The sequence below is a fragment of the Coffea eugenioides genome, chromosome 3 (assembly GCF_003713205.1).
Source record: "Coffea eugenioides isolate CCC68of chromosome 3, Ceug_1.0, whole genome shotgun sequence".
NCBI lineage: Eukaryota > Viridiplantae > Streptophyta > Magnoliopsida > Gentianales > Rubiaceae > Coffea > Coffea eugenioides.
The window spans coordinates 18,547,177-18,619,265 of NC_040037.1; the positions used below are offsets into that span (position 1 = coordinate 18,547,177).

General features: G+C 33.2%; 4 protein-coding genes across 4 annotated transcripts; all 4 read right to left on the reverse strand.

Annotated features, from left to right (window-relative positions):
* Positions 1 to 4,191: 4,191 nt before the first annotated feature.
* LOC113765173 (15-cis-zeta-carotene isomerase, chloroplastic) lies at positions 4,192 to 7,945 on the reverse strand. Its single transcript, XM_027309260.1, has 4 exons — positions 7,370 to 7,945; positions 6,320 to 6,466; positions 5,972 to 6,181; positions 4,192 to 4,673 (listed from the first exon to the last, which is right to left on the reverse strand). Exons 1-4 carry the CDS (start codon positions 7,808 to 7,810, stop codon positions 4,338 to 4,340), a joined length of 1,134 nt encoding a protein of 377 aa, XP_027165061.1. The 5' UTR covers positions 7,811 to 7,945; the 3' UTR covers positions 4,192 to 4,337.
* A 6,148-nt stretch (positions 7,946 to 14,093) lies between these two features.
* LOC113766240 lies at positions 14,094 to 19,255 on the reverse strand. The gene is made up of 6 exons (XM_027310451.1): positions 19,030 to 19,255; positions 18,671 to 18,908; positions 17,950 to 18,408; positions 15,038 to 17,700; positions 14,792 to 14,922; positions 14,094 to 14,418 (listed from the first exon to the last, which is right to left on the reverse strand). The coding sequence occupies exons 1-4, from the start codon at positions 19,144 to 19,146 to the stop codon at positions 15,071 to 15,073; spliced, it is 3,444 nt and encodes a 1,147-aa protein (XP_027166252.1). The 5' UTR covers positions 19,147 to 19,255; the 3' UTR covers positions 14,094 to 14,418; positions 14,792 to 14,922; positions 15,038 to 15,070.
* Positions 19,256 to 19,958: 703 nt separating this feature from the next.
* LOC113766241 lies at positions 19,959 to 25,528 on the reverse strand. Its single transcript, XM_027310452.1, has 8 exons — positions 24,476 to 25,528; positions 24,042 to 24,369; positions 23,297 to 23,475; positions 22,915 to 23,157; positions 22,124 to 22,476; positions 21,494 to 22,030; positions 20,029 to 20,780; positions 19,959 to 19,963 (listed from the first exon to the last, which is right to left on the reverse strand). The coding sequence occupies exons 1-8, from the start codon at positions 25,526 to 25,528 to the stop codon at positions 19,959 to 19,961; spliced, it is 3,450 nt and encodes a 1,149-aa protein (XP_027166253.1).
* Positions 25,529 to 26,813: 1,285 nt separating this feature from the next.
* Positions 26,814 to 29,460, reverse strand: LOC113764463. Its single transcript, XM_027308373.1, has 2 exons — positions 29,325 to 29,460; positions 26,814 to 27,541 (listed from the first exon to the last, which is right to left on the reverse strand). The coding sequence occupies exons 1-2, from the start codon at positions 29,442 to 29,444 to the stop codon at positions 26,975 to 26,977; spliced, it is 687 nt and encodes a 228-aa protein (XP_027164174.1). The 5' UTR covers positions 29,445 to 29,460; the 3' UTR covers positions 26,814 to 26,974.
* Between the last annotated feature and the right edge of the window lie 42,629 nt (positions 29,461 to 72,089).

Consider the following 72,089-nt stretch of genomic DNA (forward strand, 5'->3'; position numbering starts at 1 on the left):
GACCTTAGACCTTAGTCACTAGATCAAAGTTTCCTCGACAACAAAATAACTATTAAACTACAACAACATTAATATTGGAGTTTGAAATTAGTTATTGATGCTGAAAATTTAAAAAAAAATAACTCTTACAAAATAAAAGAATGAGGAAGAGAAAATTAAGAAAACCAATCATTGTAGTCTACTAATATAAATATATATATATATATATATATATATAAAGCACATTGCTGGTATTATAAAGCACATTTAATTCAAATATAGCCTGCTGGAACATAAGGAGTCTTAATGACCCTATTAAATAGGTTAAAGTATACAAATTAGTGCATGATTGCGGTATTCATGTATTGGGGATTTGTTGAAACAAAAGTAAGACTGTAATTTTCTATGCGTTAGTAAGATTCTTTTTTGGGCAATATAGTACGTGCGGGGCACGTGTATCTATTGGTAGTTTTCTATGACTAGAAAACACTTCTAAAGTAAAAAGGAAAATTAAAAAAAGGGCAAATTATACTTTACCCCCTGTAATTTAGTATTTTTGTACATAATCCCTCTATGGTTTCAAAAATTATACATAACTCCTTCATGGTTTGAATTAAAGTGTCAAAGTAACGAAATTTGTAATCCGTAACCAATTCACCTAAAATGTCAAAAATACCTCTATGTAAAGTTGAAAATTATTTATTAACCACAGGGGGATTATATGTATATTTGAAAATCATAAGAGAATTATATGGTAAAGTATTAAACCATAAAGGAGTTATATGGTAAAACATTAAACCATAAATGAGTTATATGGTAAAATATAAAATCATACGGGGTTAGTGCGTCATGTATATTATGTTTATATATTTTGGTCTTTTCAGCCATTTTAATTTTTAAACAAGGATAGTTTTGAAATTTTCAAAGGTTCCGTTACGAATGATCATTTCTGTCACTTTGACACTTTAATCCAAAGCATGAGGTGGATATGTATAGGTTTTGAAACCATATGAGGGTTATGTACAAAAATAATAAATTATATGGGGTAAAATGTAATTTGTCCTGCACACACACACAGACACATAGAAAACACTTGTCTAAAGTAAAAAGGAAAATTAAAAAAAAAAAACACACACACACACACACAACACATAGAACATATCCAGCAACACAAGAAAGAAAGGATAAAGAAAACCTTCATACCTTTTTGTGAGGAATAATGGTTTCCTTCTGCAAGATGGGAATCTATCTGCTCTTTGAATGATGAGCCCTGCCTTTCTGGGATATCTTTTCGCAGCGTACTTTAGCTCTTTAGAACTGGTGCAGAAACTTTTGCTCTTAGCTAGAGAGCTCCAACTGCCATGTCAATCAATGCATGCATCATATTAGTTAGTCCATCATGGAAACAACTTGAAAAACAAAATACGAATTGGATCCGCTCTACATACCTTTCATTTCCTGTATTATACTCTGCAAGATGGATTTGTAGTGGTGAAGATGAAGCAGTGGAAGTCAATTCACTGAACAAGAATGATTCCACCAGCACTTGGGATTTGTGAACTCTGCAGATGCAAAAAAGAAGTTTGAAGTGTTCAAGACTTACAATTCAATAATACTCTGAACAATATTCTAACCAAGAAAAAGGTGTCTTCATTCTTTGGCACCAATATGAAATTATGAATAAGTCAAATACGCGTGTTTTCACTTTTCTTTTGTTTTCTTTTTCTTTTTCTAGTTTTTTTCCTCCCCCTCCGTTCGACACCCTTTTCAGTCTTCACCCTTCAATTTGTCGTGCAGAGGATTCTTTTGCCAAAGCTGAGGAAACTCAGACTTTTTGGAATAAATAAACCTAATCCCCGAACAACCTTCAAAAGCCGGTCAACTTGTGAAGGCGTCCAGGGGACTTATCTACCCATAAACCCAACCCCCCAATTCCGATGTGGGATAGAAAACCCCACAGGGTGCCCCGCTGCTAAGAAGTAAAGACCCCCCAAGCTCCCCGAGAGAGAGTTTTCTGTCTTTTGCCAAAGCTGAGGAAACTCAGACTTTTTGGAATAAATAAACCTAATCCCCGAACAACCTTCAAAAGCCAGCCAACTTGTGAAGGCGTCCAGGGGACTTATCTACCCATAAACCCAACCCCCCCAATTCCGATGTGGGATAGAAAACCCCATAGGGGTCGTGCAAAGGATTCGAACCGACTTTTTCTGATCCTAACAACGGGCAAGATCCTAAGAGTCTAATTGCCAAAATACTAAAAGTTCTTTCCTGATCATTGGATCGATCCCAATGACTCATTTTTTCTTTTTTCTTTTTTTAATTCAATTGAAGTTTAGGGGGAAAAATGAATAAAAGATTCAAAAAACTATGTGCACTGATATCACTAGTCAAAATCCATTGCGTGTACCTAAAATAGTTGACTTGCAAATATTTTAATAGTACTTCTTTGTCGTATTTTAATAGTACTAATTAAAATGACAAAAAAATTCCACACAAAAAATTTTGCTCAAAATTTTGAATCACCACATTAATATGATTCACCTGTACACACACTACTATTTTATCCCTTTCACTCAGTTCAATAGTAAACAAATATAATTAAGGAGTGAATGAGGCTAAGAATTGGAGTTTTCAAACAAGTAATATCCTTCTTGAAATCAGATGATGAGTTAGGTCAGAATCCATGTATTTGTGTTATAGCTGTTAGAGTAAAAGTAGAAGATAAAGTTAATTAGCATGTAGTAATAGATTAGTAGAGTTTTGAAAAACAAATAGAAAGGTTAATTAATGGCCCAAACCAGAGTTAACGTCACTTAATTTGACATGAGCTATTTGAATTTGGCCATGTAGCTGTAACTTGATGTTATCCAATAATTTAAAATCAATGACTAAGGTCCAACACACTGGAGAAAAGATCATGGTAACTAATCTGTTGTTTTTCTTTTATATATAAAATATCATAATTTCATTAAAATATGCACTAATGGCAGAAATTATATCATCAAACATACACAGATGTCGAAGAACAGATCTGAAGAAAAGATACTACAGATCTAAAAAACAATAAAAATTATATCATAAAACTCCAGATTTAAAAAATGGGATAAAATAATTGTAGCTCTATGGACATTTATGCATGTTTCCAATCGCCAGATCTGCTAATTAACTATATCAAGTGCAAATATAATGATGAGATCTGTCGACAAGATTCAAGAAATTTCAGATCTAATAATCAAAATCTAAAAAAACTCAGATCTAATAAAAGAAAAAACGAAAAAATTATCAAAAAACTCTCACTAGAAATCCCTAGGAGAGAATAAAACTCTCACTAAAAAATTTAGAAGAGAAGGAAACTCTCACTAGACAATCCTAAGTAGAGATGAAATTCTCACTATAAAATTTTATGAGGGATTTATTCACACAATTATAACTAATCTGTTGTTAAGAACATTTATAGCTGAGCCATCGGTTTCTAATGATCAAATTTATAATTATTATAAAAATAGAAAAAACTTTTAAAAATTCATAAATTTTGAGTTATAGCACAATTGAAGATAGTCCAACAAGAGCTCTAATTACAAAAAAATATATATATTAGGAAAATGGCCAAGAAAGAGTTAAATAGAAAAAATGAAAAGATGTCGGCACAAAATTCACTAATAATTATTGAATAATCAACACGATTCCTTCTTTTCCTTTTTTTTTTTTCCCTATTTCTCCTCGTTCTTGAACCATTCTTTAGCAATTCTTTTTCTCCTTCTTCATCTTCTCCAGTCATCTATTTCCCTCTAGTCTAGTAATAATTCTTGGCCGAGACCACAACAAAGTTCTGTAGGCCAATTTACAATATGTGCTAAAGTTGTGATGTTACAAGAGCCTCTCTTTATTTTCTTAGATTGCATTAAGTTATATTTTTCAACTTTATTAATTAGGAGAAAGTGTTTTTCAACTTATGTTACTAAGATTGAACTGCATATGGTACCATATCATACCATTACAAAAGGTCGCATTGAATGCACATTAGAAAGACAAATATCATTTTCTGTCAAAATCAAAATTTAATTTTTCCCCATGGAAGTTTTCTTTTCTTTTTTTTTTTTCTGTTTTTACAAGGAGAATCAACAGTGATTCTCCACTTACCTACTTGATGATTCGAACCCGTGACCTGTCAGTTACCCAAGAGAAGCCTAGTACTAGAATAACCACACAAAAAAAAAAAAAATTGCGATCATAAAATTTCTATCTCTTGAAAATGTATTTGCTCATGAAAATTGCAAAGTACACCTACACATTTGACTAATTACAGGCATATACATTTTGAAAAGACCAATTTCCATGTAAATCATTTCAACCTCCAACTACCAGTGTAGACCAAAACTCGCAGCTTGCATGAGCGGGTGAGCAAAATATGCACCTAAAGTTAACACCGTTATGGTTAAATATGGCAGTCTCAGAAATTCCTTGTAATAATCTCTGGGCAACTTCTGTCGGCCGTCAAGAACAGCAGCAAATGGAATGACACTTGTTCTATTCTTTACCACTTCGAATGCTTCACCATATCGTATCGCCAACCTCCGATCGCCATTCCAGACGCCAAATAAATGGTGTCCGATTAAGCCAACAGAAGCTGCCACTGCTACAGAATTCCCTATCCAGATGGTGTGAGCCAGACACCACATGACCTGTCCAACCATCTGAACAAAGGAAAATAACACTTGAGGCAAAAACCAAGAGATTGGGAAAGCAAAAAGGACAAGAAAACCGAGTTCGATTCCAAACTGCTGATGAAGTTGGAGGAAGACATCTCAAAGAACATCTATGCGAGAATGAACATGGGCACAAAATCAGAATAAAGGTCTTAACATCTATGCGAGAATGAACGCTTGCAATGGCAATGATAGCTCAACCCATGAACATGGAAACAAATGCCAAAAACAGAAAAGTGAATCTGATTGTCTGTAAATTTTACTGTCAAAAGTGGTTGTGAATAGAAAACCAAAATTTTTTACTGCCCAGATGATAAAAATTAAAAACGAATAGAAAAATAAAGAGTGGATATAGATATTCTTTCTATTGTTATTTTTAAAATTGCTCCAGTCTCCAATTCACATTTTCATCTGGCATCAACTGCTGCCCATGTTCTACAGTAAATTACTAACACTGTCATACATTACTTGACTATATCTTGTAAATGGTAAATCAGAAGCTCCAGAAGCCCAAGGTGGAAGCTTGACTTAAAAAAACACAGCTTTCCACTCCACAAGAGAAATGACATTGGTAAATCAGTAGACATTGTGCTGCAGTAAGTGCTTAAAAAATGTATTAAAGATAATTGGACTCATTCATGGCTTTCCAAGTTTTAGGTGTCAACTAAAAGTTGATCACTATTCATTTGGTAGCAAACACAGCAAGTAGTGTGCTGATTTCTGCTAAGGTTTATTAGAGTGTTCTCAATTTACTTTTGTTTGGCAAACATAATTTCATTTTTCATGCCCACTATTATCAATTTTTGCTAAAAAGAGCTTCTTTCTCCTGTTTCTCTATGTTATTCAGAGTATCTTTTTCGTCACACATATGGAAACTGTCATGTGTTGACTGCAGCATACAAGGCTTGTTTGGATCTCCAGAAAGTTAACAGAGTAACAAAACCCCAAGATGGTACACTAAGTGAAAGGAAAATTAGTGGATATCCAGTTCAGTAACTGAATTGAGCATCTCAGTAGTTTGAAGAGACTGATACAAATTTCTTCGAAAAGATTTCAAGATCTATTACACAAAAAAGCAAAGAAAAAATCAAGTAATTCCATAAAAGCTAAACATGAGAGTAACTTCATAGCTGCATGCTTTTCCCTACCTCACACATTAACCAAGACATGTTAACTGCAAAACTAATGGAACACTGACTTCTGCCACTTATTCAGATTAACAAAAAAAGGCAGAGGAAACCAAACGTGAAAGTGAACAACACTACTCAAGATACTAATTACCATACCTGAGGGTGCCTTGTAATTCTCATTATCCCTGTTTCCCAAATATGCATTTTGGGCTTGTCCACTGCTGCTACCTCTAATAAATTGAAGGTTGATGGATAAAGGAAGAAGAAGGAAACAAAGTTAGAAAGCCACAATAGGTGATGTAGCCAAGGCACACCCTGTAGTTGCCATAACTGGACTCCATCATATCTGTGGTTGATAAAATACACCTGTAGAAAATTCAGTAGAGCTTTTAGTTAATCAAATCAGTAACCGATAAACACGCATTTTATGGAAAGGGGCTCCAAAAAAACTTAAGAGCACTAAAGTAGAAAAACTTGGGCAATGCAGATCAGTTGGGAACTCACAACAGTACTAACAGCCAATGGAAGAGAAATTCCAGCAAACAAGACACGATAAGCACGCTCTCCAACGATTTTCTCACCTGTGTCTCTGAGACTCGCCAAACCACTATGGACTACCGCAAAAATGAGCGTCAAGGTCAGCATTACAACCTGCAAGAAAAAATAGGTTGCTTAAAATTCCCAGTTAAAATCAGTAAAAAAGATGATTGCCATGAACTAATTCAGTTCTGGACAAAGATAAAACTTGAGGGTTCTCAGTGAAACTTTAGAACTACAAGGGCTGAAGAGAAAGAAAGGCAAAGTTCAAGGAATAAATGAACAAATATTCCAATTGTTACATTTTGAGCTTTTTCATACATTATGGTCCCCAAGAAATAGCCTAGTCTCAGTTTAGTTCTCCACCTTTCATTTCTAAGTAAATTGCTCCCCCAACTCTTCTAGCTTCAAAAAATAGTCCCTTATCTTTCAATTGTAACACATTCAGTACCCAATATTCATAAATTTTCCATTCATAACTTAAGCACAATACATTGAAAATGTAGGATTAAAATGGGAAGAGGTATGATTTACAGGTCTTGAGTTCAAATTCCCCTTATTCCGCTTCTTAAATCCCACCCCCCACCTGCTAGGAAAAAAAAATTAATTGTTTGAAAAAAAAATGGTAGGGGATTGAATAATAAAGTATTGAAAACTTAAGAGACTAAATGCTACTACTCACAAAACATTAAGGTCCAAGATTCTAATTAACCTTTTCCAATTTTAGTACTAGGTCTTTCATGTTCTCATCAAAGTAACAGCTTAACTAAGCCCTTTAAAAAAACTTAGGGACCAAACAAAGTGGAATTACAAACTCAAGGGACCAATAATGCAAATTTCCACTTAATTCAGTACGCAGTACCGACAACTCTATCTACAGCAAATAACAAAATGGTCCTTCTCCAACAATTAAACTACTAAAACTACCAAACTCATATAAACAAAAAAATTGAGCAAAAACCCATAAATTTATAAAAATTATTCTGTTGAAAATATATTCAAATTTGAGTAACTGACCTCGTGACTATCAGAAACGGAGGAAACAGCATTGATGAAGGCTTTACCAAAGCCAGTGGAATTATCAATCCAGGCCACGTTAAGAACAAAAAGCACAATTCCCAAAATGGCAGTAAAATAAATCCAGGAGGAAATTTTCTGTTTGGACAGGTCGAATTCCGCAGAATCCTCGCCAACGAGGAATTCAGTTTCCTCTGTTTGATTCCCAATTGCTAACGGAATTAACGGTCTCTTTCTGGGGTTTGTTGAAGGGAAGAACAGTGAGTTAGTTTGTGGGGTGTTTGGAAATGCGGTTTTGGAGGGCTTGTTTGAAAAGATGGGATTGAGTGAATGATAAGGGGTTTTAGTTTTGGGGGCTTGTTTGCGGTGAAGGGGGGAATTCGGTTTGGAAAATTGAGGGAATTGGAAAGGTGAGTTTGATAAGAGAATTGAAGTTGCCATGTATTATTATGAGTGGTTCGTTGTGTGTGAATTTGGGGGTTTAAGAGAGGTGGAGGAATGTGTTGTTGTTGTTGGGGTGTGTGTGTGTGTTAATTTAATAGAGGTGGAGGAATGCGTGCGTGTGTGTGTGTGTGTGTGTGAAAATGGGGCTTAAGAAAGGTGGTGGAAGTATACGGGAAGAAGGGAAGGGAATCTGGAGGGAGAGGTGCTTTTGGGAGGGGAATTTGGGTTGGGAATGATAAATGTTACATATTGGTTGAGGATTTATTTGAGTATTTTTATTCCATCTTTGGAATTTTCGTTTGATTTAGCTATTTTTAGATGTATTTTTTAAATATTTTACTGTATTAGTGTGTATGCAAAATATTTTTTGAAATTTATTTTTTTTGAATTATTTTTATTTGTATATTACCGCAACGTTGCATTTTTTTTTTTTGAAAAACTTATTTATAAAAAAGGCCAATTCAAACGGAATTGTCTACTCATTTTTACCATGATTTTCCAATATTTTGGATTCATTAAGTTCTCATGTCTGTTAATTTAGTCCCTTGTTTTGTCTGTAACCTAAGCTAGTTTTGATTTTGAATAATATGCATTTTTTGTGCAATAGTTTGAAACGATACATAAAAGAACATGGAATTATATAAAAACTAAAATAAGAATCAAACTTCTTCATACCAAACCTTTTTGTTCATTCCAAGTGCACCTCAGAAAAGCCAATTGAGAAGGATTGCAAGTAGGTTTTGTGCCTGCAACTACTTATAGTGAAGTACTCAGTCGGTTGAGGTGCTGTAATTTGTTTTCTTGACTACAATAATTGGTCACTAATCAAATTTCAAATTGATGAACAATTCATTTTCCTGCATCTTATGATAACTATCCTTGGCAACCTTCTCCAATTCTCAAGACCAAATAAAAGTAGAAGAAAAGTTCATTACTGAGATCTGAGATTCATAAAATTAGACCAAAAACATGAGAATGATATCTGAGATACAGTTTAGCTGTTACAGTTTAACTTTTTTCTACCTCCTTTCTCCCCATTTTTGTTCTTCCTATTGTTTCCCTTGCCCTGTTTGCTTTGAGAGGCCTTATTGTTGTCATTGTTTTGGGAAGCAGAAGCAACATCAGAAGGCTAATTCTTGACCTTTTCTTCAGGGACTTTCCCAATTACCCCCTCAGGCTCTGTGTTATCAGTTCCTCTAAACAAATTTTTGCCATCATTTTCCTCCTTAGGCTCAGCATCAGAAACTATCCCAGAAGCAGTTTCCCTTGGCACAATTAAATCATTATCATTATCATTATCATTACTATATAAAAAGTACCATGAGTCTACTTTGGAGTGCGAGTGTAAGCAGTATTTTGATCATAGTTTTTGTTATTCCAATTATGCCCTTTTAAATTTGTTATTAAGGCTTCATTTAATCTTAATTGTGGATTAAAGTTTAATTATTGCACCCAAGGTAAGACAAAGGGTCACAAGTGACTAGAACTTCTGTTATTCCAATTATGCCATTTTAAATTTGTTGTTAAGATTTCATATAATCTTAATTATGGGTTAAAGTTTAGTTATTGTGCCCAAGGTAAGACAAAGGGTCACAAGTGACTAGAACTCCAAAACTAAAAACGTCATATTTAATAGAGAAGATGTCACCCATTGCATATTCAAGGAACATGAAACCACTGCCAAAAAAAAAAAAGCATCCAGGATATAGTTGTAAGTGGTAGTGTATAAAAAGTACCATGAGTTTACTTTGGAGTGTGGGTGTAAGCAGTATTTTGATCTTAATTTCTATTATTCCAATTATGCTCTTTTAAATTTGTTGTTAAGGCTTCATTTAATCTTAATTGTGGGTTAAAATTTAATTATTGTACCCAGGTAAGACAAAGGGTCACAAGTGACTAGAAATTTTGTTCTTTCTATTATGCCCTTTTAAATTTGTTGTTAAGGTTTCATATAATCTTAATTGTGAGTTAAAGTTTAATTATTGCACCCCAGATAAAACAAAGGGTCACAAGTGACTAGAACTCCAAAACTAAAAACATCATATTTAATAGAGAAAATGTCATCCATTGCATATTCTCGGGACATGAAATCACTTTCCAAAAAAAAAAAAAATAGCATCTAGGATATAGTTGTAAGTGGTAGTGCATTAATAGCAACCCTCAAAACAAGAAAAACTGAAAAAAAAACTGAAAACTATTCATAAAATGACATAAAGTGAATAACAAATGAACCAAGAAGATGAGAATAACATTCCAATAAGATTAACCATTGCAGAAGATTTTTTAGATTTTGATTCTTTCAATAAGTCACATTTTATTTCCAAGGAGATGCACTTGCAAATTGATGACTGCTGGGGACATCTCATTAAGATTGAATTCAAAAATTCTCCCGATAGCTTCCTGAGCTGAAACCCATCTTGCATCTTCAAAGAGTTGAATTTCATCTACCATAGTCTCACCATCAGGGTGTGCTATGTACTACTCCTGACCTAATGCGGGTTGCACCTTTCCAATTTTCAAAATTATGGCTTGCAATCATACAACCCCTACAATTATAATGAAAATTAAAAACTAAATGGTCAGGTTATAGAAAATCTAAAACTAAAATAACACTATCAATCATTAACACCAACTAAAATACCACTACGAATCATTTACACCAATCATTAACAGCTAAAAAGCAAAAATTGAAAACCCCTACCAAAACTTAAAATACAATCTTAAAATCATATGAAGGTAAACAACGAATTAATCACAGAAACTGAAAAAATTAATTCATATGACATAGAAGACAACATTACATTTATATAAATATTGCATCTTTACTAAGTTCTACACCCAATTTCCAACACCCTTAAAAAGTGAACATGTCAAAGCTTACTCCTATTTTTTAAAAAAAATTACAAAAAAACTCTAATATTCTGTCTATTTACTATGGCGACCAATAAGCAAATCACCATTATATTTATTCCTTTTTCTACTTCTTCTTCAACTTTGCAAAATTTAATTTTGGTCCATGATAAAGTGAGAAAATATATACTTTCATGTTCATCTGTTAAATTTTTATTTATATTTTGCAATTTATTACCATTTCTTATTTACATTTTAATAAATTTACAGGGAACAAAAATTCAAGCTATCATGTTTGATGATATCATCACAAGATTTGGAAATAATTTTCAATACAATAAGTTGTACTTACTTTCAAATGGAAGTGTGAATAAAACTAGAAGTGGCAAAATGGATTCATATCCACCAATCCATCCATATAAACCAATCTTAAATGGATTTGGATGATCCATATAAATTCAATGGTTTTAAATGGATAACCATTTAAATCCAATTATATTGGTGGATTTAAATGGATTATCCATCTTATCCATATACATCCATTTAACTTAAAAAATAGAAAACACATTTATAAAAATGTGAGATAAAATCTTGTGGGACCATCTATTCTTTTCTTCATAACTTTCTCATATGTCAAATTAATTTTGTGGGACCACCTATTCTTTTCTTCATAACTTCCTCACATGCCAAGTTGCCAATAACATTAATTGCATTTTTTTTGCTTCTAGTTCCTAGACTTCTTCCATCCTTTTCAAAATTATATTTTAGTCTCTACTCTTATTTTTTTAATTAAACTCTCATGTAGTAATGATTGCAAACATTTATATTCTTAAGTAAAGAAAAAGCGAGAATGCATCATGCAGTGTCAAAATATTTTTTATTTTTTTAATTCTTTTATTTATAAAAAATATTTTTCTAACGAGTGTCCCCGCAACATTGATTAAGATATGTAAATGACACCTTTTTTTTTTTTTCCAAATTCATTTCCAAATCCTCATACTTGCAATCCCTCTCCCCTCATCACCCAACCCAAATATCCAAAAAAAAAAAAGACGCCTAATTTACTAAGTAATATAAGGTAGCTTGTATATCAATTGTATAATAAGGAGTTTCATACATTTTTAGGTACTACGTGCACATGTGATGAAAATATTTTACTTGTCAAATAACATAAGATTTCTTATTAGAATTCCACTTTAGGTGATTTAAGGATAGAACTTTGGGGATCTATATTTTTTGGAAAAAAACATTTGGATCTTAAATTTAGGATTTGAGAGAGTAAATGGATAAATGGATGGATCATGGTTTACACTATCCATTTAAATGACATCCATTTAGATCCATTTATTAAATGGTTTTAATTGGATTGGATCAATTTGATCCACTATCCATTTAACTAAAACCATTTATCAACCATTTATCCATTTTGCCACTTCTAAATAAAACAAACACTTCGTATGCAAATGTCAACAATGAGATTGAATTGATCCTACGAAATTACACTCACATCAAAAAAGACTATTCTCATGTACCAACAAGGAACATTATCTATGCACCTATCAAGTTTGAAGAGGCAAAAAATCCAGACTTTATCAACAAATGAATAGGTAACATTTTCTTCCAAAATCAATGAATTTCTTCTGCAAAACTTCTAACAATTTTCTACACTATTAGGCTGAATCATTGTACTTATTTACATTCAAAATAAACTTATTTTCTACAGATGTCATTGGAGTGAGTTGTTACAAGTGTGGCTCAAATATTGGTGCTTCCAAAAAGAAAAGGTGGATACACTCAAAAAGAGAGAAATCACCATAATAAACAAAAAGTAAGATTACTTTTTAGCTTGCTTTCTTACTATATGAATGTTTGAAGCTCCAAGCATTAAAAAAAAAACATACGTCCAGCATCACTTTTTCCTTTATATGTAGAGTGTTCATAATTCGGCCACCTAATACATTTTCTATTTCACAACTTCGCAGTCATTACTTCATGCCTAACATTTTTATATTAAAATATAAAAATTATCCTCACACTATAGGTTTGCCACTATGAAAATCATCTTATGGGGAGATATGACAATTAATGAAGCTCAATTTCCACAAGAAGTTGCATCTCAAAAACCAGCAATTGCAGCAATACAATTCCAAATGTCTGAATACCAAGGTAAAAATATCAATAGTAAAAATAAAATAACATTATAATTACAACTTGACATTTTAAAATATTCTAGGAGAGTTTCATCTGTCAACAACATTCATGTCAACTCTACAAGTCAATCCAAATTGCAAAGAAGTTTTGAAACTTCAAAAGTGGTATGAATACAATTTTTTTAGACTTTTTTTTTATACAAATTGAATGCCTTGAATTACAATACTGAAAATTTATATAGGATTACTACAAAGAAAAGTGAAAATCTTGAAGCTGCAATCTTGAAGAACAAGATGGACTTGGCCAAGCACATTCAACTCAAAATATTATTCATCAACAACATTCATTGAAAGAGGTAAATTTATCGCCTCATAAATCTTCAATTTAGAAAATTCCTTGAAAAAAAAAGCCAAACATCATAAAAACAATAACAAATAACTGCTTTTTGCAGCATGCTTTCTACATTTCCAACGCAATTGTTACCGATATAGAGAACAAAGCCGAACTATACTATAATGCTTGTAAAGGATGCAACACCAAAATTATCAATTTCGAAAAAGATGCAGAATGCCCCAAATGCAATTATCCAACAAAAGATTTTACACCAAGGTAAGTCACTCAATTAAATACATGACATGAAAGCTAGACTTTAAAAAGACAAACTTCAAAAGCACAGTTAACAACTTAATATTATTTCCAAAATAGGTACAATATAAGGATGGAAGTCGTCGATGGACAAGATGTGGCAACAATAATATTATTTGAAGACTTGGCAACTAATTTTATTGGATGCCCAATACAAGAATATATAGATAGCACTACATCTTTCAAGGTAAGTTCCTAAAAATTATTAAAATAATAAACACATCAACTCTTATTAATTAAGCATTCAATTTAAACCTATCTGATTTACAAATACTGAAAACCCAACGGTACAAGGAGAAATCAAAGTTGTATAAGAAAATGATTGCCGCAAAGCATAAGGAGTTCAAATTCCTCATCAAGCTTAATAGGATTGGGCACTCCTCTCATGCACATCTATCAATGGTAGCAATAGCATTCGAGCAACTACCAAATACAAACAAACAAGAAGATGCCACTCCATCTATTGCATCTGAACAACATGCTCGGCAAAGCATAATAAAAGACAAAAATTCAAAGGTGATTGAAATTGACGATGATGTTCCACTACAGTCCTTCAAAACCAAAAAAGGGGGAGCAAGAAGTAATGCATCCAAGCTCAAAAGTCAATTGAAAAAGAAGATAAAAGTCGAGAAAATTAAAACACTAATGATTACTATTTCACATTTAATATCTTCTCTTTTTCTTCATCTTACATTCAATAAGATTGTTTTGCATTGCTTACTTTACAATATTTTGTAACATGCAATTCCCACCCTTGCTTCTATTCCCAACTCTACATTACAAAGGTAAACTCATTATAAAAACAGAACAAAATGATATAACTACATATCATCCAACCACGTGCAACGCATGTATGGTATCACTAGTGATTTAGAAAAGCCTCCAGCCTAGGCCTCTTTGACTGCAAGCTCTTCAGAAGTGATCCAATTTCTTGCAAGTTTCCAGTCTGTATAATATCACTGGTGGGGGGAAAACATCAATGAAACTTCGAGTAAACTATCGAAGCTGACACTTGAAAAGCTAAACATAAAAATTGTATAGTCAGGTATTGAATGTAGCAAACTAGGGAAGTTGCACAATCTGCAATCATGACAGCAGCAGAAGTTCTTTTGTTTCACTACTACTTGGTTCAATTGCCAACCAATATGAAAATTAAGCAACCCTTTACCTGGAATAGTGCCACAAATTCAGCTTTCTAGATAAAGTCCATATGCAAAAACCATGGATATCAATTGTCAGTTGTCACCCTAATGTTTTAGTCTAAGAAAACTGTTACCAGACCATTGCAAGCATTCGATTTCAAGTATTTAAAAGCTGTGGTTATGAACTTACCTAGCATCAAATTGCTTGATTTCGTCAAGCATGCTGCTTGCTTCACCGAATTGGTTTACACTACCACAAGGAAGAAATTTCTTTACATTCAGTCCAGCAGTTAAAAAGCTTGTACTTTCTTCCAATTCCTCCTGGAAACGAGCAGCATAAAAGAGAGTTGTTAAAGCTATTACATGGAAGTGCTTGTATGATTATTAAACGCAAAATCCACAAAGCAGCTGAGCAGACCTAAGCAATTGTGATTACCTTAAACTGAGAAACATTAGGAGAACAGCTTGATCACTCTTCATGTTGTCTTTTCTCTGTTGATATTTGCACATCAAAGATTTTTTCAGAAAGGCCTGAGTACATCTGTGGGTTGCTTTCAGTTCCACTGTCTGTGCTCATTTTCTGATCTGGTGCCGCAGAAATGTCAATTGACATGAGAGACTCAGCATTATGAACAAGTCCTTCACACAAATTCGGAGCATTTGCTTCAACCATAGGCCTTTGCTGATGGTAACTTCCTTGCTTTCGGAACAAGTTTCTCGTGATGTCATCAATTCTTGGTGTCAAAGCTGTGTCAATGATGATTGCAGGACACGCAAATTTTGGACTATTTTCTCTCAAATGCACAATCACAAGAGGATTTCCAATCCTTCTGAATGCTTCTACAGTTCCATTTAAACTAAACCAATCCTGAGTCAAATTAAGCTTTCTTCTTGGCCTAAGTGCCTGAATGAATGGCATTGGCAGCTGCGAACTAATATGAGACTGATCAAGCAGATGAGAAAGAACATTAGAATACTTGCCTGAGTTCAAGTGGAGCAAGCACAAGATAACCACAAGCCTTAATGCTAGTAGTGGATGATACTGATTTACATCAAATTTTGATTTTGCAATCCATGATGCTGTCTCCCGCTTATTAAAAAGAAACTGTTCAACCATCATAACAACAGAATCAAATATGATTTCAGGAGACAACTGCGTGTCAGCTACTGAACTCGCATCTGGATACATGTCTGCTTTAAGATAAACAAGCCATTCCACAAAAGAATACTTTGTTGTGAAAAAGTAATCCTTGGAATGAAATACAAGGAGTAGCAGGCGTTCAACAAGATATATTAAACAATCAGGTGATACATAGTCATATGACCTCCAATTTGCAAGATAAGTATCTCTCAAAGCTTCGTGGAAGCTATCAATCAGTGAAAACTTCTTCCAATCTTCACCTGAAGTATTTGACGAAGGATCACCCAAGGATCTTGATTCTGTTATCCCAGAATGCCTCAATGAAGATACTTGCAAAGAATCAATGAATGCTCTCCAGGAAAAATTCTTTTCAAATCTTTTTGTTATCTTCATGTACAGATCATCTGTTGGTTTTCCAGATCCAAGCCAAATCATTACCACCCTCCCAATTTGACCGTAGGTAAGGTCACCTTTGTTACTGATATTTTCAACAATAACCTCTTCAAGTAGACTCCGTGAGAGCTCAGTTTTCCTTAAAGAGATCATGTTTTCCACCAATGATTTGCAACAGTCTAGTGGAAATACATATTTAAAGTACGTAATTGGTGGCCGCAGGAAATTTTCTAGCCTCCTTTCAACACTATCATTGAATTTGAATGATTCAGTCAAAAATTTCATCAATTGATAGATATCAATGAGGCAAATGCATTGGCAAAAAAGGGAGAATGACTCCCTTATTGACAACTTATAAAGAGCTTCAACAGTGTCAAGTACCTTCAGGCCGACGGAAGCTACTTCAGCCTGGCAATGACTCAGAGCAGCAGATGCAAATTTTCGACCATCAATGGATACCTGGTTCTCGCTTTGCTGCTTCTGCTTGAATACAGAACCAGTTGTTTTCACCCATTCAGCATCTGAGTTCAACAGTATATATGCTACATTTGAATTGATGACCTGCCTCCTCACACCAAAATAGTTCAAACAGAACTCACCATATTCAAGCCATTCATTATCATCTGGTTTTTCCACTGTTTTGAGATATTGCATGATATTTAACATGTTCCTTCTCCACATATCCCAAAAATACATGAGTGAACCAACGGAGATGTGGTTAAGTGAAATCTTATCTTCTGAATGCTTTTTCATATCAACTTGCAATTCATCTTCCCATTCAAACTTCCGTGCTGTACAATCAAGATGAGCATCCAGGATCCTCCGGATAGATATCAATTCAACTGTCAGATTTTTACATAGCTCTGAATAAGTGAGAGACTGAAGCAACTCATGCAAGCTAATATGCTCATGTGACAAAACTTCAACCTCTCTGCGAATGCGTTCATAGAACTCATTCGATTCTTCCTGTGCAAATGACATAGCTTTCTTTAATAGCATTTGTTTCTGTCGAAATGGCCTCAAGGGCCAACCTCTATTTCCAGTCACCCATAGAGAGCGATGAAGCACAAATGAAATGATGAGTAAGGATGCTTCCTTGAGATGGCCTGCCTTCCCAAGCAGGTCTGCCTCCCGTGGCAGATCCCCTCTCAACTTTGCTATTTCTATAGCTTCCGCGAAGTTTCCGAGTTCTTCTTCCAACAACAAAAGTTCATCAATACAGCCTATGCTTTTCAGGAAGTTACGTCTGGAATCCATAGAAAGGAAAGCTCTAACATATTTTATCATGGATTTAAAATCCTTGAGCTTATAATAACTCAAAGCGCAACTCTCCAAGAACTCTTGTTCAATTTTTTTGATTTCCTTTTCGCCAGGAGCATTCTGTTTCCATTTCGTAATGTATTGCCTTCCCAATTCAAAAAGACTCCCCTGAGTGCACACAGACAAACACTCCAACAAGTAATTGCCATCAGCATAAGCCTTTGCTGCAAGTTCATAACTTCTAGCCGAAGTGAAACAATCACCCGCTTGTTTAGGATCTCCACATTTATCAAAGTAAATTCTTCCTGAAGCAAGATTCAAGAGGTTGAACTTCAAGACTATGCTTTTCCAGTTAATTGTTTGCACAAGTAAAATACCATTGTCAAACCAAAGATAACTACAAAAAACAACCAGTTCCTCAACAACAAAGCCCCCCCCCCCCCCCCCCCCCAAAAAAAAACCCCATCCCCTCTCCCTCCCACAATAAAACAAAAGTATGTCTATAATAATTGTATTAAAAAACATATAACTAAGGGGAGATTGAGATATCATGCCTGCTCTTTCGTAATCCCCTCTCAACTTTGCTATTTCTACAGCCTCCTTGAAGTTTCCAAGTTCTTCTTCCAACAGCAAAAGCTCATCAAGACAGCCTATGCTTTTCAGGAATTTCCGCCTTGAATCCATAGTAAGGAAAGCTCTAACGTATTTTATCATGGATTTATGATCCTTGAGCTTATAATAGCTCAAAGCGCAACTCTCCAAAAACTCTTGTCCGACTTTTTCGATTTCCTTACTTTGTTTTGCGGTACCATCATCACCAGGAGCAGCCTGTTTCCATTTCTTAATATATTGCCTTCCCAATTCAAAAAGATTACCCTGAGTACATGCGGACAAACACTCCAACAAGTAATTGCCATCAGCATAAGCCTTCGCTGCAAGTTTATAACTTTTAGCCGAAGTGAAACAATCACCTGCTTTTTTAGGATCTCTACATTTATCAAAGTAAATTCTTCCTGCAGCAAGATTCAAAAGGTTAAACTTCAAGACTATGCTTTTCCAGTTAATTGTTTGCACAAGTAAAATACCATTGTCAAACCAAAGGAGACCAGCTGTTATAGAACTATAACTACAAAAAACAACCAGCCCCTCAAGGGCCTCAACAACCACCCACCCCTCACCCCTTCCCCTCTCCCTGGCATCGACAATAAAACAAAAGTATGTCTATAAGAGTTATATTAAAAGATATATAACTAAGGAGACATTGATACATCATACCTGCTCTTTCGTAATCCCCCAAATCACAGAAGCATTCAGCAGCAGACTCAGCTCTGCCAATGAAGTCAAACAACTCAGCAGCCTGTCTGAGGATTGTACAAGCCTCTTGAGGATTTGACTCACGCAGGTGATCAGCGGTTGCCCTCAGGCCAGCAGCCTTGGCCCGTTTCTCCCAATTTGTATCTCCTGCCCTTTCAAAGCACATGGTTGCCATCTGATACTTGTTCTCCCGGTAAAGCTGCATTAAAATATAAAGAAAAATTTTGTAGATTCCAGAATGAATGATAACATGCACAACAAACTTGAAGCATAAAATGCATAGAAGCTGCGGTAGCAGAAACTTTAGAGAGCAGTCCAACCTTTATACCCCTTGATTTCCACTCTGCAGGACTGCTCGCCATTAGCATCGTTTGTGAAAATGATTCATCCACCTCCTTTACTTGCACAAGGCCCAACTTCTTCCAGAAGTCAAACATGGGTGCAGCAAACTCCTCACTATCTTCACAAATCCACAGTCTCTGCCTTGTCCGCGTAATTGCCACGTATAATTGTTTCAATTCAGAACAAAGGATACTGTGTCTTGCATGACTAAAACTAGGAAAGCACCTAGGGAAACAAGAATCACGTAGATCTTTTTTCTCCACGAAGTCATACACCACTCTCCATTGGTTCTTCAGAGGCGATGAACTGAAAAAATTGTACAGTAAGACATCCTGCAAATTGTACAATAACCCAATCAAGACACAGAGTAAATTTTGAATGAAAATGAGGAAAATCTTTAGCAAAGAAATCACTAAATGGAAGAAATAAAAGCAGCTAGGCATGCATTCAGTTTTCCCAGGCCCTTGGTCATACTCATAAACGGTTGGTTAGAGAATCACTTGGTAGTAAATGACAATCAATCACCTGAAACTCTAGACCCTTGCATTCCAGTATTGTAAGAACAAGAGCATGATTTCCTACATCTCTAGAAATTCCTTCCCGAGCAGAATCATCACGTACTAGTATAACCTGTTCGGCACCAAAGCCTACTACTTTCCCACCAGTCTTTGCAGTCTTTCCGAAAATAATCTCAATAGCACTCTCGTTAGGCTTAAGCAGAATAGGAGCTTCACCATATATAAAGCTAATTTCAGGTTTCAAAATATCAACAGATCGAGGGAAAAATTGGTAAAGAATGTCTGTGACACTCTGTGCTAATTTAAGTACTCCAGCATGAGTACGGAAGTTCTGGTGCAAATTCAAAATTTCTGACATACGTCTTTTCTCTCTTCTTTCAACATATTTGTCACTCTTTGATTTCATTATGAACTCATTATAGAATAGAGATCGTATATCTTGAAACCTAAAATCAGTACCCCTGGCAATAGTTTGAGCTGTATCACCAGAAAAGACAAAACCTTCATCCACATTTTTGCAGATATACTTGAACAGAGCTATCTGACTCATAGCAAGATCTTGCACTTCGTCAATGTACACAAAATCCATTTTATCACCCTCCAGACCCTTGCTCTTCAGCCTAAGATGAAGGTCAATAACAAAATCAGACAGATCAAATTCCCCACGCTGTAATTTCTTCTTCTCGTAAGCTTGAAAAACAGTATAGATCAGCTCTCTCTCATCTGAGCTCAGGGTTGATGCCCTACTATTAGACATGGAAACATATTCTTGCCTGCTCAATTTACCATCAGGGGCTTCCCCAGCTAGCAAGCCTCCTTTAATGTGAGATATTATCTCCGTAAATGTTCTTGAAGAATCAAGATTCTTCGTCAGTTGTGAATTGAAGTGAGGCCAATAATGGAAACAAAACCTCTCATAATTTACCTCCTTCATTCGTAAGAGAGATTGCAGAACAGCAGATCTGAAATTTCCACTTATACCAACAGAAAAGTCCATTATCTTCATCATCTCAGGAAATCGTCTGAAATATGAATCACCGATTGTCCCATCAAGCATCATCAAAAACTTATGAAATGTAATGACAAGAGGGTACTTTTCGGAAGGAATGCCAACAAAAGAATCTGGTATATCTTTAAACTGTTCTATCTCTTCCACATCTTGGGCATCATTCAAACTGGCTTCAGATGGGAAATTTCCACTGCAAGCAAAACTGCACTCAAGACAGTTATGGTTAGAGATATAATTATTAAGAATACTTTAGTTTTCTCTGTACTATGTAAAAGGATATTATTTTAAAGAAGAAGTCTAGTATGTCAGAATGCTAACTGTAACATGTAATGACAAAACGAGCTGCTAGGAAAAATCCACCATATCTCACATAACTTTCCACCGACTACACAACGATTAGAAGTGTGAATTGATTTGCTGCTAGAATTCATTGCCGCATGGATTTCTGTGATGTTCCTTTTCTTTTTTGGTTATTCAACGAGAGGCTCCAAACCTGACAAGGGGAAGGGGGAAAGGGAGGGCTGGAGAACCTGGGCCTCACCATCACCTAGCTAATGTCCCTACAAGCTAAACTGGGTCTTGGGGACATATCCCAAAATTAAGTTGCTCGTGTGATCTCTTTCCTTTCCTGAACTATCTATGAACTGACATGCCAAATGCCTTCTCAGAACATTATGTCCTGCACAGACTTCAACCTAATACATATTTTAATCTTATAGAACTATGATAAAATGTAAATGGCTTCATATACAGCATGTAGTTGAACTCCATCGTATCTATACTATGTAGCATGACTACTAAAACAGCACATCCAAGTAAGCTAAGTTAGACAATTAGAGCAGCAATGAGTATGAATCGAACACTACATTAAAGTACATACAAACAAATTGTACTTGATCACTGGTTAGCGGTTACCTTATCAGACGGGAAACATAATGTTTGACTGCAGAACATAGTCTTGGGCTTACTGTCACAAAAAGCTGGCGCAAAAATGTCTTCCTGGTCACTTCTGTAGAGTGATCAAACTCAGTTCTCTTCAAGACGCTCGTAGACATACTGTTCTCAGCTGTAGTAAATCCTTCCGAAGCAATATGGTAGATTTGTTCTTTCTCGAATAACTTCATGGACAGGACAGTAGTTTTCCCTGTGCCAGATCGCCCAAGGATGAAGCTGCTTTTGCAGAATTGAATAATTTCCCACTCTTCATCTGTAACTTCAAAAGGCAGATCCAATTCCTGACCATCACGACTGAAAAGTAAATGACTCACAGCACCAGGTGACAGGGAGTAAAACTTCATGAGTTGCAAGCTTTCGCTAACTCTCGAATTTTCAGCATAACATCCTCCATCCAATGTGCTATCAGTAGAATCTGCAGCAGATTTGCCATTATTCATGTTCTTATGTCGGATTATCTTTGATGAGTTGGGCCAACACTCGGGAAGTTCTGCTCTCCTGAACAAGTAAATAAAAGGAAAAAGCACGAGCAAATATGTTAATGCTGTCCCATTAAAAGTGGAATTCAGTTAATACGAAGAAAAAAGTTACCCTTTAAGACATTTCTGTTCGCATTGATTGATGAAATCATCAGTATACATGTTGAAAATGTTATCAAGACGTTTCAGCAGCTTTGGGATCTCCACCAGAGGTAATATATCCCACACCTTCAAGACTTGCATGTAATTTGATTTCTTAACAATGTCTATTGAGCACACCACATAGAGCCCCTCAACCTTAAAATGTTTCACAATCTGTGAAGATCTTTCACAAACTAAGTCCACATTTATTTTCTTAGGTCGCCAGCCACTGGCAAGACAAAGCAACAGGTTTAGGACTAACTTCTTCATGCGGGTGGAAGTCATATTTCTAAATGATTTCCGAAAGTCGTCACTAAATAAAACCTGTGACATAACATATAAAAGTAATAAAAAGATTCATGAATAAACCAGAAATTCAAATCCAAAATAACCAAAATGATTAAACTATACAAGAAAATTTGAACAAAGAAAGGATGCCTTGAAGATTTTAGCTAACTAAAATAGACAACAGAAATCCACAATGGATTAGGTATATATCCAAACAACTATATATGGACAGAATGCATAATATTGATATCATAACGATGATGCTACACCAAAAGGAACATAAACACGAAGAAATTTTGAATAGAGAAAAGAAAGTGCAGCATGTTAATACAAAATTTAATACCGTCCAAACTGTCATGCAAACTTTTATAGTCATAGTTTCCTTGATGGACATATTATTCCAGTATGTACAAGTATGCTGCCAGGAATGTTACCTAAATTGATACCATAAAGAAGCAAACAACTGAACATTACCGTCCACCGTTGCTGTTTGAAAAGTGTGCTATCCCCATTAAGCAAATCCTCCATCTGATCCAGCTCTTTCTTCACATCCAAAATCGTGTTTGATACATCAGTGTCCTCATCAGCACTAAAGAAACAACCACGAGCCTTAGCATCACAAATTAATGCTTCCCAAACTGATCGAGTATTTGTTAGTGTATCCGCATTTCCAAAGATCCAAAGACAGTGCCTAGCAAGGGACAAGAAATTCAATTTCTGCATATTTGAAATTAAAGATTAGAGAAAAGTTCCTTGCAGTAATATAGCTGAAAAAGTACCGAGCTCTTGTCAAAGCAACATTGGTTCTCTGAGGACTAGATAGGAAACCAATAGACCCTTTATTATTGGCTCTTACAGTAGATAATAAAACAATATCTTGTTCCCCACCCTGATATCCATCTATAGATTTTACTGTCACAACAAAATTGTCAAGATTTTCAAACTTATGACGAAGTTTTTCTTGAACCAGTGCAACTTGAGCAGCATAGGGTGATATTACCCCAACGCTTAGAGATGTATCAGATCCATTCCAAGCTGTGCCAAAAAAAGTAATTTGTTACGTCAAAGAAGACATGGAAAACATATAACAATAGTCAAAGTAGCATAAAAACCATGTCATGGGTATTAAGTACGCATATTACAAATTCAATCAGATTCCTAATAGATAATTAATTATACAAGTGAGAGTAGTTTTGCACCCTCAATACTCCAGCAATTCATGTAAGATGGCTCTACCAATCTTAATTTGATGTTTTGATGCATTAAGCTTCAATTTTCTAGCCCTTCATATGATTTCCAGAGACAAAAGCATATTCATGAAACAGAAGCTACTCAGTCAAATATTATACTATCTTTAGCCAAAGGTGTCTTTTTCTCATTTTCATACTCCTTTTCTATTGTAGAATGAAGGCATGTCTTTCCTTTCCATTGTTCTATCTGGACTGGACTAAGGCTAAACTGAAAATATGGACTAGGTAACTGCTTCAAATCCTGCACTCTGATAGAGTCAAACTTAATACAGCAGCATATATTTTATGATATTTCTCAACAGAAAACTTGCTTGTAGATGGAATTATTCAAACTAGGAAGCCTTGACATGCCTTTGTACAGCTTCTGAACTATCTTTACCACCACAGCCGCCTCAACAATATTTCTCAAGCTGTAATCATCACCATCGCCATCTTCATTTCCACCTGGGACATTAATGAATGAATAGGGACCAAACATTTTCTCCCGAAGAAAACACCTTTCGTGCTTTTTACTCCTAACTTCAGGTGCATCCATGATCTTGTCCGTATAGAAGATAGAATTTGGGAAGCAACTGATAGATGGATGCATTCTATATTGAATGTTAAGCAGATGCTTTGGCTGACCCAATGAACTCAACCTTTCAAATAAGCTTCTTCCAAATGCGGCATTGGCAGATATCTATATTATACGTAAACAGATATATATTATGTCTATGAGGTAATCAGATGTCATGCCTGTAAGATTATTCTATTGGTCTGTATAAATTCATTAGCAATTTGCATACCTTGCTATTAACGCTTGCTGGAAACTGGCACTCATCACCAACAAGAATAGCATGCTTCAAACCAGGTAGTTGAAGTGGTATAAGGGATTCACACTCTTTCAATTGGGCAGCCTCATCAATGACCAGCACTTTAAGTGGCTCCACATTTGTCCTGTGCAACTTGTAGGAAGTAGAAGCAGTGCAGAAAACCAAGGTAGCCATTTGGAAACAGAGTTCCCTTATTGATTCTTCATTCACAGTGGCTGGGATGCCCAGATTTTCAAGAGTTGAATGAACGGTTTTTAGGACAAAGAGACACTTGCTTCTAATATCTGGCAGCAACCAGGTACATGTGACTGCTTTGGAAAAATCTTCCACCATTATGCTAGAAGAATAGAGCTTCTCCAGTATATCAGAGGTCAAAAACTTTTCAAACAGCTCCTTCTCCAAAGACTCAAGCAGATAAATCAGATGTACCATCTTTTCAAAATTTTGTTTTGCAACAAAACTTCTTGCTACATGAGTGCAGAATGTAATCAGACATCTTCTGAGGGATGGTAAAATTGCTTTTACTCGTGCTCTGATGAATTCTAGAAATGACTTTGGCTTATCTTTTGGAGCTTCATCTTTGTTTTCCTTGGTTTTGATCAGCTCATTTTCCAGAAAGATATGGTAGTGTGAGGCACCGTGCTCAAGCAAATCAATCATAGAATGCACACAATGTTTCAAACCATTTGATGGTGCAAAGCACTCAACAAGCCTCTTCACGCGGTAGTCAAGATATATATCTTCAATATCAGGGGCAACTTTTAGTCGATCCTTATTTCCAAATAATATAATATCTCCCAATGGAGTAAACGGATCACTTTTTTCAGATTCAGCAGCATATGCCTCTTTTACCAGTTTTACCACTCGAGATGCAACTTCTTTTACTGCCACATTGGTTGGGGCACAACAAAGAGTCCTGTAATTCATTCTTAATAGGCTAAAGAGCATCTGACTTACTGTTTTGGTTTTCCCTGTCCCCGGCGGACCCCAAATGAGTTCAATGTGAGAATTCTGGTCACATGTCATCTTATTGAGAGACGCCCTTATGGCTTTAGTTTGGGATTCATTCATCTGAGTGTATAAATCTGATCCAAAACTTTCAGACAATTGTCCAGTGTGATTTACTGAACAAGAATCACACTGTTCTTCAACCTGTGACACCACATGCAGCAAATATCAACATAAAGGGTAATCAGTAAAATAAAGATTCATCTAACCAAAAAACACACAATATTGAAAAGCAGAGAAATTGTTCAGCTGAATATTCGATCTCCATATTAATTAGCCTCACAATGACCTTAGTTCATAAGCTGTAGAAGTATGTGTATTCATGGTAACATTTTTCATATCCTGGTGGTCGACTTGACAAAACCAAAACATATCTATCTTATGGATTCTCTAGATTTAGCAAATGCATGTTTGTCCAAGTGAGATACCAATGAATACGAGATGAAGATGGAGGACTAGCAGATTGACCTGTTGTCAAGCTTGGTATCTGTAACCTAAGTACATGTAAACAACTGATTGAGATACAAAAGATTATTTATAGTAAACATAAAGAGGCACATCTTAATCCTTTTAAGAGAAGATAATAAGCAAAAAGATTATAGCCTTTCTTTTGAATTTCAAAACAGCTAAATCTAATTGTAAAAATGATAAATTTTCCTAAGTATACGACAATTTAAGAAAGCACCTAGACTACACCAATGCTATTACACAGTGGAACTGCATTAGGTATAATCTCTCATGTTCAGCATGTAAAGATATATGTCCTCTGTTTGGGAAAAAATTCTCAAAATAATGTTCTCATTCATTTTTTACTTTATTTCTCTAGGCAATTGCTATAATGTCATGAGACTCATGATCCAGGTATGGTTTACGGGGGAGATATCGAAAAGCTATTATATAGATCATGTTTTAGGGTCTGCATTGCCTAAAATGTCAGGAAAAATCACATACTCCTCCAATGAACAGAATACCTTCTAACACATCATAAAACCTTCATTTAAACTATTTCTGTTTAGCATAAACGTCCACTAGATAGCACAAATGGGACAAGGTCTTCTCTTGAATGGAGGCAGATTTGCTCGTAGCATGTTGACAATTGGTAACTAGGCAAATTTGCCGACAGCATCGTTAGATTGAGCATTGTCTTCTGTAAGAATGAGAGGAAAGTTTTCCACATTCATGTTGACTGGCGATGAACAGAATTGCTTTTCTGTCTGTTGCCAATTTTCCAATTTTATGGATACCTAATCATACTTTTATGATTAACATCTGACAAATTTCGTGAAAAGCAATGGGAGCAATGGCAGGCTACCGTGGTACATCCACTATTACTAGCTAGGATATTTCATTTTGACTGTAATGGGAAATTATACCTACAGTTAAAAGTATATTCAAAAAGGGGAAGAATCTGGGCATCAAATTTGGAAACTCAAGTCTTTTTGAGATAATGCCATGGCGAAAGCATCAATTCAGCCTCATACTTACCATGGCATTAGAGCAAAGAACCTTCTCAATAAGCGTCAAATTTTTGAACCAATGCAATGCCTTCCATATTCTTTTATTTGTCATAGTATTTGTCAAGTAAACCACGTAAAGCCAGTCCTGCTTCCCACCCTTGAATGGCATGTCTTCCGGTGTCTTGACCTTAAACTTAGTTGATGAAGTGCTCTCATCAATGCCTTCACCTTTAATGTCAGTTACCGATGCCAATGTCCATGACCAGTGCATCCTTTGGAGGTCAGAACTGGTTTCAGGTTTTGAATCTGAAATAACAAGAATATCACCCGGCAATACTTTGTAAAGCTCTTTACCATGGTCAACAAATTTGTTTTTCCATTGATCAACTTTAACATCGTATAGAAATTTTCCACAAGATTTTGCTTCCTCGAGAATTTGCACTTCAGCAAATGGTGCCTGATGTATAAATTCCATAGCAGAAGCGAGCTGTGCTCGTGTTTCTTCCAATAAAGGGTAGATGTAAGAGCCAAGGTAATTCCCTACTGATTCAAATAATTCAGGTATCCACTCTACCTGTAAAGTATAGAGATGGCATTCATTACATTAAGCCTAGGAAAAATGCAGTTGATGTAACCAAAGGAAAAAGGAAAACACCAGCAAAAGTTGGAGACATACAGCAAAAAAGACACAAGCACATCAAACAATATGTGCTTCACTCAGAATCTAAATTGAGGGCAACAGTTCATATTCTTGCAATAGATACTGAATGTTGCTCAATTAACCGGTATCACAAATATCAAAAAAATGATGGCCTAGTATAACACTAACAAAAATTGGACATGCACAGCAAAAAAAATGACAAAAAGACAAATTGAAGACAAGAGTTCCTCGTTTTTCAAACCTTAGAAAATGTATGACAAAAAGATGTGTCCAGAGATTAATTTCTGCAGGGCAATATTGCTGGAATAGAGAAGCTTAACTCTATGGCCTTAAGATTGATCACCTTGGCTATGCCACTCAAGAATCAACATTCCAACAACTCAAAGAAGAATCAACTAGAGAACTATAAAAGTATTGCTGTTGAAATTTGAAACATCTCAATTTTTGAGGTTCAGACATCCCACAATGGGATTGAGATAGCTTAAGTCTATCTAGTCTCAATTTGGGATGTCTCATGTCCATATTGCTAAAGAAGTAGAATTGAGACATCCCAATTCCGCATAACAAATGTAGGTTTAACAATGTGATCCAATTAAAGCAAATAATTTTATACTTCCAACAAACGAAAATTTCTGAATTTGTAGCCCATCCATTGCAATGATATAAAATTCCAGAATTTGTTACCATTTTGCCGTTCCTCCTTTTCACTCAAACAACATCCACTACCTCCTAAGAAGCATATAATCCAAAGTAACTAGAAAAAGTTTCTGGCACTATATTTTGTACTTCTAACAAGCGAAAAAAGTTTAAAACTCTTTATCAAATATCTTTTTCACTTTCCTGAATCACATTAGATAGTTCATTTTTTCTGTTATTTTTACTGTAGATTAAATTCTGAATTATATGATGTAAATGTTTTTCCATTGTCTTCTTAACCACTGATTTTCCATCATATAGCCCTAATTTTATCTATACATACTGTATACAAGTTGACAGTATTTCAATTGATATTTAAAGAATTGAAGACTATGATATTTAGTGAAAACCAACAGCCAGAGGCCTAGAAATAAGATATACTCTTTAGTCTGAAATATTATGCTATATTTCTCACTAGTATGTACCGGTGAATCTTACGATCCCCATGTATCCTCCCCATTTCTTAAATCCCACTCCTTCCCTGCTAAAAAAATTATTATTTTTTTTTAAAAAAAAGAACTAGTGAATTGTACAATAGATTAATGTTATAAAATAATAAAATGACTTTTGCCCTCAAAGTCAAGCTTAAATGGTTGAGACATTGATATATAACTATGTGGGGCATGATTTAACTTTGAAATTTTCTCTTTTCTGTCTTCCTCCTTGTAAGATATAGATTGAATATATGACCGATTTCATTCACACTAACAAATATTGGTCTAAAATAACTATACTTTGTACAGTGTCAAAAATAAAAACACTAGTTTCAACAAAACAGAACTTTAAGGGCACTAAGTGGATTCACTCCAAAACAATCATAAATAATAAAAAAAAAATGCATACATTTCATCATTTGTCAGATCTTTAGTCAAACTTTTGTTGCAAACAATTTGAGAGAAAGTTGCAAAATAACTCAACTTTACTTATGAGTATTTGACTAAAAGAAAGCAACAAAGAATCATCAGAAATGAAAAATGAAGTATGGAACATAGATTCTAACCTGATCTTTGTATCGATTCTCATTAAAAATGTCATGAAGGGACCATTTCAAAACCACGTCAGTGAAGTCATCTTTAGGCCATGCTCTCTTCTTGCCTGAACAACCCCCTTCCATCATCATTTCTTCTACAATCACTCTTACTTGCAACTTTTTTGTCTCACAAATGAACTTGAAAACTGAACAAAAATAAATTCCCAGATGGACATTAAAGCCTTCTGAGTACCATGCATGACCATCACTCTCTTATATGCAACCCTTTTTTTTTTTTTTTTGCCTTTTGCTTTTTGTAAAAACCGTAGTGCCTGAATCTGAAAATGAATTAAGTTGGTCTTTTCATTTTCCCACTACTAGGCCCTAATTTTTTTTTTTTTTTTTTTGAAAAAGAAACTTTCTATCCATTCATAAGCAGCATTTACAATGCAAGTTGAAAAGTTGTCCCCCCCGTTAAGATAACTTAGCTAGTAAGTAGGCTGGAGCAGGGGTGGATTTCACTTGGGGCACGGCCACTGTCCTCTTTAATATTTCTATAATATCCATAAAAATTTGATATAATTTTTAAGTGTGCCTCCTAAAATTTGGTGTATCTATTAATTTATATACTCTTAAACTTGCCTTAATTTATCTGTTGTTACAGTTACTATAAAAAAGATTTTTCAGTTATGAATATAGTGAAAAATTGGTTACGAAATAGGATGGAAGATACTTGGATGAATGATTGTTTAGTTACTTATATTGTGAAAAATATACTTCGTGAAGTTCAAAATGAAAAGGTCGTGATCCGTTATCAAAATATGAAAACTTGTCATGAGCAATTGTAAATGATTTAGTTTACTTTTTGAAATAATTGAGTTTGTCTTTTTATATTTTTCATAGAATATTAGGAACGAATTTGGCACATGTGCTTAATATTAGGGGTCATTGAATTGGTTAGAGTATAGCATTGAAAAAGATGCTTCTTTTTGCTGTCATTATCTATATGAACCTGTTATAGTTTTGTTGGAGAAGGGTTCAAATTGGAAACAAAAGAGAGATAGAATTTATGCTTTTGTTCGTGTTCCTAATAGTGCAACAGAATCTGATTTGGAATAAATACCAATTTTTTTCCATCAAAATTGGCACATTGAAGTAGCATTCGTTAAACGCGGTCACGATGAATCTGATACCTTTGAAATAAAGGAAATGTTCCTAAACTTTTGCATTTTATTGTAGATCACACTAATGCTATAAAAAAACCGTCCTTGAAAATGTTCCTAAAAATCTCAAGCCCACTGGTTTCGATATATTGAAGGATTTTGACAAGTGAGACTACAAGCATTATTGTTAATGACATTGAACATGAATTGTGTGTCATTTTGTGTGATGAAAGGAGCAATTGGCAGTTACCAAATGTTACGTGGATTCACATGGACATGTAACTGAGTGTTTTCTCGGTATTTTACATGTAAATTATATTCTTTCACTTAAATAAGCAATAGATACTTTATTTTCAAAGTATGGTGTGTGTATATCACAAATCAGTGGACAAGATTAGGACTGCAAACGAATCGATCCGCTCGCGAGTAGATCGAGTCAAAACTCGACTCGAACTCTGTCAACATCAAACTTGAGTCAAGTTCGAACTGACCAAATCAAATTTGAGCTCAAACTCGAGTTAAAAAATACTCAGTTCATTAGCTCATGATCTGACTTGATTATGTATATAGTAAAATTGCATATATATTTCTAATATTTTATTATGAAAAAATCGTTCAAAACGTTCCTCGCATTTTACAAGATGACTTTTTTCGTCCTTCACTTTTAAAAGTGTAATTTTACGTCCCTTACAAATTCACATTGATCAAATTTGGTCTTTATCTAGGTTTTCAACTAATTTTTATTGGAATCCACTACATGCCTTGCATGTGATCATTTTTTAAAAACAAAATTGTCAAATCAAATTTTATATAATCTGATTCATAGTCCCTCATATTTCACAAAATGAATTATTTCGTCCCCTACATTTCACAAAATGAATTTTTCCATCTCTCACATTTTTTAAAATGGATTTTTTCATCTTTCTTTGATCATGTGTATGAATAGCTTTTTTTTTCTTTAAATCCACACACACACATATATATATATATATATATATCTATTTGATTCCACTTGAACAGTACGAATAGCATGTAATATATCTTTATTTGATTTCACTTAAATAGGTTAATCGTAGTTGTACACATGCTATTCAACATATATATACGGGAGTTTAAAACTAACAATTTTGTTTTAAATCATGTATATATCTTAGATGATTTCACCATATGAACCTATTTAATATTTGTGACCTTTCTCTTTTGATAATAATTTATTTATTGAGTTATATAATAAGTCCATCTAATTAATAGGTTCTAACTTAAATTATATAGTCGTGCTAACAAATTGCAGTTTAAATTTGAAATTTCTACACGCCACTTTTAAGACCAACAGTTGAATTACTTGCCTTGTGATTATCTTAAAATTTGAAAGTGTCAATCACTTACTTCTTTTTGTCATACTTTTCGTTTGTTTATTTTTTCTGTCCAAATTTAATTTGATATAAACACTCAATAATATTTAGGATTAAATGTTTTCTTTGTTTTCAATTTTCGAGTAAAACAAAATGAATATGAGTGAAAAACTAACAATTTTTTTAAACCCATATATATATATATGTATATCTATTTGATTTCACCTAACAGTACGAATAGCATGTAATATATCTCTATTTGATTTCGTCAGGTGAAATCAAATAGAGATATATTATATGCTATTCATATTGCTTAGGTGAAATCAAACAGATATATACATGTGTTTAAAAAAAATTATTCACACACATGATCAATTAGGAATGAAAAAAATCCATTTTGGAAAGTGTGAAAGATGAAAAATTCATTTTGTGAAATGTGAGGGACTATGAATCGAATTATGTAAATTTTGATTTGACAATTTTACCTTTAAAAAATGATCACATGATAGGTACGTGGTGGATTCTAGTAAAAAACTAGTCGGAAACCTAGGTAGGGATCAAATTTGATCAATGTAAATGTGTAAGGGACATAAAATTACATTTTTAAAAATGAGGGATGAAAAAAATTATTTTGCAAAATGTGAGAGACGTTTTGAACAATTTTTCCTTTATTATTTATTAAGAAAAAAATATTATTTTATTCATTTTTAAAAAATAAAATAATTATTTTTTATTTTTTTAAACTCAATCTCGAGCTCAAGCTCAAGCTCAACTCAAATTACTCAACTCGAATTTGAGTTGAGCTTGAGCTTTACATTGATAGTTCGTCGAGTTCGAGTTCGAGTTCGAGTTCGAGTTTGACAAAACTAAGTCGAGACTCAGATCGATTAAACCAAAAATCGACTTATTTGCTGCTATAATCAAGATTATGATGGAGCAAATACGTACAAGGGGAATATAATGGTTTAAAAACTTTGATTGTGAAGGTAAATAATTCTGCATATTATATCATTGTTTTGCTCATCAACTTCAACTGTGTTATACAAGTTACAAAGAAATACGTTCAAGTATCTTCTACATATATAATACATTGTCTGTCTTGGTAATGTCCTTCAAAGGTTTGTCTAAAAGACAAGAAATTTCAGAGAAAAACGGCTTAGGAAAGTTGTTAATGATCTAATGATTGGAGAACTTGTAAGTAGCCGAGGCTTAAATCAAGAAACTAGCTTTCAATGAGCTTGTGACATGCGTTGACGTTTACATTTTGTCTCATTATTAAAGTTGGTTCTTTTTTACCAAAAAAATATATAGTTAGTTCTAATACATGATTCTCTGATAAATCTCTTTTGATAATTGAAGATGATGGTTTTGTGGAGCAAAAAGGTCAAGCATATACACTTCTTAATCAAATCTTTTGAATATATGCATGTTCTTTATACTTGATGAAGAAAAGTACATGAATCTCAAATGCACTCTCAAATTTATCCTATTTAAATCTAGTCAATGAAAACTTTACCAAAAGTAATCAAAAGGTGCCAAGGTATCATAGCAAAAATAAAATAATATATTATCATTAATTTGCACTATCTTTTGTCTCATTAATTTTGTTAATAATATTAGTAATTGAGACCATATAAATAAATTATAATGTGCTAAAAATGGTCAAAAAAACTAAGGAATCGTAGTTGGAACAAAACAGTATATTATCATTAAATTTTACCGCCTTTATCTCGTTAATTTTGCAAACATAATCATTGATTGGTGTTAAATTGATAGGATGTAATGTGTTCAAAATTAAGAGTTTAGCATGGAAAGGGTTCAAAATTGAAGTTTAGAATGCAAAGTAAAAAAATAATACTAGTTTAGGGATGCAAACTAAAGTTAATCCTTTTCTTTTCCAAACCCATGAGGGTTTTGGTCCGAATAAGTACTAATAAATTCAATGAGTTAGAGTCTGGATCAAGTGAATTCAGCTTAGATTCTATCCAATGATATGCCTAATCACAGTTATCTAATACTAAGAACCCTTCCTTGGAAATTCGGTCTATGAACAATGTCTATACTGACTAAACATATATACATCCAGGGACGGAGCCAGAAATTTATTTTTGGGGGGGCTGAAGTGTATTAAAAATTTTTTTTGTGACGAAATAAATATATTTAATAAGTAAAATTTAGAATCAATAATTATAAAAATAATAAAAACATATAATTATACATACCCAAAAATTTGTTATTGATTAACACTTGAAGTATTGGTAGTTGTTGCACTCGAATAACGAAGAGGAGGCAATTGCATTCTGCGAGTCTTCATCCGTTGAAAACGCTGCAATATTTGCTCATTTTCAATTGTTGCAAAAATATCCTTCTCGATGTATACAACCAGACAGTCATTCATCCACTCGTCTCCCATTTTGTTGCGCAAATCAGTCTTGACAATATTCATTGCAGAAAATTCACTAACAATATCATTTAACAATCCACTCGTCTCAACTGATTTTCGTAATCCCGGATCACTAACAATATCATTTAAATTCAATTCCACACAAGATTGGTTTTGAACTGGTTCACTAATATTAGGCTCATTTGAAGATTCACCACTACGGACTCGTTTAGGTTTAAAGAATCTCTCCATTTTCTGTCACAATTAAATAATTGTGGTTAAATTCAATAAAATTATGCAATTCAATAATCAATTAATTTAAAATTCATATAAATAATTCTTTAATTTAATAATAAATTCATATTACTTATATTTCTCAATTTATAAAATTCATTATATAAAATTATCAAAAAGTTAAAATAAGGTACAACTAAATACCCATATAATCTCTAATTCAATCTCATAAAATTTTGAATTTATATTTACATTCAAAATTTCTAATTCACATAATTAATTCTTAAAATTTCAAATATAAAACTAACAAAATTTTAAAAAATAAATACAACCTAAAATCTATACAATTTCTAAACTAATTTCTAATTTAAATTTAATATCATTAAATTTTTTAATGTAATCTTTCAAATTCTTAAATTACATTAACATAAACTAAATAAAAATTAGCATATATATTCTTAGATAAGCGTTGCTTGTTTATTTAACTAGAAAAAACAAAATTGGTACTTCTTGCTGTAATATGAAGTATGGATAGCTTGTGGGAATGTTTTCCTAGGACTTGGAAATGATCCGGCGGAAAACCCCACCAGCCCCTATATATAGGGGGTTTTCCGGCGGCTTGGGGGGGGCTTAAGCCCCCACCAGCCCCCCCTTAAATCCGTGGCTGCATGTATACCACTTGATGAACTTGTTTTTGTACATCTTTTGGTTAATTTTCTTCCTTTTAGGTAACGAAAGGGTAATCATTGATTAATTTGTTTAGTGAAACTCATTTAAAATGTTGAGAGTTCGAAGTCCTTTTCCGAACTTCTCTTGTATAGTGTTTTACATGACTATCAAAAAATCAACAAAAGAAGAAAGGAAGAAGAATGCGGTTGGACTTTGAAGTATTTGGGAGTTAATATTTTCTATCCCTTTATCTTCCCAAAGGAAACTGCATTTGGATATGGGAAAATTACAAAATTAGTTGCACGGCTAGTGAAGGGCCGTGTCATAGTAATTAGTTGTACTTTAGCGGTACATTTAACTTTTAACTACTAATAGTTATTTTTCCAAAAAGACGGTAAGGGATAAATATAAAACACCCCTCAAATGCACATTTGACCCCTAATATTAAGCACATGTGCCAAATTCGTTCCTAATATTTTGATAAAATAAATTTAGTTTCCAAAGTATTTTATTTTATACAAATTTAGGACAATTGATGGAAATTCAACAATTCTAATGGTCAAACTTAATTTACTGTGAGTCAAAAAGTGTTGAATTGGTTAGAGTATAGCATTGAAAAAGATTCTTCTTTTTGCTGTCATTATCTATATGAACCTGTTATAGTTTTGTTGGAGAAGGGTTCAAATTGGAAACAAAAGAGAGATAGAATTTATGCTTATGTTCGTGTTCCTAATAGTGCAACAGAATCTGATTTGGAATAAATACCAATTTTTTTCCATCAAAATTGGCACATTGAAGTAGCATTCGTTAAACGCGGTCATGATGAATCTGATACCTTTGAAATAAAGGAAATATTCCTAAACTTTTGCATTTTATTGTAGATCACACTAATGCTATAAAAAAACCGTCCTTGAAAATGCTCCTAAAAATCTCAAGCCCATTGGTTCCGATATATAGAAGGATTTTGACAAGTGAGACTACAAGCATTATTGTTAATGACATTGAACATGAATTGTGTGCCATTTTGTGTGATGAAAGGAGCAATTGGCAGTTACCAAATGTTACGTGGATTCACATGGACATGTAACTGAGTGTTTTCTCGGTATTTTATGTAAATCATATTCTTTCACTTAAATAAGCAATAGATACTTTATTTTCAAAGTATGGTGTGTGTATATCACAAATCAATGGACAAGATTAGGACTGCAAACGAATCGATCCGCTCGCGAGTAGATCGAGTCAAAACTCAACTCGAACTCGGTCAACATCGAACTCGAGTCAAGTTCGAACTAACCAAATCAAATTTGAGCTCAAACTCGAGTTAAAAAATACTCAGTTCATTAGCTCATGATCTGACTTGATTATATATATAGTAAAATTGCATATATATTTCTAATATTTTATTATGAAAAAATCGTTCAAAACGTCCCTCGCATTTTACAAGATGACTTTTTTCGTCCCTCACTTTTAAAAGTATAATTTTATGTTCCTTACAAATTCACATTGATCAAATTTGGTCTTTATCTAGGTTTTCGACTAATTTTTATTGGAATCCACTACGTGCCTTGCATGTGATCATTTTTTAAAAACAAAATTGTCAAATCAAATTTTATATAATCTGATTCATAGTCCCTCATATTTCACAAAATGAATTTTTTGGTCCCTAACATTTTACAAAATGAATTATTTCGTCCCTTACATTTCACAAAATGAATTTTTCCCTCTCTCACATTTTTTAAAATGGATTTTTTCATCCTTCATTGATCATGTGTACGAATAGCTTTTTTTTCTTTAAATCCACATATATATATATATATCTATTTGATTCCACCTGAACAGTACGAATAGCATGTAATATATCTTTATTTGATTTCACTTAAATAGGTTAATCGTACTTGTACACATGCTATTCAACATATATATACAGGAGTTTAAAACTAACAATTTTGTTTTAAATCATGTATATATCTTAGATGATTTCACCATATGAACCTATTTAATATTTGTGACCTTTATCTTTTGGTAATAATTTATTTATTGAGTTATATAATAAGTCCATCTAATTAATAGGTTCTAACTTAAATTCTATAGTCGTACTAACAAATTGCAGTTTAAATTTGAAATTTCTACACGCCACTTTTAAGACCAACAGTTGAATTACTTGCCTTGTGATTATCTTAAAATTTGAAAGTGTCAATTACTTACTTCTTTTTGTCATACTTTTCCTTTGTTTATTTTTTCTGTCCAAATTTAATTCGATATAAACACTCAATAATGTTTAGGATTAAATGTTTTCTTTGTTTTCAATTTTCGAGTAAAACAAAATGAATATGAGTGAAAAACTAACAATTTTTTCAAACCCATATATATATATATATATATATATCTATTTGATTTCACCTGAACAGTACGAATAGCATGTAATATATCTCTATTTGATTTCGTTAGGTGAAATCAGATAGAGATATATTATATGCTATTCATATTGTTTAGGTGAAATCAAACAGATATATACATGTGTTTAAAAAAAATTATTCACACACATGATCAATTAGCAATGAAAAAATCCTTTTTGGAAAGTGTGAAAGATGAAAAAATTCATTTTGTGAAATGTGAGGGACTATGAATCGAATAATGTAAATTTTGATTTGACAATTTTACCTTTAAAAAATGATCACGTGCAAGGTATGTGGTGGATTCTAGTAAAAAATTAGTCGGAAACCTAGGCAGGGATCAAATTTGATCAATGTAAATGTGTAAGGGACGTAAAATTACATTTTTAAAAGTGAGGGATGAAAAAAATTATTTTGCAAAATGTGAGAGACGTTTTGAACAATTTTTCCTTTATTATTTATTAAGAAAAAAATATTATTTTATTCATTTTTAAAAAATAAAATAATTATTTTTTATTTTTTTAAACTCAATCTCGAGCTCAAGCTCAAGCTCAACTCAAATTACTCAACTCAAATTTGAGTTGAGTTTAAGCTTTACATTGACAGTTCGTCGGGTTCGGGTTTGACAAAACTAAGTCGAGACTCAGATCGATTAAACCAAAAATCGACTTATTTGCTACTATAATCAAGATTATGATGGAGCAAATACGTACAAGGGGAATATAATGGTTTAAAAACTTTGATTGTGAAGGTAAATAATTCTGCATATTATGTCATTGTTTTGCTCATCAACTTCAACTGTGTTATACAAGTTACAAAGAAATACGTTCAAGTATCTTCTACATATATAATTAATACATTGTCTGTCTTGGTAATGTCCTTCAAAGGTTTGTCTAAAAGACAAGAAATTTCAGAGAAAAACGGCTTAGGAAAGTTGTTAATGATCTAATGATTGGAGAACTTGTAAGTAGCCGAGGCTTAAATCAAGAAACTAGCTTTCAATGAGCTTGTGACACGCGTTGACGTTTACATTTTGTCTCATTATTAAAGTTGGTTCTTTTTTACCAAAAAAAAATATAGTTAGTTCTAATACATGATTCTCTGATAAATCTCTTTTGATAATTGAAGATGATGGTTTTGTGGAGCAAAAAGGTCAAGCATATACACTTCTTAATCAAATCTTTTGAATATATGCATGTTCTTTATACTTGATGAAGAAAAGTACATGAATCTCAAATGCACTCTCAAATTTATCCTATTTAAATCTAGTCAATGAAAACTTTACCAAAAGTAATCAAAAGGTGCCAAGGTATCATAGCAAAAATAAAATAATATATTATCATTAATTTGCACTATCTTTTGTCTCGTTAATTTTGTTAATAATATTAGTAATTGAGACCATATAAATAAATTATAATGTGCTAAAAATGGTCAAAAAAACTAAGGAATCGTAGTTGGAACAAAACAGTATATTATCATTAAATTTTACCACCTTTATCTCGTTAATTTTGCAAACATAATCATTGATTGGTGTTAAATTGATAGGATGTAATGTGTTCAAAATTAAGAGTTTAGCATGCAAAGGGTTCAAAATTGAAGTTTAGAATGCAAAGTAAAAAAATAATACTAGTTTAGGGATGCAAACTAAAGTTAATCCTTTTCTTTTCCAAACCCATGAGGGTTTTGGTCCTAATAAGTACTAATAAATTCAATGAGTTAGAGTCTGGATCAAGTGAATTCAGCTTAGATTCTATCCAATGATATGCCTAATCACAGTTATCTAATACTAAGAACCCTTCGTCGGAAATTCGGTCTATGAACAATGTCTATACTGACTAAACATATATACATCCAGGGACGGAGCCAGAAATTTATTTTTGGGGGGGCTGAAGTGTATTAAAAAATTTTTTTGTGACGAAATAAATATATTTAATAAGTAAAATTTAGAATCAATAATTATAAAAATAATAAAAACATATAATTATACATACCCAAAAATTTGTTATTGATTAACACTTGAAGTATTGGTAGTTGTTGCACTCGAATAACGAAGAGGAGGCAATTGCATTCTGCGAGTCTTCATCCGTTGAAAACGCTGCAATATTTGCTCATTTTCAATTGTTGCAAAAATATCCTTCTCGATGTATACAACCAGACAGTCATTCATCCACTCGTCTCCCATTTTGTTGCGCAAATCAGTCTTGACAATATTCATTGCAGAAAATTCACTAACAATATCATTTAACAATCCACTCGTCTCAACTGATTTTCGTAATCCCGGATCACTAACAATATCATTTAAATTCAATTCCACACAAGATTGGTTTTGAACTGGTTCACTAATATTAGGCTCATTTGAAGATTCACCACTACGGACTCGTTTAGGTTTAAAGAATCTCTCCATTTTCTGTCACAATTAAATAATTGTGGTTAAATTCAATAAAATTATGCAATTCAATAATCAATTAATTTAAAATTCATATAAATAATTCTTTAATTTAATAATAAATTCATATTACTTATATTTCTCAATTTATAAAATTCATTATATAAAATTATCAAAAAGTTAAAATAAGGTACAACTAAATACCCATATAATCTCTAATTCAATCTCATAAAATTTTGAATTTATATTTACATTCAAAATTTCTAATTCACATAATTAATTCTTAAAATTTCAAATATAAAACTAACAAAATTTTAAAAAATAAATACAACCTAAAATCTATACAATTTCTAAACTAATTTCTAATTTAAATTTAATATCATTAAATTTTTTAATGTAATCTTTCAAATTCTTAAATTACATTAACATAAACTAAATAAAAATTAGCATATATATTCTTAGATAAGCGTTGCTTGTTTATTTAACTAGAAAAAACAAAATTGGTACTTCTTGCTGTAATATGAAGTATGATAGCTTGTGGGAATGTTTTCCTAGGACTTGGAAATGATCCGGCGGAAAACCCCACCAGCCCCTATATATAGGGGGTTTTCCGGCGGCTTGGGGGGGGCTAAGCCCCCACCAGCCCCCCCTTAAATCCGTGGCTGTATACATCTGAAATGGTAGTTGGTTGACCACTAAAACTTTTCTCGGACGGGCATTCATATTTGGTAAAACATAGTTGACTAATTGAGCATAAGATATACCAGGTGAAGTAGAATAAAACTCAAGAATTCCCATTAGTCCTTTTCCTTTTTCCTTTTGTTATCTAATGTGGGATTGGTAAATGACTATTTTATATTTTTCTATTCATCTAGATTTACATGTTGATTACTAACATCCGATCAAGTAGTAAATCAAATTCTTGGTAATGTATAATGAAATAATTAATTTTAATTTTCTTCCCCATTCCAAAATGTTGTGACCCTTGATCCTCTCAAAAGGTCATGATACTGTGCAAAACAAATGCAGAGAAAATGTACATCGTAATAAGTCAAAATAAGAACTAAATAAATTAACCACTATTACTATTATTAGAATACAGAAACATTATTATTATCATCATTATAATCATGATTATTTGGTCCAGCACATTAATTTGCATGAGCAAGAGTAAGGATCAAGATCACATAAACAATCAAAATATGGTGTTTCAAGCGGTGAACTTCTCAAGAATGCTTTGCGACAGTCATCTGAACCCCCACAAACATGGTCAAGTTTCATGTGTTTGCGACAATAGCGTGGCGGGGGGTCACCTATATTTGAACCATGTAACCAAAATTAAACAATTTCAGCAAATATATATTGGTAAAATATAAATTATTTGCTTTTTTGATAGGATTTGTACTGGCCAAAATAAAAACCTAATTTTTTTTTTCAAATCAATTTAGTCAAATTCGACTTCTGTGCTTTGTAGAAAGTATAGTGGAATATCAATCAAATTGAATTGATTGGTTTAAAGGCCTAAATTTCGAGGATCAGATGACAAAGTGAAAATTGAACTTAGAAATCTTGTATTACATCCTAATACACATACCTTGACTGGAAGGAGTTGATGGGGTGAAGAGACTTTGGAAAATCAAGAGAGAAAAGATGACAAGGTATGTAGAGTTCTTCATAGTCATTGCTTTTCTTGTAATATTACTTTGGCAAGAAATGTGGTGCTAATGTTGCAGCAACTAGATGTGAAGGTCCCAATTTATTGATTCTGTTACATGGTATTAATGAAGAGGTGCACCAAAGGACAATTACTTTAATTAATGCCCTCACATTATAATCTTGAAAAGAAGATTGACAAAATAAATTTTACAGATTTGTTGATATATGGCCCCAAAATAAAAAGAGGCAAGATACGTTTAGGAAAATTTATAGAGATTTCTCTAGCAGATGTTCTAATGGGTGTTTAATGGGCACTCATTAAGATACCTAAATCACACTTAAGTTATTATGTAAATATACACACTCATATTTACTGCACTCCTAAATTCTGACAGTTTCCAGAATTAGTGAATTTTTTCTAAGAAAACTAATAATTGAGACCCCTCATAACACCTAAATCATACTTAACTTATTATGTAAGTACACACACTCACATTTATTGCATCCCTAAATTGTGACACTTTTCGGAATTAGTTACACTTTTCTGAAAAAAAAAATTGGCACCACTCATAAATTCTAGAGGTGTTTCGTATAGGCTCTAGAGGTGACTCCCGCCCTTAGGTCGACGTAGCACTGAGGCCCCATTGGAACTAATTAAATTTTTCTAAGAAAACTAATAATTGAGACCCCTCGTAACACCTAAATCATACTTCACTTATTATGTAAGTACACACACTCATATTTACTGCATCCCTAAATTGTGACACTTTTCGAAATTAGTTACTCTTTTTTGAAAAAAAATAATAATTGGCACCACTCCTAAATTCTAGAAATGCCTCATACAGACTCTAAAGGTGACACCCGCCCTTAGGTCGACGTAGCATTGATGCCTCGCATAACACTTAGTTCCTCCACTCCCTTGTGTAATCCAGCCCAATCTCACCCCGTGAGGACATCACACGAGGCTCGGATACCACAAATGTAAGAGCCCCAGACCCTCAAGCGTATGACGCGACTAAAGTCTTAGCAGCCAAGTCCAAATATCTGGACTCCGTCCTCACTAGCCCAAAATGAACCAAATTGGACTTAAGTGCTCAAACTCTACTAAAATATTGGTCTATAACACTTTATTCCGACGTGGGACAGGGTATCACCCTAGTATCCTTTTATTTATTTATATATTTTTTACTTATTTGTATAATTTATTGGTGCTTTCTGTTAAATATTATTTGTTCTTTTAAATTTGAAATGTTACTTGGTTGTTCCCTAGCATACGTCTTCGTCTGGATACATATTAGGTAAAAAACTTAACAGTACAGAGTTATAGATAATTGCGCGTAAGAAATATACCAAGTGAGATAGAATAGAACCCAAAATTCTATTATGATCTCTATTTTCCTCTTTTATGTTTGTTTTCTAATGTTAGATTGGCGAAATGTTTTTTTGTTTTCACATGTTATTCACCTAATTCAATAATATTAGACGCTTAAAAAGATTACCACATTGATGTTGTCATGCTTGTCAAATAAAAAAAATACTGATTTTAATTGAAAAATCTGTCTTACAGCATAACTCTGAGGGGAAAATAGTATGACAGAGATTGGTTCAATTTGGGTTCCCTTTTAGGTGCAAAATGGACTGTCTTATGGATTTAAGATATTTCATATGGTGAATATCTAAGAACCTAAAAAACTCTCTATTCGAGATTCTATCACGATTGGCTGTATAACATATAAACAAAATTTGAATTTTAAATTTAAATTCAGATAAATTATCATGCATCCAATGGTATAAATTGAATATGTGATGGTGTATATATAGTAATAACATTGAGATGTACAGATTGCACATTAACAAGGAAAGACTTGAAGGTCAACGTTTTGGGTTTAATTTTAGATAGTAGAAAACCCTATATCTGACGAGAAGTGAGGAAAGAACTTCAAAGTCAAAAAGGGGAGTACTTAAAAAGTCCTTTAAAGGAGATAGTCATCCCTAAGAAACTGCAAAGAAGACGATTCCCTACAGTACCAGGTGCAACAAATTAATTCATGTTTCTTCTAATTCAGTTGAGCTTCTGAGACGACTCAAACATTTCGTTCCTTCTTTTTAATTTTTCTTTTTCAATCAGGAACCAAAATTGGAAGTTGCATTCTTTTGAACTAGTGGAGTAGTGGGTGGGATAGTGTGTGCATATTTTTTTTTAAAAAAAGCAAATAATAAAAAAGATATAGAATAAAAAATTAGCTCGAGAGATTGTTGTTGGTGATGCAATGTTCATTAGTGGATTAGTTAATCAGTTTGTCGAGAAGCATAGTGATAGTAATGTAATGGTACTTATATAGTGATTGATAGTAATGTAATGGTAGCTATATAGGAGTAGGAGGTTTTTCAAATAAGATGTAGATAAATAATGGTAAATATTGGATGGATACTTTTGAAAAGGTAAATGTTAACGCTTTTTGTTAACACCAAACCCCTACTCACGCTTTATTATATAGTAAGATGTTCGAAATCGCATGTAAAATCACTAATATTTCTATCAATTAGCAGATCAAACTGTTGGTGATCATGCATAATTAGAAAATAAAACTTAGTACTTTTTCTTTCCAATACCAATTAGGACCCTTGACCCTATGAAAACGATGTCCATCAAGAGGGATAATGTTCAAAATGAATGTAAAAACTTATTCAAATAGAGTAACATATTATAATTATGACAATTTCATTTAACACTGTATTTTGCATGTGCAAGAGTAAGGATCAGGATCACAATGACAATCAAAATAGGGTGTTCCAAGCGGGTCATGTCTTATGAACGCATTGCGGCAATCATCTGCACCTCCACAGACATGGTCAAGCTTCAAGTGATCCCAACAATAGTGTGGTGCGGGGTCACCTGAAATATTGGAACCACTGAATTATACCAACTGTTGGGAAAATAGATACTATAATGGTAAGAATATGAAGATTTGTTTTTAAAAAAAATTATGAAAATTAAAAGGGATCGATAGACCCATAATAAAATCTTAACATTTTCCTCACCTTACAAATTTCAGTGACTTACTAGTATAAAATTCTAACAGCAAAAACATTAGACCAACTTTTATCATCACAGAATAGAAGAATCCAAATATAAATTATTTGGTTTTCCGGAAGGATTTTACAGGTCCAAAAGGAACCCTTACTTGTTTGATTCAATTTAGTCAAATTCACCTTCTATTCTTGGTATAATATGTAGTGAAATAACTATGAATAAATAAACTTCATGTATCAAACCAACTATAAATTCCCCTTTTGGATGTGTAATTGATGAAGACAAGATAAGGTTTTATTTCTTCTTTGGAAAAAAAAAAAAGCCTCTAAAACTTCACACAAAGGTATGCTGTTCAAATCAGGATAAGATCCAATTAAGAGTTGATTATAACAAAACATATCAGTATTGACCTGCATTTGACATGTTTAAACTAAAGGCCAAAATTTTGAGGATTAGATAACAAAGTAAAAAAGTTTTCCTAGAGATTTCATATACGTACCTTCACTGGCAGGAGCTGCTGGGTTAAGGAGACTTTGAAAAATTAAGAGACAAAGCATCAGAAGAGTCATAGAGTTCTTCATTGTCATTCCGTTTCTTGCAATACTTTGGGGTGGATTATTGTGCTAATGATGCAAAAATTATATAGACTCATTCATTCTGTTAAGTATTGATTGGTATTAATGAACAAGGCACAAAAAGATAAGTAAATATATTTGACAACTATTCTAATGAATGAATGGTTGTCATCCAATTCTGTTAAGGATTGATTGGTATTAATGAATAAAAGGCACAAAAAGGGAAGTAAATATATTTGACAACTATTCTAATGAATGCTCCCACAATATAATCTTGATGCATTTAATTAATGCCATTATATAATTTGAAAAGAAGATTGACTCCGTGATTCTATATTATTTGTTATATATATTGCCGAAAATAAAATAGAGAGAAGATAAGTTTAGAAACATTTGAGTAATTGTTCCGGTTAATTCATACCATAATTTAATGTGAGTGTTTCTCTTATTTATTTGTTTTTCATTTGTAGTTATGGTCCGTGCGTATAAAATGTGTAGCTAATAAATATATCTAATGGGTGTCCTTAGAACACTCATTAATATATCTAATATTCACCTAACATACCATATATATACATATACTAATAATTATTATTCTCTCTTGCATTTATATCCTTTTTCTATTTAATCTTGTCTACCATTCCTTGTATATATTTAGTTTTTGTAATTAATCTCATATTTTCAAAAATACAATACCTGAAATATATCTTAATATATGTATATATGTGTGTATATGTATATACATATATACATACACACACATATACAAACATATACACACACATATATACATACATGTACATACATATACATACATACATACATACATTCACCTCCGAAAAGTTAATGTTTACAAGAATGTCTACTTTTCATCTGTTATAACTTTTTCGGACTTCAAAGTATTTTAAATCCGAAAAGCTAATGTCTATTTTCTAGCTGTCGCTATCTTTATGTGTTCAGATTAGCCATTCCTTCTAGCCTAATGAGTGCTTAAGGTTCCCCATGTTCATAATCGGCATTAATGCTAACGTCAATTAGTGCTTTTGGGAGAATATCTTCTTTCCACAGCCTATATTCCCCATGGTAGAAGTCGAATAACTCTAGAAATCTTGTATTGAATGCAAATTCAACTTCTGCTAGTGTCAAAGGGCTGTTCATATATATTTTCTGGATTTTATTTTCTGAACAACCAGAAACCTTCATTCCTTTTTGCATGAATGTCTTCATCCGTTTTCGGATTTGCTTGAGCTTTATTGCATATTCTATATCTGTATATGTTACTGTTTTAGTCATCGTACTAACTGTCTATCCAAGTCCACTTTCAGTCCATTCTTTAGCCAAGTAGCTGACTACAGCTTTTAGTGTCTACTTTAGGTTTGGAGTTTGACAAACTTTTTAGAGTCTCTAAAGTAATTCTTTTGATATATCTGCTATCATAAAGTTAAGCTTCTAATATGTCTCTGCTAACATAAATTCTTTTTTTGAAAAAATTCATACTACATCCTTCAACCAATGATGTAACACTACATATTCTTCCAATGTGAATTTATGGTCACATAATAATGTGGATAGTCTTTTTATGTTACTTCAGTCCATGTTATAGTACAAGTTTTTTTATCAAGTAAAGTTTCCTATGTGGCGTTAAAATAGTTTATATATGTGTATATATATATATTTATGTATATATGCAAATATATGTACACACATATATATATGCAAATATATGTATATATATATGTATTTATGTATATATGTACATATATGCATATATATACATATACATATATATATGCAAATATATGTACATTTATGTGTACGTATATTTGCATATATGCATATATATACATATATATATATGTACATATATGCATATATATACATATATATATGTATATAGTGTGTGTGTATGTATATATATACATATATAATCTTAAAAAGAAGATTGACTCCATGATTCTATATATTTTGTTATATATTGCCAGAAATAAAAGAAAGAAAATACGTTTAGAAATACTTGAGCAATTATTTCGGTTAATTCATACTATAATTTAATGTGAGTGATTCTTTTATTATTTTTTTCGTAGATATAGTCCGTATAGCTTATTGGTTCTTTTTCGCTAGATATTTTATTCCATTTGAGTGTATAAAATGTCTAGTTAATAAATAAAATAGAATGTTACAAATATATGCATACATGCAAATATATGTATATATATTTATATACACACACAAAAAAACACATATATATACGTGCACATAAATACATATACATATACATATATGTGTGTGTGTGTATATATATATGTATGTTTGTATGTAAGTCCATATGTTTATCTGTGTATATCTATGTGTGTGTTTGTGTGTTTATGTATTATAATGAACATATGTGCATGTGTGTGTATACATATATATGTGTGTGTGTGTGTATATGTGTATATAGAAAGTGCAGAGATTCATTCATTCTGTTAAGTATTGATTGGTATTAATGAATACAAGCACAAAACAGTAAGTACATATATTTCACAACTATTTTAATGAATGCTCCCACGATATAATCTTGATACATTTAATTACTACTTGTATGTGTATGTATATATATATATATATATATATATATATATATATATGTATGTATGTATGTATATATATAGAAAGTGTAGAGATTCATTCATTCTATTAAGCATTGATTGGTATCAATCAATACAAGCACAAAAAGGTAAGTAAATATATTTCACAACTATTTTAATGAATGCTCACACAATATAATCTTGATACATTTAATTACTGGCATTATATACTCTTGAAAATAAGATTGACTCTATGACTCTATATATTTCATTATATATTGCCTAAAATAAAAATGAGAGATGATATATTTGGAAACATTTGTGCAATTATTCCGGTTAATTCATACTTTGACTTAATGAGAGTGGTTCTTTTATTTATTTATTTTGTTTGCAGATAAAGTTTGTATAGGTTATTGGTTCTTTTTCATTAAATATTTTATTCCTTTTGTGCGTATAAAATGTCTAGTTGATAAATAAAATAGAATCTTACACATACACACACACACACACATATATGTGTATATATTTATATACACACGCACAAATAAATATATATGTGTGTGTAAGTATGTATATGTGTATATATTTGTGTGTGTGCGCGCACACATGTATATATATATATGCACACACAGATATACATAGGTATGTATATATATAAATATATAGATATATGTGTGCATGCATAAACATATAAATACATATAAACATATAGACATACATATATAAACATAAATATATGTGTGTGTAAGTATGCATATGTGTATATATGTGTGTGTGCGCGCGCACACATGTATATATATATATGCACACACAGATATACATAGGTATGTATATATATAAATATATAGATATATGTGTGCATGCATAAACATATAAATACATATAAACATATATACATACATATATAAACATAAATATATTATATATATGTATATATATATGCACACACAGATATACATAGGTATGTGTATATATAAATATATAGATATATATGTGCATGCATAAACATATAAATACATATAAACATATATACATACATATATAAACATGCATAAATATATTATATATATATGTAATATATATATACATGTGTGTGTTATATATACATAGATGTATAGATATACATACATACATACATATATATATAATACATACATATATATAATACATATCTATATATATGCACACACACATATACAGAGGTATGTATAGATATAAATATATATGTGTGTGTGTGCATAAACATATACATACATATAAACATACATATGTATATATATGTCTACATAGACATATGCATATATGTAAACACCAAAATTTTATTTTTTATTTTTATTTTTATTTCATTTTTATTCCAATTTTTTCACTCATTTTTAGTTTATGTTTATTTTATTTAAATTAGTTACATTCATTTTATTTTAGTTATTTTTTGTTTATTTATTACTTTTCTAAAAAAAAAAGGAAGAGAAGAAAATCACTTCAAATCATTTTTTTAGAAAAATCAAAAAGAAAAGAAAAGAAAGAAATAACAAAAAATCAAAATCAGTTTTGTAAAAAAAAAAAAAAAAGGAAGAGCCGCACGCGTGCATCATCCTCTTGCTCCTCGTAAAAGCCATGAACGAGGAACGAGTACAGAGTTTGCAGCAGCATTTTTTGGCCCATTTCCACTCATTTTTCTTGCCTTTTCTTTTCCCCGAACCTTTGGCCTCCTGGCCTTAATCCAATTAAGTGAGATGCTAAACAGATTCAATGAACTAAGTGCAAAAATGGCAACACAGAGGCGCATAATTGATCAATTAGTCTCGAACAGCACTGGTGGTGTCCAAAACAACTATGTACTTGTCGAAGATAACCAACATGAGCTAGAAAACCCACCACCTCACATGTCGCACCATCAAACTATTTTCATTCCGCCTTTCACAAGTCCACTTGAAGGTGCTTTCACTTATCACATCCCCAGTTTATCACATACATACCCAAGCAATATTTTCGTCAACCCGATTAGCCACGAGATTCCACAAAATTATTCACAAATCAACATGAACATTCCATCTAACCCTCAAGGACCCCATCACCCTGCCACAGAGCCATTCATGTTGGACACCACTTTTCGCAAGAAGGTCGAAGCAGATGAACTCTCTGTCCCGATCGACAAAAATCTGCTAAAGAGATTGGACCGATTTGATGAATTCATGAAAAAGAGCCAATGATTGAACAAACACGGAGGCTTAGATTACGAAAAACTCTGTCTTTTCCCGGATATGCAATTGCCTATGGGTTTCAAAACTCCTAAATTTAGCAAGTATGATGGTATCGAAAATTCGAAGACGTATCTCCGAATATTTGCAAACAAGCTAGAAAAGCCAGTAGATGATGAGAACTTGCTTGTGCGTCTATTCCTTGAAAGTTTGGAGGGTGACGCAATGGATTGGTACTCTAATCTAAAGGCAGAAGAAATAAAAACTTGGTTGGATTTATTTACGGCTTTTTTGAGGCAATATGAATACAATTACAAGCTTGCGCCAACAAGGACAGCACTTGAAGGGACTAAGAGGAAACCATCAAAAGATCATAAGACCTATGCTAAGCATTGGAGGAAGTTGGCCACCAAGGTAGAACCTCCTATGATCGAGGAGGAAATTATCCGAACATCCATTAAAACTCATGACCCACCATACTTTGAGGAGATTTTCCATATGACTAGGTGCTCATTCGTAACTATTGTCAACAAGATGGAAGAATTTTATGAGTTCGTCAAGGTAGAAAAAATAGTTAATGTGTCCACATTGAAAATACAATTAGAAGCCTTGCAAGGTCAGAATAATAGTGGAAAGAAGCCCCAATTCAAGAAGAAGGATGGAGAAACCGCTTTTGTATGGGATTAATGCCCCTCAATTAGACCTAGATTTCAAAAGCGTCCCACCTACTCATCTCCCTACCCGTATTACCCAAGCTCTCGTCCTGTCTACCACACTACCGTCAACCACTCTCGCCCCTAATCCAACTACACAAATGTACCTGCACCACTCTTTCAAATTTCTCAACCAAAATTGCAATTGAAAATGCAATTAGAAGCCTTGCAAGGTCAGAATAACAGTGTCAATTCAAGAAGAACGAAGGAGAAACCGCTTTTGTATGGGATTAACGCCCCTCAATTAGACCTAGATTTCAAAATCACCCTACCTACTCATCTCCCTACCCGTATTACCCAAACTCTCGTCCTGTCTACCACACTACCGTCAACCACTCTCGCCCCTAATCCAACTACACAAATGTACCTGCACAACTCTTTTAAATTTCTCAACCAAAATTGCAATTGAAAATGCAATTAGAAGCCTTGCAAGGTCAGAATAACAGTGGAAAGAAGCCCCAATTCAAGAAGAATGAAGGAGAAACTGCTTTTGTATGGGGCTAACGCCCCTCAATTAGATCTAGATTTCAAAATCGCCCCACCTACTCATCTCCCTACCCGTATTACCCAAACTCTCGTCCTGTCTACCACACTATCATCAACCACTCTTGCCCCTAATCCAACTACACAAATGTACCCACACCACTCTTTCAAATTTCTCGACCAAACTTGCAAACTCGATCCTGACTCCCGTATAACCTAAGACCCGTTTCACCAAATAACCAAATTTACAACTATACTCAAACCAGTGAAACCTCAAACCAAAATCAATATCGAACTTTTACCAATTTGGGTCGACCTCTTGATCAATTATACAAGCAATTTAAGACTGCTGATAAGATTGGCATGGTACCCCCTAAAACCTATCTTAGGGGTGTCTCTGCTAACTATGATTTCCAAGTCATCTGCACCTATCATTCTGGGAGTCCCGGTCACTCAACTGTCAATTGTTGGTTATTAAAGCATAAGATTCAAGACCTGATTAAAGCTGGAGACATAGTTTTGAGGAGAAGAGGTGAATCAGACTAAACATCAGCAAGAATCCTCTTCCTGAGCATAAAGGAACTATACGGGCTATTACCACTAAGGAGAGGTTTGAGGAACCTAGCCAGTATATTGTGGATGAAAATGATGTAATTGGGATAGTCGAGAAGCCTTTTGTACTGGAAGAAGAGCTGTTGGAAAATGATGGAGATCCATTCATCTTAGATTTGCCAGAATTTGTGGAGTTTGAATTTTTTGCACGATCACCTGTGCATAACTTGCAAGAAATAACATGAGATTATAGTGAGCCTACTTTATTGATTGGGGATGTTGAGGTACCAAAAGGGGAGGGGGTTACTGTCGCTAAATTTGAAAAGATTGTGGAGGAGAATCTGATGCCATCCAAGCTATCTGTGACTGAAAAGGAAGCTTTGAATTTTCTTAAATTGTTGAAAGGGAGCGAGTTTAAGATTATGAAACAGTTGGACAATATGCCCACCGAGATTTCTATTCTAGACTTGCTTTTAACCTTTGAACTACATAGAAAAGAGTTACTTGAGATTTTGAGCGAGGCTCGAATACCGAAGAATATTCCAATTGATAAGTTTACTCATGTTGTGAGAAATATTCTGGCTGCTAATCACATAACCTTTTCTGATGAGAATTTGACTCCTGAAGAGATCGAACATAATAAGGCATTATATACCTCAGTGAGGTGTAATGGGAATTGCTGCCGAGAGTTTTGATAGACAATGGGTCCGCTCTAAACATCTGCCCGTAAAATACTCTCATGAAACTTGGACTTTTGGATGCTAGGTTGCGACCATCTACCACGATAATAAAAGGATTTGACGGAACCAGCAGGGAATCAAATGGGCGAAGTTGACTTAGTATTGGAGATAGGACCCGTCCAATTTCAAGTGGTTTTCCAGGTTATGGACTTTTCGAGTGTTTACAACGTTTTATTTGGATGACCTTGGATCCACACTTCTAGTGCCGTTCCGTCTTCTCTTCATCAAAAGGTGAAATTCGTTGTCAATTATCAACTTATCACTGTGTTCGCTAAAGATGACTGTACCATGATCGTCAATTCTGGTTCGAACGGAGGAAGTAGTATAAAAGTTCTTAATTCTCCTTACTATATGATCGATATCGTGTCAATTGGACGAATTTCCATAGAAAGAATAGATGCACCTGAAGCCAGTGTCATGATGGCTAAGGAGATGATTCGAGGAGCGTCTGAAATAGGCAAGGGTTTAGGACGGAATTTGCAAGGCATTTTGGAGCCTATAGAACTTTTTGGTAAGAAAGATACATTTGGACTGGGATGCTAATCGACTGTCAAGGAAAAAAAGAGATGCAAGCTCGTAAGAAGGTAGAAAAAGAGGAAAAGCAGATCGCTATGAGTATCCCGGTGTTGCACTACACATTTTCTCGGCCATCTGGGATAATCCTATCAGAATTAGATAAAGAGGATCCAATTGAGGAAATTGAAATGGACCTGTCTCAACTATTTGTTGGAGTTACCTGCGAGGACGAGCCACTGGAAGAAATGGAGTTTCCAACCATCCCTGAAGGAGCTAGGCAAAATTAGACTGTAGATTACGTTCCTTCTCGAAGGGAATTTCAGTAAATTTAGAGGATTGTCTTTCAAAATGTGTTTGTTTTAACTGATATTTCAGTTTACAAAGTCTCATCTTTATTCCAATGTCTGTCTGCTTCTTTAAATTCAATAAAATGAAAGATTTTTGTCCATATTTATTATTTTTTACTTGTTTATTGTGCATGTTTACTCCATTTTTAGATGGTCAAAAAATAAAATTATTTGATTCTTCAGATATCATCATTCTGGAATTCAATGATTACAAATTCTATATCTCTCATAAATTTAAAATTATGAAATTCAAAATTCAAAACTAGAGTGATAGCGAGAAGAAATTTGAGTTTATTTAAAAAATTATCAAACAATATGAGGAGAAACCCAAACCGAATTTAGAAGAGACAGAAATAATTAATATTGACACTAAGACGGAGGTTAAAGAAATCAAAATCAATGTGCACTTGAATAAGGAGCAGAGCAAAGAAATGATTGAATTCTTAATCATGTTCCAAGATGTGTTTGCATGGTTGTATGATGATATGCCCGGGATTTCGACAGACATAGTGGTTCACAAATTGCCGACCGATCTAAATTTCCCGCCAGTAAAGCAAAAATTGCGCAAATTAAGCCAGATATAAGTCTCAAAATCAATGAGCAAATCGAGAAGTAACTCAATGCCAGAATCACCATAGTATCTCATTACCCCATTTGATTTTTAAATCCTGTACCTGTTTCAAAGAAAAGTGGAGAAGTGCGACTATGTGTCGATTACAGGGATCTCAACAAAACTAGTTCGAAAGATGATTTTTCGTTGCCGAACATTCATATTTTTCTGGACAATACCGCGGGACATGAAATTGAATTTTTCGGTGACTATTTTGCCAGGTATCACCAGATTCTGATGGTCAAAGAAGATAAAGAGAAGACTGCTTTCATTTCTCTGTGGAGAACCTTCTGCTATCGGATAATGCCTTTCAGATTGAAGAATATTGGAACCACCTATCAACAGACTATGACCACTTTGTTCTACGATATGATTCATAAGGAGATAGAGGTTTATGTGGACGACATTATCATTAAATCTAAGAAAGTTGAAAATCATCTGGTTGATCTGAAGAAATTATTCAAAAAATTGAGGAAATAAAACTTGAAACTGAATCTTGCAAAATGTGATTTTGGGGCTCCTGCCGGTAAATTGTTAGGATTCATCGTCAGTATAAAAGGAATTGAGATTGATTCGGCGAAAATCAAAGCAATTCGAGAGATGCCCATATCGAAAACTCAGAAGGAAGTGAAAAGTTTTTTGAGAAAGATCAATTTTATTGATAGATTTATCGCTCAATTAACATCTACATGTGAGTCTTTGTTCAAGTTATTGAAGAAGAATGTGTCAATGCACTGGAACGAAAAATATCAGGAAACTTTCGATAAGATCAAGGATTATCTGTTGAACCCTCTGGTCTTAATGCCACCCAAGCCAGGTCGACCTCTGATCATATATCTATCCGTATTAGATGAGGCTATGGGATGTGTATTGGGACAACATGACGACACGACAAAGAAGGAGCAAGTCATTTATTACCTCAGTAAGAAGTTCATCGCGTAAAAGACCAACTATTCCTTTCTTGAGAGGAGTTGTTGTGCTTTATCTTGGGCCGCTCAGAAGTTGAGGCATTACTTGCTCAGTCACACTACCTACCTAATTTTTCGCTCAGACCCTCTGAAATATTTTTTAGGAAAGTCGATGCCGACAGGACGTATAACTAAGTGGCAGATGATTCTTTCAGAATTCGATATCATTTTCACTATGCAGAAGGCAATCAAGGGTCAAGTTATAGCAGATCATTTGGCTGAAAATTCGAGGGAAGATGATTACCAGTCATTGTATACCTATTTTCCTGACGAGGAGATCTTATTTATTGGCACATCAAAAGATATGAATGAACAATACCCTGGGTGAAGATTATTCTTTGATGGTGTTTCGAATTCTTTTGGGGTTGGAATTGGAGTTGTTTTAGTGTCACCTGAGGGAAACCATTACCCTGTCGTTGCTAAATTACGATTTTCTTGTACTAACAACATGGCTGAGTATGAATCTTGCATTGTTGGACTGAAAATGGCATTGAAAGTGAAGATAAAGGATTTGATTGTGTTCAGTGATTTTGATGTATTAGTGCATCAAACGCTTAAGCAGTGGGTGGCGCGAGACTCGAAAATCATGTCGTATCATTGCAGTCTGCTCAGTTTGGCCAATAAGTTTCAAAGTCTGGAGTTCAGGCATATCTCTCACACTTGCAGCATTTTTGCTGATGCTCTAGGTACCTTGTCTTCTATGATTCAACATTTAGACGAGCTGATAATCGAGCCTATTCAGATTCAATCCCAAGATAAACCGGCACATTGTCTGGTTATGGGAGAAACATCTGACAATCATATATGGTATAGCAATATCAAAGAATTTATAAAGATAAGATCTTACCCTCCGGGTGCTGATTCAACTGCCAAAAGCTCCTTGCACAAAATGTCATCAAAATTCTTCTTGAACGGAGGTTTATATAAGAAAATAACAGATTTGGGCCTTCTAAAGTGCATCGATAGAGAGAAAGCTAATTATATATATGATGAAAGAAGTGCACAGCGGTGTATGCGGATCCCACATGAATGGACACTTATTATGAAGATCATGAGAACGGGGTACTTCTGACTCGCCATGAAACACAACTGTGTAGATTTTGTCAGAAAATATATTAAGTGTCAAATGCATGCTGATATTATACATGCTTCTCCTACAGAGTCATATAATATAATTGCTCCTTGACCCTGTTCAATGTGGAGAATGGATGTGATTGAAATTATTGATCCCCTAGTCTCGAATGGGTATCTATTCATCCTGGTGGCAATCGAGTAATTTACCAAATAGGTTGAGGCAGCATCTTACAAGAACGTAACCAAGAAAATAGTATCCGATTTTATGAAGGATCACATTATCTGTCATTTTAGGGTGCCAGAGACGCTGATTACCAACAATGCCAGAAACCTCAATAATGATATGGTAGATGGGTTATGCGAACAATTCAAGATTAAGCACCAGAATTCGGCTATCTATAGGCCTCAGATGAATGGAGCGGTAGAAGTTGCAAACAAAAATTTGAAAAAAATCATTCGCAAATTGATGGAAAGGAACCGAGATTAGCATGAGAAACTGTCGTATGCATTAATGGCTTATTGGGCTGCAATTAGAACTTCTATTGGGCAACGCCTTATTCACTCATGTACGGTATGGAAGCAGCATTATCCGCGGAGGTTGAGATCCTCTCTTTGGGCATTTTAATGAAAACTCAGTTGGAGGAAGTTGAATGGATTAAACAGTGACACGAGCAACTATCCTTGATTGATGAAAAGCGGTTAAATGTTGTTTGCCACGGACAGTGCTATCAAAGGCGAATGGCCCGTGCTTACAATAAAAAGATCAAATCTCGCCTATTCCAAGAAGGGAACAAAGTCTTGAAATGAATTCTTCCCATCCAAGATGAAACTAAAGGAAAATTTGTCCCAAATTGGCAAGAACCTTTCATAGTCAAGTAAGTATTACCCGGAGGAGCACTCATTTTCACTGAGATGGACAAACAGATTTTTCCTCAACCAATCAATTTAGATATGTGTACAAAGTTTTTTATCTGATTATATGAATTTTCTTTTTGAAATACGGTTTAGGGTGGACTAAAAGGTGATCTTTTTTCTTTTTTGTTTGAACATTTTATCCCTAATTTTCTCCTTTGAACCTCCAAAATGATCTACCCTTTCGTTTAGTAACCTCCTAAGGATCGCAAACCCCACATTGGGGTAAATTTTATCTTTCATTTGTTAAAAAAAAAAAGCCAAACTGGGGTAAATTTTTAGTTTCAATAGCTTTATATTAGGACAAGATCTTATAGGATGCGATTTTAGGATTTTTGAAACCCTTTTGAATTTTTTTTTTTTGCTTTCGAACCTTAACATTTTTTAACACCACACCTAACCCCATTACAAAAGCCATGAAGCCTCGGCCTCCACCTTAGCAGTGCTTCTAATAGAAAATTTTTTAATCACATGACAAATGATGTCAGCATATATTTACCAATTTCATAAGGGAATGATTGTTACACTGATACCATTAATCTTGAAATACATTTCTGAATCGATAGAGGCTGTCTCTAAATTTGTTAATTAAGTGAAAATTCGAAAGGGTGCCTTCAAAAAAAGAAAATAAAAAAGAAAAAAAGAAAGAGAAAAGAAGAAGAAGAAAGAAAAGGAAAAGAAAAAAAAAAGAAGGAAAAAAATGAAATGAAAAATGAAAAGAAAAAAATAAAAAGCAAAAGAAAAATAATAATAAATAGGCGGGAGCAATTTTAGTGAAAATCCGAAAGGGCGCTAAGGTAGGGTTTTGAAGTACTGACTGAGTTATGTATGAAAAGCCGATGGTCGACCGTTAAGAAGTTGGTGACTATGTTCGTTTGAATTTTTCCTCCTGTTGAAGTTCTTTTGGCAACACCGAATTTCAGAAATGTGATGTCTGAAGGGATCAAATGTGATGTTTTTCTCATCTTAGAAGGGTCATTCAAATTTGTCTCCAAATTGTTTCGCAAACTTAATAAGAGTCATTATTTTCGTTGAAAAATTATTTTACTCTATTTGGTGTCCTTGCATGAAATAATTTTGTCTAAAATTTTTATTTGTTTTCCATTTAAATTGGTCAAAAGATAATCCCCGTAATTTAGCATAAATGGTGCATATACATATTTCTTATGGTCTAAGCACAGTTGGCTGAGAACAGATGCTAGCGAATCAAGAGAGGGTTACACAAGATTTTCGAATCGAACAGTTGTACGATATTAAAAGGCCCAGGTTTCTCAAGACTCGAAGGACCGCACGGTAGTGGCATTATATTTCGCCATGATTATTTTTATTATTGTTTGCAGGATTGAACTACATAAATTTTCTTGAACGAACAGAAAATCAGCAATTATTCAGTCAAGTCTGATCTACATTGGGACAATTTTATCGCAATTGTGATATATGATTTAATAAGTAAATTCAATATTTGTTTAGAAAAATAACAAAAATCACTTCACACCTTTTGATTCAAACACATTTTTTATGTAAACTTTCATTTTATTGGGTTTGGATTTTATCCCACCAACTTTTATTTTGTTGGATTTGAGTTTTATTCCACCAATCTTATTGGGTTTGGATTCATCCCACCAACCGTTTATTTTATTGGGTTTGAATTTTATCCCACAATCGTGTCGAATTTGGATTTTATCCGATCAGACATTCATTTTATTGGGTTTGGGTTTTATCCCACAAACCGTTATTTTTTTGTGATTGAGTTTTATCCCTGCCAACCGTGTCGGACTTGGATTTTATCCCATCGAACATTTATTTTGTTTGGTTTGATTTTATCCCATCAACCATTATTTTATTAGATTTGAGTTTTATCCCACCAACATTTATTTTATTGGTTTGAATTTTATCCCACCAACCATATCAGGTTTGGATTTTATACCATCGATCGTTTATTTTATTGGGTTTGGATTTTATCCCATCAACTTTTATTTTGTTGGGTTTAGATTTTATTCCACCAACAGTATCGGATTTAGATTTTATCCCATCGACTGTTTATTTTGTTGGGTTTAGATTTTATCCCACTAATTTTTATGTTTTTTGGGTTTGTATTTATCCCACTAATCGTTTATTTTGTTGGATTTAGGTTTTATCCCATCAATCTTTATTTGGTTGGGTTTGAATTTTATCCCACTAACTATGTTGGATTTGAATTTTATCCCACAGAACATTCATTTTGTTAGGTGTGAATTTTATCCCACCAACCGTATCGGATTTGAATTTTATCCCACCGAATATTCATTTTATTGCATTTGAATTTTATCCTACCAATCTTTATTTTGTTGGACTTCAATTTTATCTCACCAATCATATTGGGTTTGGATTTTATCCCACCAACCATTTCTTTTGTTGGATTTGAATTTTATCCCACCAACCGTTTATTTTGTTGGGTTTAAATTTTATTCCACTAACCGTACCGAGTTTGGATTTTATCCCACCGAACATTCATTTTGTTAGGTTTGAATCTTATTGCACCAACCGTTATTTTGTTGGGTTTGGGTTTTATCCCACCAACCGTGTCAAATTTGGATTTTATCCCATCGAACATTTATTTTATTGGGTTTTAGTTTTATCCCACCAACTTTAGCCCTCAGGGGCTTGGTCTGGTGGTTGAGGGTGCTGAAGATGGGGCTTCAGGTCCCTGGTTCGAACCTTGCTGCCAGCAAGTTGTTGAGGGTGGTGAATAGTCTGCGGGGTCCACTCCCTGCGGGACACACCTAAAAAAAAAAAAAAAAAAAATTATCCAACCAACTTTTATTTCGTTGGATTTGGGTTTTATCCCACCAATCGTGTCAAGTTTGGATTTTATCCCACCGACCGTTTATTTTGACAGGTTTAGGTTTTATCCCACAAACCTTTATTTTGTTGAGTTTAAATTTTATCCCACCAACCGTTTATTTTATTGGATTTTGGTTTTATCCTACTAATCTTTTATTTTTCCTAGGCTTAGATTTCTGATTCATTAGGTTTTACTATTTATTTCTGTTGCACTTGAAAAAAATTTTTCTGGAAAAATCTCCAACCAGGCTGGCTGACCAATCTCATTCCCGATCAATTTTCGACCTTGATTTCTAATCTTTTGAGTGATTTCTTTTTTTTTTTTTGCACTATCACTAGAAGTAATAGAACAACTTTTGTTCTGAAAATTTTAGGAAAAAACATCCCCAACCCAAGATAAACCATGTCGTATCATGTCGTATCATTGCAGTCTGCTCAGTTTGGCCAATAAGTTTCAAAGTCTGGAGTTCAGGCATATCTCTCACACTTGCAGCATTTTTGCTGATGCTCTAGGTACCTTGTCTTCTATGATTCAACATTTAGACGAGCTGATAATCGAGCCTATTCAGATTCAATCCCAAGATAAACCGGCACATTGTCTGGTTATGGGAGAAACATCTGACAATCATATATGGTATAGCAATATCAAAGAATTTATAAAGATAAGATCTTACCCTCCGGGTGCTGATTCAACTGCCAAAAGCTCCTTGCACAAAATGTCATCAAAATTCTTCTTGAACGGAGGTTTATATAAGAAAATAACAGATTTGGGCCTTCTAAAGTGCATCGATAGAGAGAAAGCTAATTATATATATGATGAAAGAAGTGCACAGCGGTGTATGCGGATCCCACATGAATGGACACTTATTATGAAGATCATGAGAACGGGGTACTTCTGACTCGCCATGAAACACAACTGTGTAGATTTTGTCAGAAAATATATTAAGTGTCAAATGCATGCTGATATTATACATGCTTCTCCTACAGAGTCATATAATATAATTGCTCCTTGACCCTGTTCAATGTGGAGAATGGATGTGATTGAAATTATTGATCCCCTAGTCTCGAATGGGTATCTATTCATCCTGGTGGCAATCGAGTAATTTACCAAATAGGTTGAGGCAGCATCTTACAAGAACGTAACCAAGAAAATAGTATCCGATTTTATGAAGGATCACATTATCTGTCATTTTAGGGTGCCAGAGACGCTGATTACCAACAATGCCAGAAACCTCAATAATGATATGGTAGATGGGTTATGCGAACAATTCAAGATTAAGCACCAGAATTCGGCTATCTATAGGCCTCAGATGAATGGAGCGGTAGAAGTTGCAAACAAAAATTTGAAAAAAATCATTCGCAAATTGATGGAAAGGAACCGAGATTAGCATGAGAAACTGCCGTATGCATTAATGGCTTATTGGGCTGCAATTAGAACTTCTATTGGGCAACGCCTTATTCACTCATGTACGGTATGGAAGCAGCATTATCCGCGGAGGTTGAGATCCTCTCTTTGGGCATTTTAATGAAAACTCAGTTGGAGGAAGTTGAATGGATTAAACAGTGACACGAGCAACTATCCTTGATTGATGAAAAGCGGTTAAATGTTGTTTGCCACGGACAGTGCTATCAAAGGCGAATGGCCCGTGCTTACAATAAAAAGATCAAATCTCGCCTATTCCAAGAAGGGAACAAAGTCTTGAAATGAATTCTTCCCATCCAAGACGAAACTAAAGGAAAATTTGTCCCAAATTGGCAAGAACCTTTCATAGTCAAGTAAGTATTACCCGGAGGAGCACTCATTTTTCACTGAGATGGACAAACAGATTTTTCCTCAACCAATCAATTTAGATATGTGTACAAAGTTTTTTATCTGATTATATGAATTTTCTTTTTGAAATACGGTTTAGGGTGGACTAAAAGGTGATCTTTTTTCTTTTTTGTTTGAACATTTTATCCCTAATTTTCTCCTTTGAACCTCCAAAATGATCTACCCTTTCGTTTAGTAACCTCCTAAGGATCGCAAACCCCACATTGGGGTAAATTTTATCTTTCATTTGTTAAAAAAAAAAAGCCAAACTGGGGTAAATTTTTAGTTTCAATAGCTTTATATTAGGACAAGATCTTATAGGATGCGATTTTAGGATTTTTGAAACCCTTTTGAATTTTTTTTTTTTGCTTTCGAACCTTAACATTTTTTAACACCACACCTAACCCCATTACAAAAGCCATGAAGCCTCGGCCTCCACCTTAGCAGTGCTTCTAATAGAAAATTTTTTAATCACATGACAAATGATGTCAGCATATATTTACCAATTTCATAAGGGAATGATTGTTACACTGATACCATTAATCTTGAAATACATTTCTGAATCGATAGAGGCTGTCTCTAAATTTGTTAATTAAGTGAAAATTCGAAAGGGTGCCTTCAAAAAAAGAAAATAAAAAAGAAAAAAAGAAAGAGAAAAGAAGAAGAAGAAAGAAAAGGAAAAGAAAAAAAAAAGAAGGAAAAAAATGAAATGAAAAATGAAAAGAAAAAAATAAAAAGCAAAAGAAAAATAATAATAAATAGGCGGGAGCAATTTTAGTGAAAATCCGAAAGGGCGCTAAGGTAGGGTTTTGAAGTACTGACTGAGTTATGTATGAAAAGCCGATGGTCGACCGTTAAGAAGTTGGTGACTATGTTCGTTTGAATTTTTCCTCCTGTTGAAGTTCTTTTGGCAACACCGAATTTCAGAAATGTGATGTCTGAAGGGATCAAATGTGATGTTTTTCTCATCTTAGAAGGGTCATTCAAATTTGTCTCCAAATTGTTTCGCAAACTTAATAAGAGTCATTATTTTCGTTGAAAAATTATTTTACTCTATTTGGTGTCCTTGCATGAAATAATTTTGTCTAAAATTTTTATTTGTTTTCCATTTAAATTGGTCAAAAGATAATCCCCGTAATTTAGCATAAATGGTGCATATACATATTTCTTATGGTCTAAGCACAGTTGGCTGAGAACAGATGCTAGCGAATCAAGAGAGGGTTACACAAGATTTTCGAATCGAACAGTTGTACGATATTAAAAGGCCCAGGTTTCTCAAGACTCGAAGGACCGCACGGTAGTGGCATTATATTTCGCCATGATTATTTTTATTATTGTTTGCAGGATTGAACTACATAAATTTTCTTGAACGAACAGAAAATCAGCAATTATTCAGTCAAGTCTGATCTACATTGGGACAATTTTATCGCAATTGTGATATATGATTTAATAAGTAAATTCAATATTTGTTTAGAAAAATAACAAAAATCACTTCACACCTTTTGATTCAAACACATTTTTTATGTAAACTTTCATTTTATTGGGTTTGGATTTTATCCCACCAACTTTTATTTTGTTGGATTTGAGTTTTATTCCACCAATCTTATTGGGTTTGGATTCATCCCACCAACCGTTTATTTTATTGGGTTTGAATTTTATCCCACAATCGTGTCGAATTTGGATTTTATCCGATCAGACATTCATTTTATTGGGTTTGGGTTTTATCCCACAAACCGTTATTTTTTTGTGATTGAGTTTTATCCCTGCCAACCGTGTCGGACTTGGATTTTATCCCATCGAACATTTATTTTGTTTGGTTTGATTTTATCCCATCAACCATTATTTTATTAGATTTGAGTTTTATCCCACCAACATTTATTTTATTGGTTTGAATTTTATCCCACCAACCATATCAGGTTTGGATTTTATACCATCGATCGTTTATTTTATTGGGTTTGGATTTTATCCCATCAACTTTTATTTTGTTGGGTTTAGATTTTATTCCACCAACAGTATCGGATTTAGATTTTATCCCATCGACTGTTTATTTTGTTGGGTTTAGATTTTATCCCACTAATTTTTATGTTTTTTGGGTTTGTATTTATCCCACTAATCGTTTATTTTGTTGGATTTAGGTTTTATCCCATCAATCTTTATTTGGTTGGGTTTGAATTTTATCCCACTAACTATGTTGGATTTGAATTTTATCCCACAGAACATTCATTTTGTTAGGTGTGAATTTTATCCCACCAACCGTATCGGATTTGAATTTTATCCCACCGAATATTCATTTTATTGCATTTGAATTTTATCCTACCAATCTTTATTTTGTTGGACTTCAATTTTATCTCACCAATCATATTGGGTTTGGATTTTATCCCACCAACCATTTCTTTTGTTGGATTTGAATTTTATCCCACCAACCGTTTATTTTGTTGGGTTTAAATTTTATTCCACTAACCGTACCGAGTTTGGATTTTATCCCACCGAACATTCATTTTGTTAGGTTTGAATCTTATTGCACCAACCGTTATTTTGTTGGGTTTGGGTTTTATCCCACCAACCGTGTCAAATTTGGATTTTATCCCATCGAACATTTATTTTATTGGGTTTTAGTTTTATCCCACCAACTTTAGCCCTCAGGGGCTTGGTCTGGTGGTTGAGGGTGCTGAAGATGGGGCTTCAGGTCCCTGGTTCGAACCTTGCTGCCAGCAAGTTGTTGAGGGTGGTGAATAGTCTGCGGGGTCCACTCCCTGCGGGACACACCTAAAAAAAAAAAAAAAAAAAATTATCCCACCAACTTTTATTTCGTTGGATTTGGGTTTTATCCCACCAATCGTGTCAAGTTTGGATTTTATCCCACCGACCGTTTATTTTGACAGGTTTAGGTTTTATCCCACAAACCTTTATTTTGTTGAGTTTAAATTTTATCCCACCAACCGTTTATTTTATTGGATTTTGGTTTTATCCTACTAATCTTTTATTTTTCCTAGGCTTAGATTTCTGATTCATTAGGTTTTACTATTTATTTCTGTTGCACTTGAAAAAAATTTTTCTGGAAAAATCTCCAACCAGGCTGGCTGACCAATCTCATTCCCGATCAATTTTCGACCTTGATTTCTAATCTTTTGAGTGATTTCTTTTTTTTTTTTTTGCACTATCACTAGAAGTAATAGAACAACTTTTGTTCTGAAAATTTTAGGAAAAAACATCCCCAACCCTTTCAAATTGCAGCCCAAAGTACTGACCTCATCACAGCTGAAATTTCTGCAACAAAAGTCTTTTTGTTTCATTTCCAAAACCAGCACGATTTTCTTGGAGTAGCTCGCGTTAGTTTGACTGCATAACCATTCTCAAGTGACCCTAGTTTCTCTTCCTGTTGGTTTAACACAATTTTGTGAAGATTTGAGTTCATTACGCATGAGTTTTAAGTTTGCCATGGCCGACGTTTAATGTCCATAACCCTAGTTTGTCGTGGCACGAGTTTTATTGCATTTCATGCATTTTTTCTATTTTTAGGTCATTTTCATTTGCATGATATTTTCCCTACTATTATTCCCTTACCCTCTATGTATTTAGATCACGATATTTAGACTTGCATTTCATTTAGGAAATTAGAAGTAGACTAGTCCATTTGCTTGATTAAGTTAGAGAGTCACCCTTCAAATATAGGAAATGAACGAGTGTAGTTTCTTAGTTTTAGCACACTCTCATCCTCTCTATAAAAAGGAAAATTGAAGTTACGAATTTTAGTCCCCCGTATCCATTATGTTGTATTTCTCTCCTTTAAGTCACGTATATTTCTTTTTTTCTTCGAGTCTCATCTTTTGCATATTCGTGATTTCTTTTAAGAATCATTTTGAGCATCACAATTAATGTGATTTGTACCAATTAAATTTTGAAGAAATATTTCGACCCTCTCGCTATCCTTTAGATTTAGATTCGCATCCATGTAGAAATATCAAAATGTGATAAGTTTTATAGGTTAGACTAAGAAAATTTTCGACTAATCACGCAACTAGTCTTAGTTAGGTTGAAAGGGTGCCTTAAATCAGATCTTTGCTTTCCCTTTCTTTAACCGTGACTCTCGAACTATTTTCTATTGTTTTTCGAAAACCTGGAGTCGTCTAAAAAGAGTTTTGTTTATTTTTCATTTAAGAACATATTTTGGATGACTTGGTACACTTTAACTCAATACCAAGTGGTGATTCCTGTTTTTTCTTTAAAACCCTTTTTAGACTATTATTCTAGGCCTAAATCGTCGCACTTTTTAAGTCCTATTTTAGGCCCTTCCTTTTTCTTTATTTATTCTCTAAAAATCAAAAACTCATTTTTTCTATTTCTAAAACCAATAAATATATCTTTTCTAAACCATAATTTTATTTTAAAAAAATGGGGCGCGACAATATGTCTACATGCACATATATGTATATGTATACATACATATACATGTATATACATATCTATATATATGTATAAACACATACATATTCATACATACATATATACATGCAGAAACTATATGGATTCATTCATTCTATTAAGTATTGATTGGTACTAGTGAATACATGCACAAAAGGTAAGTAAATATATTTGACAACTATTTTAATGATTGCTTCGAGAATATAATCTTGATACATTTAATTAATGCCATTATATGATTATGAAATGCAGATTAACTCAGTGATTCTACATATTTTGTTATATATTGCCGAATATAAAAAAGAGAGAAGTTGCCTTGAGAAACATTTGCGCAATTGTTCTGGTCAATTCGTATTATAATTTAATGTGAGTGGTTCTTTTCTTTATCTATTGTTTGTAGAGATAGTCCGAATAGGTTATTGGTTCTTTTTCATTAAATATTTTATTGTTTTTGTGCATATAAAATGTCTAGTTAATAAATAAAATTGAATCTTACAAATATATATGCACGCACTCATGTATATGTGTATATTTATATACATATACAAATATGTGTATATATATATGTATATATGTATGTATTTGTATACATATATATATTTATACATATATACATATATACTTAGACCCTGTTTGGTAACCCAATTTAACACTTCAATTTAATGGGTTCAAAATTTAGGGGTGGCAATTCGGGTCCAATCAGGTTGGCTTGACCCGGCCCGCAAAAAATTTGTTGACCCGAACCCGACCCGTCAACCCGTGACGGGTCAGTATATCTGACACGAACCCGAAAATTTTGGGTTGGCGGGTCGACCCGAAATGACCCGAAAATTAATTTTAATTTATTAATTTATCACTGTAAATTCTAATAAAATCAATTTCTCACAAAAGTAATTACATTATCAAGTAATAAAAATTTAAATAAATAATTTCAAATCAAATCCAAAATAAATTAAACACCGTAAAAGTGTTTTATCCCAAACCAAATATAAAATAAATTAAAACGAATTATATTATTTGTTCAAATATAATAATAATTTTAACTTCATACAAGGTAAATAAATTCATTTAGGATTAAGTAATTAATGCCTTTGAAAAAAAAGAATGATTTAGTTTAGTTAGATAAAATAATTTTTATGTTTATTAAATTATTTTTAATTTGTAAACGGGTCATATTGGATCATATCAGGTCACCACGGGTTGACCCGAAATCGACCTGTTTTCTTTTCGGGTTGATCGGGTTCGACCCGATTCTGACCCGAACCCCCAAAACTTCAACCCAAATCCATTAATTTCGTGTTAGGTTCGTATCGTGTTTTCGGGTCGTGTCAGAAATTGCCACCCTTAGTTCAAATCTTAACAAATTTAGACGCTTTTGATAACCAAAACTAAAACATCTAAATTTATTAAGAGGTTCTAAATTTTCTAAGCAAAATTTGTTCCAATAAATAAGTGATAAACTTTTTACTTAGGCCCTGTTTGATAATCTAGTTCAACATTTAAAACTAATGGATTCAGATCTTAACATATTCAGACCATTTGATAACGAAAAATTGAATATCTGAATTAATTAAATGGCACTGAATTTTCTGGCAAAACTTGCTCCCAAAATTAAGTGATAAGCTATTCACTTATCACTGAATGTGGTATCTATTCAAATATATTAGATTTAATACTTAATAATTTAATAAGTTAATGGATTTAAATTTTAGATTTTAGATTTCAAACTTCAGTTTTATCAAACGCGCCCTTAATGTGATATACACATGCTGCATCAAGGGATGTACACTAATAATAATATCTGGTTGGTACTTCATTAAACCTTTAGCAACCTCCCTGAAACAGTGAAACAGGAGCAGCATGAGACACTATATCATTTACCTTTAAAGCACCAATTTGAAAAAAATTGAGCACGAACCGAAAAGCCAGAAAAGAAGAAAGAAACATCTTTCCTCTATTTCTCTTTTCTGTTTTATCGTATTGATTAGCAGAAATCTCGATACATAAGTGATTGCTGTGAAATTCATCCATCAGGGATATATCAAATTTAGTACTTAACAATTTACTAACTTAATAGATTCAGTTTTCAGATTTCAATTTTATCAAACGCACCCTTATACATATTATAAAAATATATATACCTACATATATACATACACACACATATGTATGATATTTTGATTCAACTTATATTGTAAATTTTAGCATTTATTAAAAATGTGATTTTTTTTTGATAATGTACTATTCTAGTTCTAATTTGATAAAAGGTTTGGTTAATGGGTACTATTAAAAGAAGCTTTGGGTGTTAGCTTTTTGGAAAAGATGTAGTTAATTTGGGAAAGTGTCTAATTGTACGGGATGTAATAATTGTGACTGTATGTATTCACATAGGTCAGGTATAATTTTAGGTGTATTAACGAGTATCGAATAAGCACCCTTAAAATAATAATTTGTTAAATTAGGATGACTATGAAAGTTAACATACACGTAGATTAGGATGACTATGAAAGTGTTGAAAGTTAACATACACGTAAATTAGGATGATTATGGATGTTAACATAAACGTACACTCAATTGACTTCCAATTAAACAGCTTTTTTTTAATTTCATATACAAATATTAACCTGTCTTTTTGTTTGATAAGATAACATCCTGCGCAATATATACCAGTAAAAAAAACTACTCATAGTTGGTGTTTGAAATTTGGTAAATCATTCGTATATTTAACAAACTGCATTAAGCGAGGCGCAAGCTTCCAAATACTTGGGTAACTTTTAGTTCACATATATAGGCTACAAAATTTACCTTATTATATTGAATTTCATACTTAAAATACAATTGACAGGGAAAACATTATTTTGGATAACCAATTTCTTCAAGTATTATTTTGCTTGCAATATAAACATGATTTTTAACTATTTTTTTTTTATTTTTTTCAACTATCTTTTTATCTCATGTATATCATATATTCACATTATAAAAAGTGCTACATTACTTGAGTCGAATTCATGATCTTAATATCATCCTCATGAATTTAATTGAGCAAACTAATTTTTAAAAAAATTAATGAATTTTTATAGTTCTGCTAATTGGTTTTTGATGTGGCACTGGTGCAGATGACTTGCGTTGAGTTATGACTCTATCACAAAGGTATATGAGGGGCTACCACATTGGGTAAAAGTGCAAACATACATGTAATTGTACATGCAAAAGATATGAACTAGGTGGCATTGTTAGAACTAAATAAGAAATTGATTACACATGAAAAGCAAGGTAAAAAAAATAGAATTAAATCCAAAGGTCCTATTGTTTCTACACTTATACTATTTATATTCCTTTTCTTGTTTCCTTGTTTTCTAGTCCTGGATTGGCGTAATGATTTTTTTCCTGTTATTTTTGGAGTAACAATTTTTTTTTTTAAATTTTCTTTCATGTAGCTTGATTTGGGACGTCATATTTTTCATCGCACTTCTTCATGCATTAAAACCAAATTTTTTGGATGCGTTATGGTATTTTGTGTCTTAAACACAAGAAAACTTTTCAAGATAGCTATATATTTGTGAACTTGAGTTGTCATTTGAATCAAATAATGAAATTCTCAGAATTTTTGCTATTTAAAAATTTTCAATATGCTTATGCTTGTTATTTACTTCTTTTATTTTTATTTCCTTGTATCAGCTATGGTAACATTCGACTCTTTTTTTCCAACAGCTAGTCGAGTTAATCATTTAAGAATAAGTTGGTTCTTGAACTCTTTGGCCAATACTGCAACTTCATCAAGGATAGCCCAATTCTTGTGCTATCAGCAACATCCAGTTAGTATTATTAATTTTGTTGAGAATATAACTAAAGAATCTTCCCCGCGCGAGGCGCAGGTTGGTTCCTGCATGCCCGCATGGTGTTTTCTTAGGGAGTCTATGTGGGCTTTTTTTGTAAAAGTTTTTTGATTTTTTTAATTTTGTTGAGTTTAAGTTTGAAATAATTGTATAGTAAATACGGGTTATATTATGTTGGATTTTAAAGAAATGTTATATAAATTATATGGAATATTTGTAAATAGACTAAATGAGAAAGATAAAGTTGACTAAGTTTGACTTTTGTTATTCATCTTTTGGTTCTGATAAGAGAAAGGGGAAAATATAAGTTTTTTATTTGTAAATTGTAAATATGGGCTATATTATATTGGAGTGGAATGAAATGTCACATTAATTATATAACTATTACTGATGCGACTCATGTAGGTACGTCAATGGATAGGGTTTGGATTGGGTTTCTTTGATCTAAATCCATACTTATTAAATTTATTAGACACAGATCCAAACCCTTATGGGTTTGAAAAAGTAAGACAAATACTTATAGATCTGGGTATTTATTGGGTATCTATGGATATTTTTCTAAACATACTAAAGTAAAGATATATATATATATATATATATATATATATATATAAATATATAGAGTTCATAAATAATATAAATACCATCCAATTTTTGTTTTCAAATAATAAAATTAGCATTCAACAAATTGAATGTGATATTATGAACTCAAAGAAATAACTATTATCAATTACTTCTATTTATTTTCAAAGTTTCAACTGCATCCCCATCCAACCTTTAAAGACTTATTACCAATTACAATGATAACTAAGATTAGATTGAAAAAAAAGAAAATAATATAACACATAACATTCAGCCTTATTTAAAAATATATATAAATTTATACCTCTTTTTCTTATTTAAGTCTCAATGTTGGTAAATGTCTCACAATCCAACCCTAAAATAGTGAATGAGATAAAAATCATTCGACTAAGGATCAATTGCAAATAAATAATAGAATAAGAAGATTTTATAAACACTTGCACATCTTTTTTTTTTATTCAATCTAATCATCAGGAGTCACTAATGCTTCAACCACATCTGAGAGCAATTTGGCACGAGTTTCATCCTTTTTTTTTGAAAAACTTATTTTTAAAAAACAAGTCAATCCAAATGGAATTGTCTTTCATTTTTACCATAATTTTCCAATATTTTTGGTTCATTAAGTTCTCATGTCTGTTAATATAGTCCCTTGTTTTGTCTCTAACCTAAGCTAGTTTTGATTTTGAATAATATGAATTTTTTGTGCAATAGTTTGAGATGATACATAAAACAACATGGAATTACATAAAAACTAAAATAAGATTTGGACATACACTCAATAGAACTTCTTCATACCAAACCTTTTTGTTCATTCCAAGTGCACCTTAGAAAAGCCAATTGAGAAGGATTGCAAGTAGGTTTTGTGCCTGCAACTACTTATAGTGAAGTACTCAGTAGGTTGAGGTGCTGTAATTTGTGTTCTTGACTACAATAATTGGTCACTAATCAAATTTCAAATTTATGAATAATTCATTTTCCTGCATCTTATGATAACTATCCTTGGCAACCTTCTCCAATTCTCAAGACCAAATAAAAGTAGAAGAAAAGTTCATTACTGAGATCTGAGATTCATAAAATTAGACCAAAAACATGAGAATGATATCTAAGATACAGTTTAGCTGTTACAGTTTAACTTTTTTCTACCTCCTTTCTCTCCATTTTTGTTCTTCTTCTTATTGTTTCCCTTGCCCTGTTTGCTTTGAGAGGCCTTATTGTTGTCATTGTTTTGGGAAGCAGAAGCAACACCAGAAGGCTAATTCTTGACCTTTTCTTCAGGGACTTTCCCAATTACCCCCTCAGGCTCTGCGTTATCAGTTCCTCTAAACAAATTTTTGCCATCATTTTCCTCCTTAGGCTCAGCATCAGAAACTATCCCAGAAGCAGTTTCCCTTCGCACAATTAAATGATTTAGAAAAGCCTCCAGCCTAGGCCTCTTTGACTGCAAGCTCTTCAGAAGTGATCCAATTTCTTGCAAGTTTCCAGTCTGAATAATATCACTGGTGGGGGAAAACATCAATGAAACTTCGAGTAAACTATCGAAGCTGACACTTGAAAAGCTAAACATAAAAATTGTATGATCAGGTATTGAATGTAGCAAACTAGGGAAGTTGCACAATCTGCAATCATGAAAGCACCAGAAGTTCTTTTGTATCACTACTACTTGGTTCAATTGCCAACCGATATGAAAATTAAGCAGCCCTTTACCTGGAATAGAGCTACAAATTCAGCTTTCTAGATAAAGTCCATATGCAAAAACCATGGATATCAATTGTCAGTTGTCACCCTAATGTTTTAGTC

Coding starts and splice junctions, on each gene's coding strand:
- LOC113764463 (XM_027308373.1), bottom strand. CDS start 29,444: ATGATGATGGAAGGGGGTTGTTCAGGCAAGAAGAGAGCATGGCCTAAA. Junction 27,542..29,324: donor AGAATCGATACAAAGATCAG/GTTAGAATCTAT, acceptor TATACTTTACAG/GTAGAGTGGATACCTGAATT.
- LOC113765173 (XM_027309260.1), bottom strand. CDS start 7,810: ATGGCAACTTCAATTCTCTTATCAAACTCACCTTTCCAATTCCCTCAA. Junction 6,182..6,319: donor CATTGGCTGTTAGTACTGTT/GTGAGTTCCCAA, acceptor AATTTTCTACAG/GTGTATTTTATCAACCACAG. Junction 4,674..5,971: donor GAATTACAAGGCACCCTCAG/GTATGGTAATTA, acceptor TCCTTTGTTCAG/ATGGTTGGACAGGTCATGTG.
- LOC113766241 (XM_027310452.1), bottom strand. CDS start 25,528: ATGACATGTGACCAGAATTCTCACATTGAACTCATTTGGGGTCCGCCG. Junction 24,370..24,475: donor CAGCAAGCGTTAATAGCAAG/GTATGCAAATTG, acceptor CGTATAATATAG/ATATCTGCCAATGCCGCATT. Junction 23,476..24,041: donor AGTTCAGAAGCTGTACAAAG/GCATGTCAAGGC, acceptor TTTTTGGCACAG/CTTGGAATGGATCTGATACA.
- LOC113766240 (XM_027310451.1), bottom strand. CDS start 19,146: ATGTTTGACTTCTGGAAGAAGTTGGGCCTTGTGCAAGTAAAGGAGGTG. Junction 18,909..19,029: donor GGAAATCAAGGGGTATAAAG/GTTGGACTGCTC, acceptor ATTTTAATGCAG/CTTTACCGGGAGAACAAGTA. Junction 17,701..17,949: donor AGGGGATTACGAAAGAGCAG/GCATGATATCTC, acceptor ATCTTGCTTCAG/GAAGAATTTACTTTGATAAA.